Source organism: Manihot esculenta, chromosome 18 (genome assembly GCF_001659605.2).
Source record: "Manihot esculenta cultivar AM560-2 chromosome 18, M.esculenta_v8, whole genome shotgun sequence".
NCBI classification, from domain to species: domain Eukaryota; kingdom Viridiplantae; phylum Streptophyta; class Magnoliopsida; order Malpighiales; family Euphorbiaceae; genus Manihot; species Manihot esculenta.
Window position 1 is genome coordinate 28,852,364 of NC_035178.2, and position 72,089 is coordinate 28,924,452.

The window sequence follows — 72,089 nt, forward strand, 5'->3', positions numbered from 1 at the left end:
TAGCGACGAAACCATAATGAATTAGTGACAAAATTATGTGTCGTTAAAAGCACAGTCACCAAAGTATCATCAATAAACTTTAGCGACAATAAAATATCAACTACTATTTTATCATCACACGTCTATCCATAATTACCAACGAAATTTATCATTGATATTTTTTTTAGTGAAAATCTTTAAAAAAAGTATGTCATTGTCTAAATTTTGAAAATATTATTAATATAGTTACATATAAATTTATCAATATTTTTTTCAATTAAAATTAAATAATAAAAAAAATTGTTATGTTGAAGAATATTTTTTATGTAAAATATGTTTCTACATACTAAGTTATATTCACAAATAAACAGATCCTCTAATCCCCTTAAATTTCTTATTGTATCTTTTAGCCAAATGTATATGCAGCTTTACGATATCAACCAATCTCTTTATGATAATTTAGCTCAATTGAAAAGTTGTTACTTTTAGCTAGGGAGTAAAATAGTAAATAAAATATACTGATGTGAATAAAAAAATAATATTTTAATATGGGTCCCACTTATTATAATAGTGTAAATTATATGTTTTAGTTAAATATTTATACCAATTTTCATTTTTTTTTATTTTTTTATTCAACTTTAATCAAAAAAATTAAAAATGTATAACAAAAAATAATATGAATGATCAATTAGCATATAAATTAATTTGTAATACAAGACCTACTTGGATCAATTGTCCTGTCATGTAAAAATTATTTTTCTTAATATTAAATTCACCTGAATATGGTTTAATATAAAAAAATCTAATAATTTACATTAATCTTAAGCCTAGAGATAAGACATAATATTTTATTACCATATTAGACTAAGCTCCCATTTCACTTAAAAAAAACAAAAAAAACAAAAAAAACAAAAAAACTCCCTTTTCACCCTAAAGTAAATTCGCATAAATCTTACTAATTATTTCTATAAACGAGCCCCTTTTTTAAACAGGCTACTTACACATATTATAAACAAGTCTCCCATTATAAATTAATTTAGTTGAAGGAAATTTTTTTTATTCTATTTTTACCCTTTATTCAAGCGGCTCTTACTTTTTAAACAAGTATTTATAAATTAATTATTATCTAATTTCTATAATATAAAAAAATTTACTAGTTAATCCTCACTTTTGAAAAATGCATTAAAATGTTCTTACATTTAAAAAATCTACTAATTATTCCCTCCATTAATTTTTTATTCAGTATTTTACAATTTAGTCTCTATAATTTAAAAAACTTATTAGTTGGTCTCTCAGATTTTTAAAAAGTTTACTATTAGTCCCTTCATATTAGGCATTTTAGATTTTTTTTTGTAATACTTAACAGCTAAAAGTAATGAAGAGACTAATTAGTAGACTTTTTAAAATCAGTGACATTATAATATATTTTTCAAAACTGAGAGATCAACTAGTGAATTTTTTCATATCATAGGAATTAAATAGTAATTTTTTCTAAATTTTAATTTGGATTGGTGCCATTTTTTAGTGTAGTCTCACTAGAAATGGTTTAATTGAGCTATTTTTTTATACATTACTACATGGATATGGTTTAATCCAAATGACTGCATGAATATGGTTTGATCAAAAAAGTCAAAAAATTTTAGTTAAAATAAAAAAAAAATAGCTAAAATTATGACATCATATATAGGATTGGCTAAAATATTTAATTTACCTTGTAATATAAATCTCATATTAAAAAAAAACATTTTTTTCTGACTGAATAGCCATGACAATATATTTTATTTCTCTTTTCATCATTTTCTAGTTAAAATTGTAACTAAACTTTTTAATTTAATTAAAATTATATATAAAAAAATAGCTGAAATTTTAAAACTGCGTGTATATTTGACTATAAAATATAATTTACCGAACATTCACAGGCTTAGTCTGGTGATAAGTGCATTTGAGTAAATATGAGAGATCTCAGGTTCTACTCCCCCAATTCTCGATCTCCATTTCAAAAAAAATATATATAATTTACCGAATATGTAAATTCACATCACTTGACCTAGGTATCTAAATCAATTTAGTAAAGAAAAAAAAAATAAAAAAACAAAAAACAACGTAAAAGGAAAAATTGAACTTAAATAAATACATTTTTTTATCAGCAATATAAAATTGTATTGCAAGGCTACAAATAGTAGAAAATTCAAAAAATTGATTATAAGGCGACTACTGATGGTGAAATCTTATATTAACAATGAAATCTAAAATTACAACACATAATAATATAATTGTGTCATTTCCGAACTCACATCACTAACTCTTTCAAGTCATAAGTACATTTTTTTAGGCATAATTTAACTACAACACCAATATAAGAATTAGCTAAATGACACACTTGGGAGAAAGAGACACATGGAAAGTGAGAATTGAATGCCTTTAATAGCGGTTAATATCCCATCAATATTGCAAGACTGATGAGACTTAGAACCTTCAAGGACCTGATGGCAAACAACAGAGTCCAACTCCAGACTATAGATTGGAATCCAATCTAGCTGCAAAAGTGACTCCTGACAAAAGAGTGCGAGTCTCGCCTAAAGTAGGAGGTGAACACTGATCCTTTTAGTTATAACATGCACGATAGATCTTGCTTTATTTGCGACTATCATAGTTATGGCGCTGGTGAAAACTAGTCCTTCCATGTAATATCATAATTAATTTTAAAAGTACTCGAAGGAGGAGGACACCATACAATAGGAAAGTGAGAGTGATGACCGCTATAGGGAGGTTAGACAAAAAAAAAAAAAAAAAAAAAAAAACACTTTGCTCAAGCAAATATAAGCCAATAGAAAAACTTTGTGTAATAGCAAGAGGATCAGGGTTGTGTCAAATCAAAGACATCACTATTCTACACCTTCTATATGTGCCACAGGGTAAGAATTGTAAGAGTCAAAAGTCTATGTCTCGAGATCTAAACTTCATCCTATAATGCAGCTCACTAGTGCAGAAAGCTAGAAAGACTCATTTGATCAGGACTATATCCACATGGACTAATAAGCCACATAGCCCTACTATGATTACAATAAAAGAACATATGTTCTAAGGTTTTAGGTTGAAGTTGACAGAGTGAGCAAATAGGATTATCCAGCACACTACATCTAGCCAAATAAGATGAAATAGGTAAAGCATTATGAAGAATCCTCTAAAGGAAAATTTTATGCTTGGAGGAGACCTAGACTGACCATATTTATTTTCAAACCTTTGGGAGAACACTAAAGGAAAAGGAGGATGATCAAACATTAATATCACGAGAAGAAGCCATTCTCATAATTGACTTATAGCCTACTTTACACTATATTATCTACATTTCTCGTAATGCCACACAAGAGTATTTAACGTACTTAAAAGAGCTACTAGGATGGAAAAAAAAATGGCCTGAGCTTAATGATAGTGAAACAACTGAAACATTACTTGATGGTCCCAGTCCGCAGCAATATAGTCAATTAAGTCAACAACCAAGTTAATATAAATGGGCCAATTCTACGTCTTCACAATTTAAAGTTATCTACTTGAGACACTTGATGATCATCCCAAATAAGAGTATTTTGATCATCCCATATATTCACTTGTACCCCCTGACTGAGAACATCCATTTTGTCTAATAAACTCTATCACATCCACGTGGTTCGCTGCTTAGATTTTGTCTGCCAAAAGAGGTCCCAGAAAATACAAACCTTTTAATACCCAAACCCACAAACTAGAAGGATTGTGCAAGAGCCTCCAACATTGCTTCACTAAATAAGCGAGATTAAACTTTTATAAAATCTCTAAAACCTAAACCTTCCTAATACTTGGACTGATAAGGACATTACCAACTTAGCCAACTCAATTTCCTATACTCGCTATCACCACCCCACCAAAAGTTAGAAAGCAAAAGAAGTCTTGGGATAATGAAAAATTTCCATTGAATAAGAAGGAATAGTGGACAAAATAAATTGGATTAGGGTTGCCTATCCCGCCCATGAAAGTAACTTTTGCTTCCAAAACTGTGTCAAGACTGAACCCTTTCCTACACAACTGCCAATACTTGTTGCCTGAAGCATCCCAACTTGTAATCATAGATATCAATTAGAAGGCTGTAACTCTCTCATGTGAAATTTATTGAGAAGCTCGTGTTTAAGAACTAGAGACATGTTGTAACGACCCGGAAATCGGACCGCTACCGGCGCTAGGATCCAGGTCGGCTTAAGGCCGCCAGAACCCGTAGCAAGCCTGACATAAAACCTGTAAACCTGTTTAATCCCATACATGATCAAGAATATACATAAAAATTAAAACTTTTCTTTCATACATTCTCTCATACACCAAGCTCAACCTGTGCATGCATTGAACATAAACATAATTATAAACATTGACCCCTCTTTGGGATCTCATCAATGCCCCAATGGGTGACATAACATGCGTTGAGTTGGTTTACATCTACATCATAAAACATCTGAGATCATGTATTAAAAGGGATAACAACATTCTATGGTCAAGCACACCTCTAACATCCATAAACATCATTACATTACATTTCTATACTGTACTTAACATAACATCTCAACATTATTCATGTCCACACTATCTATTACATAACCAAGACTTCATTACTCTTGCTGACCTCCTGGTCTACCCTGTACCTGCAAACCTGGGGTTAAGGGAGAGGGGTGAGCTATAAAGCCCAGTGAGCAGAATAATAAAACATTTATATCAAAGGTTCATGCTTTCATGGAATGCATCACATCACAACTAATCATATCAAGGATGAACTTGTCACCACTTAGCCCTCTACATATTCCAATCATGCCAGGGGCGTAGTGCAGGCCACACCTGGTCTTCCTCTTATACATAACATATCATACATGACCAACTGTGCCGGGAGCGTAGTGCAGGCCACACCCGGTCTTTCTCTTACATAGTGCTAGGGGCGTAGTGCAGGCCACACCTGGACTTCCATATCATATCATCATGTCATAGCATATGAGGGCTAATGGATCATTCAACATTCATCCACATCAACAACATATTATGCAATGCAACATATTCGTGAATTCTAATGCATACACCCTAATATATATCTCATGGCATTCATGATGCGTGAGTCATGCTGAACTCTCATTTAATTTCTTAATTTAAAACATTAAGTTTAGTTCCACTCACCTCTGGCTGAAGCTCTACTGACTCTGAAGCAGCTAACTCACTGCTGAGGTCATCGATTCCTCGGGTCCGAACCTACACAGGTGGACTCAAATGAGGGACCAAACATACATGAACATGACTCTAAAATACTCCCCAAAAACCCCCTAAGAACACCTCAAAACATCCATGGAAAACATGCAAAGGAAGGCTGAACAAGGCACTTTCGGCGGCAGGTTCGGCGGCCGAAAGTCCCTCCAGAGCCGAAAGTCAGGCAGGTTCAGCGGCACCTTCGGCGGCCGAAACTCCCAGACAGAGACGAAACTCATGCATGTTCGGCGGCACTTTCGGCGGCCGAAACTGCCCTCCAGAGATGAAAGTCCTCTTTCGGGGGCAGGGTTCGGCAGCCGAAAGGCTTGCCTCCCAGGCAGGTTCGGCGGCCGAAAGTCCTTCGGCTGCCGAACCTGGTTTTTACCAAAAGGGCAGAAACTCGGTTCTTCATGCACAAAAGCCTCCCATACCTTTCAAACATGCATAAACCTATTCTACAACATGCATACTCAAGCATACAAGCTCCTATGGGCTTCAAACCATCAAAACCCCAACTACAACACATCAAACAACTCACATTGTTCATAAACATACATAAACCCATAAACATAACAATAACCTAAACATGCATTTCTACCCCATAGATCTACTTAAAACTTACTTAAAACATGCAATGAGCTCAAGATCGGCTCTTACCTCTTGAAGATCGAGAGAAAGACGACCTAAACTTGGAAACCAAAGGAAAGGAGCTCCTGTGCCTTCCAAGCTTCAAAACTTGCTCAAATGCTCAAAAACTTCAAAACAAAGTGAAAACTCATGAAAATCTTGAAAGATCTGAAGGAAGGAACTCAAAATCGGTGGGGGACGGCGGAGAGCTCACCTTGGCCAAAAATGGGGAGAAAACTCGTCCATTTCGGCTAAGGAACCCATTTATAGGTGGCTGGCCAGGCCACATTCGGGAGCCGAACGTGCCTCCGCATGCATGCCATGTTCGGCGGCCGAACATAAGGTTCGGCGGCCGAACATAAGGTTCGGCGGCCAAACCTGGGCTTCCCTCACTTATGCTTTCGGGGGCCTAAAGCACTCCCGAAGTGCATGCATGTTCGGCGGCCGAACCTGGGTCTTCCTCCAAGGCTATTTTCATTCAAAACTCAACTTCCTTTTCACTTAAAATCATAAAATACAATAAAACATTTTATAAAAACATGGTTTTACCCTTCTAGAGGTTTCCGACATCCGAGATTCCACCGGACGATAGGAATTCCGATACCGGAGTCTAACCGGGTATTACACATGTGCTTGTTGAAAAGAATATGTGACTTATGGAAATTAATAGATTGACTAGAAGCCATAGTGTAAGATTGAAGAATAAGGCACAGGTTTTCAGCTTCCTCTCTCATAGCACGAGCAAACAACAACGTATCATCTGCAAACAAAATTTTTATAAATGGTGGAATAAATCGTGAAATTTTTAAACCTCTTGTATTGCCACTTCTTTGAGCGTGAAGCAATATATAAGAGAGAGCCTAGGAAATAAATAGAAATAGATAAGGAAAGAGAGGGTTTCCTTGCATAAGCCTTCAAGAGGGACAAAAATGAGAAGTAGGTTCCCTATTAAGAAGAATAAAAAGACTAACAATCATGATGCATTGCATTAGCAAATGCACCCAGTCCACAGCGAAGCCCATACGCAATAAGACTTGCCTTAAAAACTACCATTCAGCCTAATTATAGGCCTTATGCATACCTAATTTCAATGTTATAGCATATGAACAATGGTTAGAATTCTTGACAAAAACATAGAGTGTCCATGTGTGATCATAATGTTGTCACGAATAGCTCAATTTAGAATAAAAGAGTTTTGGTCCTCTAGAATAAGTGATTGCATCCATGACTTTAACCTATTGACAAGAGTTTAAGAGATAACTTCATAAATAAAATTACACAAACTAATAGGGCGACACTAAGTATTCCGATTGGACTCCTAGACTTGGAAATGAGAATGATGCTATTCCAATTGAACTCCCTTAATAAATGTTCGATCCCATAAAACCTATGAACAACATGGTACAGGGTCGTACCTCCAATGTTGCTATAAAACAAGCCTGAGAAGCCATCAGTGCCTAGAGCTTTATTGCTACATAGCTGGAATATTGCAGTCTTAACCTCATCATTTCGTAACTGGTGCTAATAGCACCTCATTAATCTCTATAATAGTGAGTGTGGAATCATAGCCAACACCTAATCACATCCTTGAATTAACGTTGCTATGCAAATACGATAGAAATAGGTGCAAATCAAAAGCTTAATATCAATGTCCTTTTCAACAGACTGAAGGCAATCAATATGATTTCATTGTCTCCCTTAAAAAGGTAGATAGATGAAAAAATTTGAGTATTATGGTTCCCTTCCTATAGCAATTGTACACAAGAATGTTGTTTATAATGCAATCGTCCCTTTGCCATAAATCATGAAGTTGAGCTAGCAATTGTGCCTCAAAACCTATTTTACACGACTCAAAAGGACAAGCATACAACTCTGCGTTGATGTTGAAGTTCTTGTACTTTATTGAAATACACTTAAACACCTTCCTCTACCAAATGTTTAACTGAGTTTTGCAAGCTTGTAATTTTTGCATAAAAAGAAAACATATCAAAACTCCAAACGGACACATTCTATGCCCATTGAATTATTGTTGCACAATGAGGATAAAGCATCTACTTTGCCTTAAAATGAAATAAGAACTTACACCTTACCGATTAAGTATCAAGCAATAACATCAAAGGATGATGTCATATATTCAAACAATTATTCATGAATGAGTTGAACTCGTGGAAAATAACTCTTGCCACTCTATAGAAACAAGAGTTCGATCCAATCACGGTTGAATTGCTTGGTCTCCAAAACGCTTATTAAACCATGTAAAAACTTTTCCTTTCCATGCTAATTCTATTAAAGCAAAAAATTTAATGAAGTTATTGAAACCAGCTACCGGGGAAGAACGGACTGCACATCCACCTAGCCTATCATCCTAGTTCCGACTAGCATTGAAACATCAACAATAATATAAAATATTAATTGTTGGAAGTTGGGACAAACTAAGGAAGATGAAAATGAGAGAAACCTTGTACTAAGAATGAGTTAAAAAATTATTCATTTAACGCAGATATAAAAATTAACTATTGAACCAATTTTCGAGTTTAGTTGACCGATAATAGTTTGATTCATCTAGTTTCAACATTTACCAAAAAAAGGGCTTGTTGAATCCTTTTTTTTTTTTTAATTCAAATGGTTTGTTGACCGAAAAACCTTGAAATTAAACCTTGAAATTACTTGTCTGACGAGCATAAAATAGGCCTCTTGCGTTTTATGTTTTACCCCGGAAAGTGAAAATAAGAGGTACCATTAGTGAACCTTTAAAGTAAAATGATTCAATCATCATTCATTGAGGTCTCAAAATCATCAGCTCAAAACCCTTCAGAATTTAAATTGGTAATAATGCAAAATTACATCATCAAAATTAACATTTCAGGAAGTGTTGAACAAATAACAACCTCACTAACACACAAAGTGAAATTTGATAAAGCTACAAACTTCTCTCTCTTCTTTATTCTTTCAATGTAACAATATTTCCTAAAAGTGAGCAATAACAAATATTAAGAAAAAAGAAATTAAGAGCAGAATATCAGAATTTACAGCCACCCATACATTCAAGTGCTCTCTCTAGAATATGCACTTGTCTCTTCTGCAACCTTCGTCCATACATTTGCAATCTTCTCAGCATATCCCACCTGTACGTTCAAACATATAAAGGTGCTTGATCATTACCATAATGTACTAACAGAAAGTACACGTGAGAAGCGCTTCCATTTATTCTTTAACAGCAATTATTATTAAGTGCCGTCATCACCTGGGCTTCAATGAACATCACAATGATTGATTGTTGCAGAAAATAATAGCGGAACTGTACCTCAGGTTTCTATAATTTGATGCATCAGGTTTTTCTCTCACCTGATGTCATACATACAATTGAGAATCCAGTAAAACTCGATGTACGCAAGGACTAGGACAAGATGCAACCACAATCTATTTGAGCTTTACATGCAACGTTGACTTTGGAGCAATCTTTACAAAAGAAAAGAGCAACATCAGGAATCTGATGTATTTATTAATTTTTCATTCCATTTATGCATATACCCTCCATTTACAATGATTTATTTTATAAGAAAAAAAATTCAAATGAACTTTTGCAAGATGAGGCATGATTTCAATTTCTTTTAAAATTAAGTTTATTTTTAAAAAAAAAAATCAATTTCTTTTGATCCAAACAAGAAAATTGATAGAAAATAAATTAATTGAAATGAAAGCTTACAAAAAATTTTATTCCAAACGAAAGGATCAAGTTTGATTTGTTTATCGCAACTAGAAAATTTGACAAATTACCTTTGTAAATAAATAAAATATGGTATTTCTGGCAATTCATGTATATAAATATGATGCTGGGCTCTGGGAAGGTGCTTATGATAAGGTATAGCAAATATATAACAAAATCACTGTAAAGCCTCCTTTTTATTTCTTTTATTTTGACTTCTCTCATCTCATTCCATATCTCCATTATTTGCAAAGCCTAATTCAGCATTGCATCTTTTTCTATTCCCTATTTTATGTCTCCTAAATTGTCCATCATTCTAAAACTCTGTAAAACCCTTGATTAATCCTATTAAATTTTTTTGGCAATAGATAAATATAATTTAATAATAATTAAAAATAATAATCAAAAGTAGGTGCCATTTGCACATATAGTCGAGTCATTCAAAATGAAGTATTACGATTTCAGCCAATGACAAAATGGAAAGTCAAATAATTAAAAGCCTACAGCAGAACATAATGGAATATAATACTAAGCAATAATGCAATTGAACGAAACAAACTGAGAATTTAAAAATTAATCCATTTCTATATTTGATTGCAAAACAAAAACTAATCTAATACAATGGAATGTCAGATATAAGGAAATAGGGTGTGAACAGGTTATCAAATTAAACTATGGCTGATTAGTGCGCAAGAACATAAGAAATCCATGGTAAAGGAAAGGGATAACAGCAGCAGAGCAAAAGAAAGAGAAAAAGAGGGAAACTAAACCATCCACAGGCTTTGCAAACTGAACAAAAACCTTGACTAATAACTGGTTACATAGATATTTGTAAACTTGTTAACTAATCTTATGTGTACCAGGATTACAAAGATTCTAACCCAATAACAAACAGGATGTAAACAATTCTCTGCATACTCTTAGCAAAAACTCCTAAAAATAGTGCTAGAATCTAACATTCCTTAGTACAAATTTTACAAGAAAATCAGAATTTTAAAATTAAATTCAATTACAATAATACCTAAATCTAGATTTTCTTGTCATTTATCCACACACAATCCATAATGGAACTGCATAAAATTTAAAAAATCCCCACATCCCACCTAACATCACCAACTTTCCCTTTACAACACCATTGCAAAGCGTAATCAGGTAATCAGCTGTTAGTGTTGCATTAAATAGATTTTCTTGTATTAGGCTTACCAAATTTATGTAGCTCAATTCTAGCAGACATGTTCATAGTCACAAATGGCACAAGGGAAGGGGGAAAGAAAAAAGAAAAGAAGAAGAAAACGACACCTTAACCCCCCAACTGTAGGCACTTGACCACTAGACTTGGCCTAATGTCTATCCAAGTGCATTTTACCCCTGAAGCACTTGCAACATTGATCAAATACTCTATCTATAGGTTTGAGCACAAGATACTCCACTTCTCACAGAAGTATAGCTTTGAGGACTCTATAATGTCAGGCAATAGGAAGTACTTTTGACTTCATATAAATATAGCATTGCAATATAAAGCAATAGGAATAACTTTTGAGTTCTCTAGTAGGTTGTATCATATCTTGCAATTTCAATCCATATGAATTCAAAATCAAAACTTATTCAAAACTTATCCAACAGTGCAATCACAAGTTTAAGGGAACCTAAGAATAAGTCATTCTAGAAAAGAAAACATCATGTTCTCTAGCAACATTATATTACCCTTTAAACAGAATGCCAAATCATAATTGGTACCTGATTAAGAACAAACCCCTTCAACATGTTCAAGAAGTCAGTATGCCTTTCTCTGTCAAGCCTCTCCAGTTCACTTCTGTTATTGTCCTGAAATCAGATTCTTATCAAGGCAATTGCAAGATTGAGAAGTGTTCTCTGTCTCTCTCTCTCTCTGTGTGTGTGTGTGTGTGTGTGTGTGTGTGTTTGTGTGCATGAGACAGAGAGGGAGAGAAGAAAAGAGGCCATAGTGTAACCTTACATCATTGTTTTGAATAATGACTGTTATGTAGCATAACAGCCTTTATATAAACTTTTTTCTGGGGTACCATTACTTGTTAAGCCATAATGCAGGGTAAAATTTCTTTTGCTATGGTAACAACCATGACCAATGTGACAATAAAGGTAAAGGAAAATACATGGAGGCTTTCCATTAAGCATAGGCCATTACAGCTTAGCAAAAAAAACTTGCTCTCTCTCTCTCTCTCTCTCTCTTTTTATTTGTTTATTTATTTATTTTACAACAGCAGTTCAGCCCCTCTTTCCAAGTTTCTGATACTCCCATTTTATAGAATCATCCAATTCAGTTGCTGGTTTTTAATAAATTAACCTACTTCAGAATTCAGATAATTCCACATTTTATTGAAGATTAAGAAAATAATCACGTAGAAAAGGGTATATTTATATAATAAAATTAAAATTCCAGCATATCTCATATGCAAATAATACTAGCTCAGCGGTGTACTAAGGTATGCTTGAAGAGGTAGGTTCAGTAAATATCAGCTCATGAGCCAAAATTATGTTATGACTGAAGCTCACCTGACTATGCTTGAACATATTGACAAGCCGCTGGAAAAAGGTTATCAAAAGCCAAAGGAAAATTAGAAACTTGAAAATTCTTAGGGTGATGGAAGAAATTAGGAAAGATTTAGGAGAGTGAGGCTAAGGAAGAGATTGATTTTCTTGATGTTGCCACATTTTTTCATGATAATTGACAAAAAGAAGAGGTCAACATTGTTCATGATGGAAAAGGAAGACATTGATATTGTTGGCAGAAGGGGAAGAGGAGGATATTGTAGGAGATGGAGAAAAAAAAGAGGTTGGCACTTGACATTATTAGTGGTGAAGAGGAGATTGTACCAAATCAAGCAAATTCCCTGAAGACGCAGCTGCTAGAATCAAAAAATGTCTTGAGCATGTTAATGATGTGAAGACTGAATAAAGACCAAAAGTTTCTGTAGTAGGCTTCAGCATATAACGAAGCATAATGAGGTTCTTGCTGCTAAAGTTCGACAAATAGAGAGGGACGCTATTGGATTGCCTTTCTGGTTCATGGAAAACTACTATTGTCACAGGGTAACCTAGATGGACATTGCAATTTCTTGGAGCAATGGGGGAGAATTAAGCTTATTAATTCAAGAGAACCATGATTGTGATTTCTATTGTTACAAGTTCTCAATTTACAGGAAGCATATATGGGAAAAATCAAGAAGACTAAATAATATATTAATTTTAAGGGGAGTTGCATCTGTAATTTTTAAAGAAGATGAATAGAAAGATGGAGAAAAAAGATAAAGAACAGCAAACATGAAGGAAGAAAGCCAAATTTCAGTAACAGTATATTTGTTTGGTCATTAAAATCCATTACAGGTAGCAGTACCTTGTGGTCTATAACTGCAATACATTTTGCTGATTCTTGTTCCTTTCTTCATTCTTAAGGACAAAAATGATTTCAAGGAGTTGAGAACATTATGACTAAGGGGTACAGTAGTAAGTGACTAAAGAGTAGCTTAGTTAATCTGGCAGGTAATTTTCAGAGTTAGAAATGGGGGGATGAGTAGTACTGCAATTACAACCATCTTAGAAGTAAAGTTACAGCTTTTAGATATAGTTAATAGATAGAAGAAGCATAAAAACAGAATCAGACCTATAATCATTCATTCAAAGAATCAATACAAATATTCACCCTTCCTGTTCCATTTCTCAACCCAGTCTCAATATATTTCTCTCTTTTCCCTATTTCTCTATTTCAAAGGAATTGCAGGTCTGAAACAATTCATCGAATATGTGGACTGATTCCTTTCTGCTTATTGGTACCAATGAAAGACTAATGCTATGATCAAAACTCACATTGTTGCAACCGCATAAGCAAGTAATCGAAAAAGAAACAAAACAAACAAACTTTCCCTGGTTCAATCTCCCACTAGGGAGACACCCAGTCATGCCATCTTCTACTATTAATATGTGAACAGGTCATTAAGCTCAAAACTAACTCTCAAAGCTATATTTACTCCTAATTCCTTCATATCACTTTGAATAAGGTTTTTGAGGAAAATGTCACAAGTACTTTGCAATTATGGCGGTTTTCGACACTGAATAAACTGATCCTCTTGAGACAACGCCACCTCCTTTTTAACAAGATCTCTCCTTTAATCCCTCACATTCTATGTTACTTGGATTGGAATAGAGTGTCAAAAATAGGTGCATATTCTTATGTCCAACTTGTCAACTTTCTGAGTAGAAAATATAGGTAGAAAATATAGGGATATGGATCTAAATGTAGACATGAGGCTTGGATACGTTATATTATATAAAGTAAACTATAATAAAAAATTATGAAGTTATATAGTAATCATTATAATTTAAATAGATGATCAAATACAACCAAATATATCATCTAAAGTACAACTAAATAACTAATTTTTATCTAAATACATGCTCTTGTTCTTTTGAGAAATGAATGCTCTATTAACTATGCATGAAAATGTCACTCAAGTGTCTGAGTACACGAATATGTATTATACACATATTCCGTGTTGTATCTCATGAATGGTCATGTCAACATGAGCAAGGCATGGAAAAATGGGAGTTAGAGCACCAGAGCTCACATCAATGCAAAGAAAATTCGTCACCAAAAATTAAATTGTCAATGCAACACATACATGAATCTTGGAACAGGACAAATGATCTAAGAGCCAAAGAAGATAGTATAAGAGTTGCACATACAGCAACAAGGAACTAACCATATTTCAACAATAGCAACCAATGTCCAAAAGGCCATACAACAAGATTACTCTCAATGCCAATGAACTCAGCAATTATTGGGCAAACTTGGACCACATAAACCAATAAAGATGCCAAACCAGACAACACCACCAGCGCAAATTAATATCCACTACACTGCTCTGAAACATTAATTCTCAAACCTGATATCAAAAATCTGTTGCAAAACCAAAGCACCTAATTATTTATCCTTATCTGAAAAGGATATAGTTTTGTTGACAGATTTCCCAAACCTCATTTTTCTCTAAGCACATATTATGCCCAAAACTGTTCACTTTATCATTTACATGAGCTTCATCTATAGTAATTGCCATTAAGGAACAATTCAGGCAAACAAGTAATAGAAAGTTCTCATCAGAGTAGCTCTAAGTCCTTTGCAATTACAAAGATGCTAAAGTTGTTGAAATAGTTGGAAGACCATAAGCATAATCCAATTTTTATATGAACAAGAAATGTAGACAATACCTTTATCCGTTCATACTCTCTAATTGCAACATGTTTCGCATCCTCAGTGACTCTTATGGTGTCCTTCAACTCCTCTATCTTGCGAATCCTTGACTTGTCACCACCAAATATCTTTGATGATGCAGCTTCAAGTTTTTCAGCCCTTGATTGCAATGAGGACAATTCTGATATAAGAGTTTGCACAGTCAACAAAGCACTAGAACGGTCTGAGAATGCCCCATGGACAGATAACATTAGCCCGAGATATTCATGGAGAGTATCCTGCCAAATTCAACAATAGCAGAGTTTTTTTTAAGAACATTAGGATATTCAAGTCTTATGCCCAAAGGTTTCTATCTGGTATTTGTAAATTTGAATAAAGGGTCAGATCCATTTCACGCAGAATGCATTAACTGGTAAAAATTAAAAAGATTCATGCACACAAGTCAACTCATTAGAAAGTACTATAATTCAATAGATATCAAAGATTTCTGCAATTTACCAAATGCTTGACAGTCTGTGCATTTAGCTCCCGGTAGAATCGGCTTGCTTTAACTGCAGCTGTCGCCACATTTTTCATGTCAGCAGCCGTCACTCTCTGTGAAGTAAAGATAGCCTCCTCGTTCTCAAATTTAGTCAATTTTATAAATGCTAACCCTAATTCTCCCATCGTCTCCCCCATATCTTGCTGTGCTTTCACCAGAGATTCAGCCTATTAACGAATTCCACAACACAAATCATTCTAAATGCACAATCACACTTTTGAAGATACACTGGACCTACATTTTTTAAATCATCGAACGAAATTTAAACTTACAAATTTACCTGCTGAGAAGCGTTGCTGAGTTGCTGCTCAAGATCATGCATCCTGTCTTTCTTCTCCAAGAACTCTTTGTCCTCCTCAACAACTGGTGGCTTTGATCCTACCCAATCATTACTAACTGACTGCCTCAACTCCTTAAATAGCCTCAACAAATCCCTACCTCCTTTTGCTGGCTGCACCACTTCGTGTGGCGCCGCTACCGCACTTTCTCCAAATAACTGCTTGGGCAACTTCACTGCACCATCGAGCATCCTTGAAGCTACATCAGTACTGGTTGGCAACGGCAACTTCCCTTGAACCTGTAAAAAAGCCTTTAGTTCATCGCTTTTCCTTATCACTGGATGCGCTGCGAGTCTTCTCAAGTATTTCTCTAACGCCACTCTCCTCTGCTCCACAAACTCCTGCTTCTGCATCACTTGGCTCTCCACCAAATTCTTGTCCGGCCTCGGCGGGATAAAAAACCCTCGATATGACTCTGCTAAACGATCTGATAAAGTTACCACGTCTCTAAATCGCCTTCGAACGCTAAATTCAGATCCGCTAAATCCCGGTATATTCGTCCTCGTCGCGATTAGATACGTAACATAAGTGTTACTTCCTGGGACGAGAGAATTAGAAGTTTCTTGCTCCTTCTGTGGATTCGAGACTGTTATTTTGATATAATCGGAGGTGGAGGACGGTGATCTCGAGAGAGAAACCGATGAATCGGAAGCCCGATCGGGGCTATCGACGCCGTTGATTTCGTTGCCAGCGTTCTCATCGAACGGACTGAAAATGACATCGGCATAGGACGGCGGTTCGATGTAGGACGAGTTATCGGTTGAGACGTGAGGGTTTCGTAAATCATTAATGGACGAAGGAGTGAGAAGAGGATCAGAGTCACCTGGAGCCACCACCATCGGGGGCGAAAGAGGGTGTTGAGTGTCGGCGAGCGATGACATGGCGCTGCGATAATCGGAAAAGGATTTGGTGCCGTTGCTGTTATTAGAAGGCTCGTCGAGGACAAGGTTCTCCATTTCTTCTCGGGAAGCTAACATATGGGCCTCTTCAAAGCCCTGGTTATCTGATCCCATCATAGTTATTCCGATTGGTAAAAGAATTAGGAAATAGAAATAAGTTACAGTACAGCTGCTAAACTACGATGAAGAGTCAAGTTGAGCATTGAGTATTCTACATGAAGTGAAGTAGGGACTGATAGGAGCATGAGCCAACGTGCGCCGGTGGAGATAGGTGGAAGAAGACGATCGAGCATGAGATGCACGTGGCCGTTTCGAAAGGATTGGGGTTTTTCTTTTGGGTTCTGAAACTTATGGTACGCTAGGTGGGGACGTCTGGGGTTTGGATTGTTTTATCTTTCAGATGGGATTAGATAGAAAACGGAGAATCGTTCAGAAAAATATATACATATAGAAGACAGGGATGGCTTTTCTTTTTCTTTTTCTTTTTTTTTTTCCTTTTACTTTTTAATATAATTTGGGAAATGTCTATACTTTTTTTTAGCAAGACCCATAGAATTAATTTACAACGAAAGGGGTTGGGAAAAACTAAGATAACAACCCATAAAAAACAAAAAGCTCAGCCCATAAACTAACCAACTCAGAATCCATAAAACCCAAAAACAGACCATCCAACGCAAGTATCGAACCAACAAACCTAGCAAACCATCGACTACTGCCATTAAATCCACCTGATTCTTCGAGAAGCCAAACAAGAAACAGAGGAGATCAATACCACAAAATGCCAATAACAACGCCAAATCGATCAACCATTGCAACCACCACAAAGATAAGAAGAACGAGCATGCATACAATATATGAAAATGAGAAGGCTCTTGACTAGACTAAAAGACTTCTCGGGACATCAAGGAGACGCGACAAAACTTCATGGCATGTCTACAGCTTACGGGAACGTGATTCATCGGATGTGGATATGTAGTCCCAAAATATCAATGTCAATAGCAATGAAAGCCCTCCTTGGAGACCAGAGAAATCAACCCTCAACGCACCATCAACTCAAGTCCAAAGAGATCTCTTTCACATATGAACACCATGAGCCTGAGAGAAAAAAAAAAAAAAAAAAAAAGGAGAAGATAACAAAAGAAAAATAAAAATAGACCCCAATAGCCTCTATCTAACCATGGCGAGAGAGGATAACCGCAGTGATTGATGGAGGAAAGACTAAAACTAATCAAACAAATGGCAAGGGAAGGGAAATCCAATCACGCAAGAAAACAAAGAACAATAAGGAATTTGATAATCAAAGAGAACAAAAGAAATAGAGATGAAAACTCTCACAAAAGACAATAAAAAAGGAACCATACCTGTTGACCTTCTTTTCCCGTCGCTTCCTTTCTTTTTCTCTCTTTTTTATTCCCAAAACTTCCTAAAGAGGCGTTCAAAGCTACTGGCTCAAACACAATAAATTTATTTTATATAAAAGATAAGTAATGTAACACAACAATCGCCTAAAATAAGCCGTGAACTGTTAGCATAAGATAGAGCCACGTAGTAATGGTTTGATAAGCCAATATACGGCCCCACCCTTAGAAAGAAAGACACGAACACCGTAGCATTTAGCTCTTCATCAAGACTCGCCCTTTTCTGGATAAGGTGAGTCTTCACATAAAGTTACCGTTAACGGACACAATCCAGCAGATCTCTGTTACACCTGTAATTATGGGATCTCCGATCAATTAGCCGAAGGGATCCCTTATTAGTTAGCCAGCACTCGCTGAATTTTTAGAAAATACTATACAACTACTCTTGAGTTCCAAGTAATTCTTTATAACTCACCCCATTCTTCAGCTTATTGACTTGAGTATCGGAGTTGCTGTCGTAGGCGCCAACCACCTCATTTTCTCTTTCTTGCATGATTGACCAATCATAGTACAGCTCCATTTCGGTCACCCTTGTCTTTCATTGCCTTTCCCTTAAAAAGAAATCTTTCTTTTATCTCTCTTGAAATGGCCGGCACTTCACGAGCTGCTACTAAGGTTGCTACCAACAAGGGTGCTATCATTTCTTCCACTCCTTACAGTGGACAAAACACACCTGTATGGTCAATGAACCAAATCTCAACAATTTAAACAGTGAGCCAATGCTCCAACACATCAAAAGGTTGCAGGCTACTCTTGAGCAATACAAGACTCGGGGGGAGGCATCATTCATGGCTCCCAGGGGAAGGAAGGAAGCCTCCATTAATACCCTAAGGATTTGGACAGAGGTAATCCAGACGCAATCCAAAGGAAAGCTGAGTTTAAGAAACAAGAATCATCAGACGACGCTTTGAAGGACGTCAACTGAAAGCTGATACGGGCTGTTCTAAGGTACCAGAAGGAGCAAGAGGAAGGTTATGGCCTGGACAATGCCTCCCCCCTGTCAAAAGAGATCTTAGTGGAGACTTTCCCAACCAAGTTCAAGTTGTCTAGCCTGGACAAATATAATGAAACAGTAGATCCCAAAAGTCACCTGGCGATCTTTAGGACGACCATGCAGTTTCAAGATGTCAATGACCTCGTATTATACAGAGTGTTCCCATCAACACTCACAGGTTTGGCTTAGAAATAGTACCAACATTTGAGCCCAGGTTTAATTCAAAACATTACATAATTTGCTAGGTTATTTAAATCCAGATTTATTACTTGTATAACTCCTAAAAAACTCTCCTCTGACCTGCGAAAGGTCCGTCAAGGAGAGGGAAAAACGTTAAGGAGTTTTATCTTACGATTTAATGTAGAAACTATACAGGTGGAGGAGTTAAATCATGAGATAGCATGTGAAGCATTGAAGAAAGGAACACACAATGTCAAGTTCATGGATTCTTTAATCAAGAACCCAATCGCTACGTACCAACAGCTGATGGAAAAAGCCGAGAAGTATATCTGGCTGGATAATAAAGTCCATGCATTGAGAGAGGATAAGAGGGCAAGCCAAAAGTCAAACCAAAAGCCAGAGAGATGATGATATGAAGGAAACCAAACAAGTTACCCAATCTCCCGAAGGAAGGATGACCAAAGTAGGTATGAGAATTATACTCCATTAAATGACTCACAGACACGTATTCTGATGTGGATGAGGAAAAACAACAAGGAGGTCAGGTGGCCTCCCAAGCTCAATCCCGAAAAAGCCGAAAGGCGAGACATGACCAAGTATTGCCACTTTCACGAAGACCACAGACATACCATGAAAGAGTGCTGACAGCTGAAAGACAAGATCGAAAGGTTAATAAGGGACGACACACTCTGAAAGTTCGCCAGAAAGAATGGAGAGGAGAGGAGAGGAGGCCCGAACCAAAGGTAACAACTCCTGCAACAATAGTGAACCTATAGGGGTTATACATGTAATTATAAGAGGACTTAGCGATGGCAAAGGGAAAAACAAACACATCGCAAAAAATGTCCTGTCAGTTGAATAGAAACCATGGGCCAAACAGAACGTAAGGTTCGGACCTGCAGACAAGACGATAGGATTTTTTCAAAACAACATAATAATTGTCAACATCCATCTAAACAGGTATGAAATGAGGCGAGTCTTGGTGGATACAGGTAGTTCCATTAATCTCCTCACCTCAAATGTTTTCAATAAGTTAGGTCTGGATAAAAATAACCTTGTTAAGGTCTATGATACGGATCCAATAGGACAAATTAATGATACGGATCCAATAGGACAAATTTCTAACAATGGTGTGGAGCAAACTTATATCATTCCAATGGATCCAAGAGTAGTTCAAAATCATATTCATATAATCCATATATATTTAGGGCGTGCTTTAACTCATATGGGACAGATTTGGTGCAACATTTGCAATCATAGGCTGAGGGAGCCTAATCAAACCTATGGGCTAAAACTACATAAAGGAAAGCCTAAAGTGAAGATCAAGTAAGGCTTTTGTGAAGATTCAACTTTGTTATGATGGGCTTGCTAGTTTTATTATTTAAACACTTGTTTTATTTTAGTTTTGTTTGGGCTTGTATTCTGGCCATATTTTATCTTTTAAGTTTTAGAGTGTTGGGCATGTTGTGGGCTTATATTTTAATACTTATGTGTTATTTTAGTGTGTGATTGGGCTTGGGTCTTATGTGTTTAAGTCAGGCCCAAGAAGAGTGTCTTAGGGTTTTATTTATTTTTCTCCTTACTATATAAGGATAAGAAACAATTGTAAGAGACAGCTTTGAAATCAAATTATCAGAATTATTTTCATGCCTTTGGCGTGTATTGCTTTGAGTGAAAGTGAGGATTTGCTTTCATCAATTGCACCAGGAATCTCGATTAACTTATCAACTATTTGTTGTGGCGTTTGTCAGATTCTCATCTAAATCCTTCAATCATTGGTGTAGCTTCTCTAAGTGTGGGGTGCCATAGGAGGTGGGTTTATCAGATCTTTGGATTCCATATCTACTTGTGCGTGTGGGTTTGGGGCTTGTGCCATAGGGTTCCGCGTCAGTTGGTATCAGAGCCAAAGTGAGGTAAATTCTTATTTATCTCAGGATCTAGAGTTTTTTTTTCTGGGTTTTCCTTTTCTTCGTTATTGATTTCTGTGAGTTTCCTTTTCTTCGTTACTGAGTTTTCCTTTTTTTTCTGAGTTTTCCTTTTCTTCGTGCATCACAAAAAAAAAAATCGCAATACAAAAAAAAAAAACGAAAAAAAAAAAAAATTCCCTTTGCCTTATCTTGTTCTGGCAGAAATTGTGATTGTATCTATATTTCCGTACCTATCTCAATTGATTGCTGTAGTTTGTGGGAATCAATTTGGAAATTTGAAATTTGAATTGGGTTGAATCCAGATTAGAGACAAAAGAAATCTGCCTATTGAATTTTATTTGATTTTTTTTTTCTGTCTCTATTTGTGGGTCTTGATACTTGCCTTTTTGGGTAGATTTTAATAGATCCATATTTAATTTACTTTGAAGTGAATTAAATTCAAAATTTTCCAGATTCGTTTTTATTTGAATTCTAAGTTTCCTTTTTGGTTTAAGCTTGTTTTTCTTTCCTTGACATTGCTGGAGTATTATTTGCTTGTGTCTATACTCTAGGTGATATTTTCAAGTAGCACACCACCTAGTTCTGGTGTTACTTTCCAAATTGTCAGTGTCTTCTTTCTAGTTTTTGTGCGCTTCCTTCTTTCCTTAGGTTTTTTTTCTTTGTTTCATTAAACGCACCTTGTGGTTAGTTGGTTGACCTTAGTTTCTGAAGTGCAATTGAAGAATCAGCAAAAGAGTGGTAAGTGTGCAGACACTTGAGTGCTTTCCTTTCTAACACAATATTTGCTAGTTCTCTTTGTTCTTTGTTGATTCAAGGTAGGATGAGTAAAGATCAGAATATCTCACCAGCGTCCGCTTCTACAAGAATACCTCAAAGAACTCATAATTGCGATAATGACTGTGATGATTCGGATGTGTCTGTTAATAATGTGTTGCTTGCTGCACATTGTGAGATGCTTGTTGCTAGGCGTGCTTTGAATATCCAGGTTAAGGAAGAAAGTCTAGAACAACGGGAAAACATATTTCACACTAGGTGTTTGGTTAATGGAAAAGTGTGTACTGTCATTATTGATGGAGGTAGTTGTGCAAATGTGGCTAGTGTGTATATGGTGGAGAAATTGGGCTTGGCTTCTATTAAACACCCTAAGGCATACAGATTGCAATGGTTGAACGAATGTGGTGAGGTCAGAGTTACACGCCAGGTGGTTATACCATTTTCTATTGGTAGGTATAAGGATGAGATCTTGTGCGATGTGGTACCTATGCAGGCAAGCCATATATTGTTGGGTAGGCCGTGGCAATATGATAGAAAGGTGCAACATGATAGGCTCAATAACAAGTACTCCTTCACTCATGAAGGACAGAAGCTTATACTCGCTCCTTTATCACCTCAAGAGGTATATGCCGATCACATAAAAATGCTGGAGAGGGAGAGGGAGGCTTCGGCCTTGGCTACAAAGGAGAGTGAGAGCTTGAGTTCTGTGGAAAAAATGAGAGAAAAGAGTGAGTTTGAGGGTCACGAGGCTGGAAAAGAATCAAGACTAGTTCAAGGAGGGAAGATGGAGAAACAAAAGGAGAAAGAAGAGACTAAAGTTGCAATGTCAACTTCCATACAGATTCAAATTGAAGAGGAAGTTGTAATGCAATCATCTAATGTAGTTGTTCTTGAAAATTCCATTAATGAGCTTATAGAAGAGGTTGTGAATGATGGTGGACATGGGGAGCACATGATTGATGAGGTGGAGGAGGTGAATAAGACTGTTTTGGAAGTTGTAGAGGAGACTGGGTCACATTCACATGATATTTCTATGACTAATATTTTTATGTCTAGTTCATTTGTTCTTGATGTGCAGGTTGTTGATGAAAACATCCATGATGAAAGTTTTATACTATTTCCACCTATTCAAAAGGAGGTCTTTGAAGATACATGGGTGCCTAAAGCTTTCCTTCTTGACATAAATATCAGCAAGATTCGAGGACGAATCTTTTCTAAAGAAAGAGGGAATGATACGGATCCAATAGGACAAATTTCTAACTATGGTGTGGAGCAAACTTATATTATTCCAATGGATCCAAGAGTAGTTCAAAATCATATTCATATAATCCATATATATTTGGGGCGTGCTTTAATTCATATGGGACAGATTTGGTGCAACACTTGCAATAATAGGCTGAGGGAGCCTAATCAAACCTATGGGCTAAAACTACGTAAAGGAAAGCCTAAAGTGAAGATCAAGTAAGGCTTTTGTGAAGATTCAACTTTGTTAGGATGGGCTTGCTAGTTTTATTATTTAAACACTTGTTTTATTTTAGTTTTGTTTGGGCTTGTATTCTGGCCATATTTTATCTTTTAAGTTTTAGAGTGTTGGGCCATGTTTTGGGCTTATGTTTTAATACTTATGTGTTATTTTAGTGTATGATTGGGCCTGGGCCTTATGTGTTTAAGTCAGGCCCAAGAAGAGTGTCTTAGGGTTTTAATTGTTTTCCTCCTTACTATATAAGGATAAGAAACAATTGTAAGAGACAGCTTTGAAATCAAATTATCAGAATTATTTTCAAAAAAAACTCTAGATCCTGAGATAAATAAGAATTTACCTCACTTTGGCTCTGATACCAACTGACGCGGAACCCTATGGCACAAGCCCCAAACCCACACGCACAAGTAGATATGGAATCCAAAGATCTGATAAACCCACCTCCTATGGCACCCCACACTTAGAGAAGCTGAAACACCAATGATTGAAGGATTTAGATGAGAATCTGACAAACGCCACAACAAATAGTTGATAAGTTAATCGAGATTCCTGGTGCAATTGATGAAAGCAAATCCTCACTTTCACTCAAAGCAATACACGCCAAAGGCATGAAAATAATTCTGATAATTTGATTTCAAAGCTGTCTCTTACAATTGTTTCTTATCCTTATATAGTAAGGATAAAAATAAATAAAACCCTAAGACACTCTTCTTGGGCCTGACTTAAACACATAAGACCCAAGCCCAATCACACACTAAAATAACACATAAGTATTAAAATATAAGCCCACAACATGCCCAACACTCTAAAACTTAAAAGATAAAATATGGCCAGAATACAAGCCCAAACAAAACTAAAATAAAACAAGTGTTTAAATAATAAAACTAGCAAGCCCATCATAACAAAGTTGAATCTTCACAAAAGCCTTACTTGATCTTCACTTTAGGCTTTCCTTTATGTAGTTTTAGCCCATAGGTTTGATTAGGCTCCCTCAGCCTATTATTGCAAGTGTTGCACCAAATCTGTCCCATATGAATTAAAGCACGCCCCAAATATATATGGATTATATGAATATGATTTTGAACTACTCTTGGATCCATTGGAATAATATAAGTTTGCTCCACACCATAGTTAGAAATTTGTCCTATTGGATCCGTATCAGGTCTTTTATCCGTTAGTGGGATTAGGGGATAAAACAGTGGCAGTATTGAGTACCATTAACCTCCCCCTTGTGTTTGGAGATGGGAAGCATAAGCGAGAGTTGTATACGGAGTTCATAGTGGTACATATCTTGCTTGCATACAATGTGATACTCATTCGCCCAATTCTAAACTGTCACGATATATTTATTAGTATGGGTGCAATATGCCTTAAGTTACCCGCTCCAGAACCATCCAAACTATAGAAGTCCTGCTAAGGATGTGTGTGCTAGACTTTGATGGTTCTTAGAGGCAACATTTACCATTGGTAGAGTTTGCCTACAATAACAGTCACCATGCTATATGGAAGGAAGTGCAGGTCACCTGTCTGCTGGGAAGAAGTGGGAGAAAGGGCTTTAGCAGGGCCAGAATTAGTAAAGACCGCCAGCAGGGTAGTGCCTATTATCAGAGAGAGAATCAAAATAGCGGTGATTAGGCAAAAGAGCTATGCAGACATTAGCAGAAAGCAAGTGGTTTTCTAGGAGGGAGATATGGTATTGCTTAAGGTGTCTCCTATGAAGGGGGTGATTCATTTTGAGAAGAAAGGTAAACTAGCTCCAAGGTACATCGGGCCTTTCAAAATCCTGCAAAAGGTTGGGAATGTATCTTACAAGTTAGATCTACCTGCTTCTATGGAAAGGATCCATCCAGTTTTACATGTTTCTATGTTATGGAAATTCGTGTCAGATCCGAGCAAGGTTCTTAGTGAACTTGATGTGGAGATCCTAGGAGATCTCACCTATATCGAGCAGCCAGTTCGGATCATAGACACGCATATCAGAAAGCTGAGGAACAAGGAAATCGCGATGGTGAAAGTTCTTTGGAATCACCACAACATGAAAGAGTGCACCTGGGAGACCCGAGAGTCGATGCTTAAGCAGTACCCCTATCTCTTTTAGAGTAAGTGTTTTATGTTTTCATGAGTGTTCTTAATGTGTATGTCTTGCTTGTTTGCTATGTTGAACATTCAAGGACGAATGTTCTTAACGGGGAAGAATGTAATACCAGGCTAAACTCCGGCGTCAGAATTCCAACTTTCCGATGGAATTCCCATTAGAATCCGGAATCTCGATGCTAGAATCTCTTAGAAGGGTAAATTAAGGTTTTCATAAAATGAATTTGAAAATTTTTTTAGAATTGTGTTAAGGAAATAAAAGAGAAAAGAGTTTAGAGGAATCCCCAGGTTCAGCCGCCGAAGGTGGTTCCTCCAGCCACCTATAAGAGGCCTCTAGCCTGAAAATGAGAGAGCTTCCTCTCCATTTTCGGGCGGAGGTAAGTCCATGCCCTTCCTTTGATGTTCTTACCGAAATTCCTTTAAATCTCTTAGAGAATTCATGAGTTTTTGACAGAGCATAATTTAGGTCATATTATCATGATGTTATTGATGTTAATTTGCACCTTTTCTGCCTAATTTTGTGGTTTTAATAATGTTTTGCATAAACTAGGTGTGAAGAGACAATCTGGCGAAAATGCCTTTAAAACTGCCAAAAAGTGCGAAATATGGAAAGTTCCAAATAAGGAAAGTTTTCATATATGGAAAGTTCTAAATAAGGAAAGAGTTGGATAAGGAAAGCCCAGTTGGCAGACTATTTGAAATTCAAACTGCAGATCTTCATTGCCTTTTTCAGAATGTGAAGCCAAATAAGGAAAGTGCCAAACAAGGAAAGTGTCAGAAAAGGAAAGCGCCATCAACAGAAGACTTGAAATTCAAATTACAGATCCTTCTTTCCTTATATGAGAAGTCAAATATGGAAGGTAACAGATAAGGAAAGTGCAGTCAGCAGACCATTCGAAATTCAAATCGCGAATCTTTCTTTCCTTATTTAAAGATATGCAGACATCTCAGCAAATCCTCCTATTCAGGAAGCAAGATCTCAAGATGCACTTGGCCTTTATTTAGTCCATATTCAAGATTCAAAAGAGGCTCCACCTAAAAAGGAAGTTTGGACAGCACATACTTCCTATTTAGAATGTAATACCCGGCTAGACTCCAGTATCGGTATTCCTACCGTCCGGTGGAATCTCGGATGTCGAAAACCTCTAGAAGGGTAAAACCATGTTTTCATAAAATGTTTTAATGTATTTTATGGTTTTAAGCAAGAAAGGAAATTGAGTTTTGAATGAAAAAGACCAAGGAGGCATTTCCAGGTTCGGCCGCCGAACTTGCATGAGTTTTGGAGGCACTTTAGGCTGCCAAAAGGTGGTCTGGCAGCCCCTACAAAAGGGCTCCATGGCCGAAACGGGCGAGTTTTCTCCCTATTTTCGGCCATGGTGAGTCCCTGCTCTCCCATGGTTCATTTTTGATGTTTTTCCTCCGATCTTTAGAGTTTTAACGAGTTTCATCTTGATTTGAAGATTTTTGAGCAAAAGAGCAAGTTTTGGAGCTTGGAGACCAAAGAGTTGAGATCTCCCCCATCTCCAAGTTAGGATCGTTTCTCCTGTAGATCTTCAAGAGATAAGCTTCGATCCTGCCATTCTAGTATGTTTTAAACAAGTTTTATGAGTTTTGTGGGGTAGAAATGCATGTTTAGGTTATTGTTGAAGTTTATGGGTTTATGTTATGTTTATGAGCAATGTGGGCTGTTTGATGTGTTTTGGTTGGGGTTTAAGTTAGTTTGAGACCCCTATGTGCTTGTTGGCTTGAGTTTGCTTGTTGTAGAATAGGTAAATGCATGTGTGAATGAGTTGGGAGGCTTTTGTGCATGTTGGAGCTGAGTTTCTGCCCTTTAGGAGAACTCAGGTTCGGCAGCCGAAGGGACTTTCGGCCGCCGAACCTGCCTGTGGAGGCCAACTTTCGGCTGCCAAACCCTGCCCCCGAAAGTGGACTTTGAGCTCTGGAAGGGAGTTTCGGCCGCCGAAGGTGCTGCCGAACATGCATGAGTTTCATCTCTGGAGGGAACCTTCGGCCGCCGAAAGTGCCGCCGAAGGTGCATGACTTTCGGCTCTGGAGGGACTTTCGGCCACCTAACCTGCCGCTGAAAGTGCCCTGTTCAGCCTTCCTTTGCATGATTTATGTGATTGTTTTAAGGCGTTTTAGGGGGTTTTTTGGAGAGTATTTTAGAGTCATGTTCATGGATGTTTGGTCCCTCATTTGAGTCCACCTGTGTAGGTTCAGACCCGAGGAACCGAGGACCCCAGCAGTGAGACAGCTGCATCAGTGTTTTGTTAAAGCTTCAGCCAGAGGTGAGTAGGATAAACACTTATCTTTTAAAGCAAATAAATATAGATTTGAGCATGTTCATGTATCACGAATGTCATGTGATATTCTAGGTTGTTTGCATTAGAATTCACGAATATGTTGCATTGCATAATTTGATGATGATGTGGATGGATGTTGGATGATCCTTAGTCCTCAATATGATACGATGTAATATGATACGGTATGGTATGGTATGGAAGACCGGTTGACCCATTCTACGTCCCGGCACATTGGAATGTTATGATATGTTATGTTTAAGAGAAAGTCCGGTTGACCCATTCTATGTCCCGGCACCTTGGAATGTAGAGGACTATTGGTGACAATACCATCCTTGATGTGATTTGTTTGTGATGTGTTGCATTTCATGAAAGCATGAAATTAAAATTGAATGTTTATTTATTCTGCTCACTGGGCTTTATAGCTCACCCCTCTCCCTTAACCCCCAGGTTTGCAGGTACAGGGTAGACCAGGAGGTCAGCAGGAGTAGAGTCATGTTTTATGTAATAGTTAGCTGTGGACATGAATATGATGTAATATAAAAGTATAGTATAGAAATGTAATGTAATGATGCTTATGGAAGTGTAGAGTTGTGCTTGACCATAGTATGTTGTTAATCCCTTTTTTGTACATGATCTTAAACGTTTAATGATGATTATTGTAAACCAAGCTTAATGTATGTTATGTTACCCCATTGGAGTAATTGATGAGGACTCCAGTGAGAGGTTTTATGTTATGATTTGTGCATGCACAGGTTAAGCTTGATGAAAGTATGAATGAATGAATGAATAAATGAGGAAGTTTTAAATTTTTATGTAATTGTTGATCATGTATGGGATTAAACAGGTATACAGGATGAATGTTTGGCTTGCTACGGGTCCCGGCGGCCTTAAGCCGATCTGGATCCTAGCGCCGGTAGCGGTCCGATTTTCGGGTCGTTATAGATTGGTATCAGAGCCTTAGGTTCATATGGTCAGACCTAGAGTGTCGGGCTCATAGATGTTCTAGAAGGTCAAGCACAATAGGAAAATCATGTCCACTAGGATAGGATGTAGAGTCCTGTCTTGAATGATGATGTGAAATGTCATGATTATACGCATGTGCATTAATGATATGCTATGTATGTGATGTATGTGATACGGGTTCATGTGTTTGTACATGAACCATTTGATGCTAATGTTTATGTAATGTGTGCTATTTTCCAGTAAGCAAGATGAAAGGAACTCGTCGATCTGCACGATTGACTGGAGTACCATCGGAGGATGAGGGCATGAGTGCCCGACCCCCTGCATTGTCAAGGGCAATGTCTAGCAGTGTAATACCCGGCTAGACTCCGGTATCGGAATTCCTACCATCCGGTGGAATTTGGATGTCGGAAACCTCTAGAAGGGGAAAAGCATATTTTTATGAAATGTTTTCATGTTTTTAATGATTTTAAGTATGATTTTATATGAGTTTTTGCATGAAGAATCTTTGGAGGAAAACCCAGGTTCGGCCGCCGAAAGCCAAGTTCGGCCGCCGAACATGCATGCGCTTTGGAGGCACGTTAGGCCCCCGAAAGCATGAGTTAGGGAAGTTCAGGTTCGGCCGCCGAACCTCATGTTCGGCCGCCGAACATTGCATGGATGCGGAGGCACATTCGGCCCCCGAACGTGGCCTGGCCAGCCACCTATAAATGGGGCACTTAGCCGAAATGGGCGAGCTTTCTCCCATTTTCGGCCACAGCAAGCTTCCGACCTTCCCTTTGCAACTCTTGTGTTCTTCCTCCAAATCTCTTCCATTTTTCTTGAGTTTTAAACTCACATTGCAAGTTTTGAGCATTTAAACCAAGTTTTGGAGCTTTGGGAACTCAGGAGCTCATTTTCGTGGATCTCCAAGTTTAGGTCGTCTCCCTCTCGATCTTCAAGAGGTAAGGGCCGATCTTAAGCTCCTTATGTGTTTTAAGTAAGTTTTATGCAAGATCTATGGGTAGAAATGCATGTTAGGGTATATGTTGATGTTATGGGTATATATTGATGTTTTGAACAATGTGGCTTGTTTGAATATGTTTGAAGTGTTGTAGTTGGGGTATTTGATGTTTTGAGGCCCCTAGGAACTTGTATGCATGTTTTGGTTGAGATATATGCATGATTGGAGGTTTTGTGAGGCAAGGGGTTCATGTGAACCAAGTTTCTGCCCTTCTAGCAGAAACCAGGTTCGGCCGCCGAAGGGAGTTTCGGCCGCCGAACCCCCTTTGTGGAGGCAGCATTCGGCTGCCGAAGTTGCCCCCGAAAAGAGACTTTCGTCTCTGTCTGGGACTTTCGGCCGCCGAAGGTGCCGCCGAAAGTGCCTGACTTTCGGATCTGTCCAGGACTTTCGGCCGCCGAAGGTGCCGCCGAAAGTGCCCTGTTCAGCCATTTCATGCATATCTTTGTGTGATATTTTCAGGATGTTTTAGGGGGTTTTTGGGGAATACTTTAGAGTTATGTTCAAGTATGTTTGGTCCCTCATTTGAGTCCACCTGTGTAGGTTCGGACCCGAGGACCCCAGCAGTGAGTTCAGCTGCTTCGGTATTGTCAGAGTCAGCCAGAGGTGAGTGGAACTAAACTCAATCTTTTAAATTAAATGTTTTACCATGTTTCATGCATCATGATTATGCAGTAGGATGATTGCATTAGTATTCACGAATATGTCGCATTGCATAAATTGTTGTTGTTGTGGGTGAATGTCGGATGACCCAGTTAGTCCATGACAGGAAGACCAGGCCCCATGCTACAGGCCTGGCACAGAGTAAGAAAGACCAGGCCCCAGTCTACAGGCCTGGCACAGAGTAAGGAAAGACCAGGATCCCATCCTATGGTCTAGCACGATTATGGGACTTGAAGACCAGGAGCCAGAGGAGGCCCTGGGAAAATGGTAAGTAATGTATGTTCTGACAGGAAAGACCAGGACCCCATTCTACAGGCCTGGCACAGAGTTAACTTGGACTAATCGGTGACGAGTTCACCCAACCCTTATGTGGATTGTTTGTGTTATGATGCATTTCATAGAGCATAGTGTTAACGTGTTTTACTAGCTCTACTCACTGGGCTTTTAGCTCACCCCTCTCCCCTTTACCCCCAGGCTTGCAGGTACAGTATAGAGCGGGAGTCCGGATAGAGTAAAGAAGTCACGTTATGTAATAGCTAGTAATGGACATGATCAAATTGTAATGTAAAAGTACAGTATAGTTATGTAATGAGTTTTATGGATGTTAGTGTGTGCTTGACCATAGAATATTGTATCCCTTTTTATACATGATCTTAGAGATTTTGATGATGTTTATGTAAACCAGCTCAACACAGGTTATGTTACCCTTTGAGGGCACAGATGAGATCCCACAGAGGGATCAAAGTTATGTTCATATTTATGCAGGTTGAGTGTGGTTGATGTTTATGAAAAGTAAAGTTTTGATTTTATGCATGTTGTTGATCATGTATGGGATTATACAGGTTCATAGGTTTTATGTCAGGCTTGCTACGGGTCCCGGCGGCCTTAAGTCGACCCGGATCCTAGCGCCGGTAGCGGTCCGATTTTCGGGTCGTTACAGAATGGTATCAGAGCCCTAGGTTCACATGGTCGGACCTAGAGTGTCGGGCTCATAGATGTTATAGGAGGTCAAGCACAATAGGAAAAGATCATGTCCACTAGGATAGGATGTGGAGTCCTGTCTTGCATGATGATGTGAAATGCCATGATTTTATGCATGTGCATTAATGATATGCTATGATATGTGGTGTATGTGATGCGGGTTCATGTGTGCCCACATGAACCATATGATACTAATGTTGCTTGAGATGTGCACTGTCTTCTTTTCAGAAAACAGGATGAGAGGAACTCGTCGATCAGCAAGATTGACAGGAGTACCACCTGAGGATGAGGGCATGAGCGCCCGTCCTCCAGCATTGCCTAGGGCAATGTCTAGCAGGTCCAACAGGGACAGAGTAGCAAGAGACCCTAGAAGGTCTCTGGATCTGGGTAGGAGCAGATCAGTCAGAGGGACAGTTCAGGGAGGAGCGTCAGAGGATATGGGGGATGATATGGACGTGGAACAGAGGAGGGATGGCAGTTTGGGGGTCAGTATGTCAGAAGAAGGAGTGGGAGAGTCCCAAGGAGGCACTCAGGCCTCGGGATTTGTACAGCCACCTCACTACCCACATTTCTCACAACATCCCGGGTATTCGATGGGAGGTACATCGGATTACCCTAGTTTTACCCCTTATCCCACACAGATGCCATACCCACCATACTACCCACCGTACTCTCAGTACCCAATGTATCCACCTCCACCCTACTATCCAAGTCCAGCAAACCCTACCTCAGAAAATGTTGCACCACCTCCACCACATACAGAACCAGCAGCCCCAGTTGCTCAGCCATCGAGACCTAGCTCAGCCAGTGGGAGCAAGGTCAAGATGACAGACTATATGAAGCTGGGTGCTCCCCAGTTTGAGACCGGTGATGATCCGTTCGTGTACTTGGAGCGGGTCAAGGCAATTACAGATGAGATAGGGGCGGATGACAGTAGAGCCATTCAGATGGCCGGGTTCACGCTTAAGTGCAAGAAGGCACGGGAGTGGTACAAGAATTATGTGAACCCGAGAGTGGATAGCATGACTTGGGAAGAGTTTGCAAACGAGTTTGCAGGATGGGCTTTCCCTGATAGTTCAAGGGAATTGAAGATGATAGAATTCGAGCAGTTGAGGCAGACTGATGACATGAGTGTAGACGAATATACTGACAGGTTTATGGAGTTGCTGCCATTTGCTGGGCAGGACCTTAGCACAGACCAGAAGAAGTCGAGGAGGTATATCATGAAGCTCCATCCCAGGTATTCCTCCTTGGTACAGTCAGCAGATAGAGAGAGTTTTCACGCCATAGTAGACATGGCTAGGAGAATGGAGGCTAGTGCCATCATTCAGGGGACAGTTAAGCAGACAGTGGCACAAGCTTCTGGTTCTAAAACTCCGGGTGGGGGAAAGGTAGATCCCTCTACCTTGAGTGCAGCAACTTCAGGCAGTAAGAGATGGAGTAAACCCAAGGGTAAGAAGAATAAGTTCTGGAATAAAGTCAAGTCTAGTCTGGGATTTGGGAGTGGCTCAAGCTCTGGTGCGGATAATGCAGTTTGTGCGAGGTGTGGTAGACCACACAAGGGAGTATGTCGGTTTGGGGCGAACGTCTGTTTCAGATGTGGTCAGGAGGGGCATATAGCTAGAGATTGTCCAAGAGCGGCCCCGATGGCTCAGTCCCAGCAGACAGCTTCAGGCAGTGTAGCGCAGCCAGCAGCTCCAGCCATGACTCAGGCCAGTGGCAGAGGCAGAGGGAGAGGAGCAGCCTCTTCTTCAGCAGGTTTCAGAGGTGAAGGTCCATCAGCTCCAGCACGGATCTTCACAATGACGCAGCAGGAGGCAGATGCATCTAACACCGTGGTGGCAGGTAACTTAATTATTGGTTGTTCAGATGTATATGCCTTGATGGACCCTGGTGCATCTCATTCTTTTATCGCTCCGAGAGCCGTGGGGAGGTTAGGTCTGATGACTTCTGGGTTAGAGTGTCAAGTGTGATCCATCTGTGGCAGAGTCAGTCTGCCAGTGTAGTCCTGTGTTTGTTGAGGGCAGATGCATGTCCGCCGACCTAGTGGTTCTAGATTTGACAGATTTCGACGTCATTCTAGGGATGGACTGGCTATCTACCCATGGTGCTACCTTGGACTGCCGGGACAAGGTAGTCAGGTTCAGAGGACAGGATGGGTCTGAGGTTGTCTTTAGAGGAGACAGGAGGGGTACACCTAGAGGTCTGATATCAGCTCTTCAGGCTCGTAGGTTGCTCAGGAGGGGATGTCAGGGGTATTTGGCTCATGTGAGAGAGCTAAATAGTCAGGTTAGAGAGCCCGCCTCGGTGCCAGTGGTTAGAGAGTTCTTAGATGTGTTCCCAGACGAACTGCCAGGTTTACCACCTGCTAGGGAGATAGAGTTCGAGATAGAACTAATGCCTGGAACTCGACCGATCTCTATCCCTCCCTACAGGATGGCGCCAGCAGAATTGAAAGAGTTGAAGGAGCAGTTGCAGGAGCTGGTAGACAAGGGCTTCATCCGACCGAGTACCTCACCCTGGGGTGCTCCAGTTTTGTTTGTGAGAAAGAAGGATGGATCCCTTAGACTTTGTATCGACTACAGACAGTTGAACAAAGTCACTACTAAGAACAAGTACCCATTGCCAAGGATCGACGATCTATTCGACCAGCTAGCAGGAGCAGGTTGTTTCTCCAAAATAGATCTGAGATCGGGGTACCATCAGTTGAGGATCAGAGAAGAGGATGTACCTAAGACAGCTTTCAGGACCAGATATGGGCATTTTGAGTTCCTTGTAATGCCGTTCGGGTTAACTAACGCCCCTGCAGCATTCATGGACCTCATGAACAGAGTGTTTAGCCAGTACCTGGATCACTTCGTTATTGTCTTTATAGATGATATCTTGGTGTATTCCAGGAATGCAGAGGAGCATGCCCATCATCTGAGGTTGGTTCTACAGACCTTGAGGGAACATGGCTTGTATGCCAAGTTCTCCAAATGTGAGTTCTGGCTAAGGAGCATTTCGTTCTTGGGGCATGTAGTGTCAGAGAATGGTATAGAGGTAGACCCCAAGAAGACAGAAACTGTGGCTAACTGGCCTCGACCCACTTCAGTGACAGAGATCAGGAGTTTCTTGGGTTTGGCGGGTTACTACAGGAGGTTCGTTCAGGACTTCTCAAAGATAGCAGCTCCTCTGACCAGACTAACCAGGAAGAATCAGAAGTTTCTGTGGACCGACCAGTGCGAGGAGAGTTTTGAAGAGCTTAAGAAGAGGTTGACTTCAGCACCAGTTTTAGCTCTGCCATCTAGTGGAGAGGACTTTACAGTCTTTTGTGATGCGTCCCGTGTGGGACTGGGTTGTGTGCTTATGCAGAATGAGAAGGTGATTGCTTATGCTTCTAGGCAGCTAAAGAAGCATGAGTTGAATTACCCCACACATGACCTTGAGATGGCAGCAGTAATCTTTGCACTCAAGATGTGGAGGCATTACCTCTATGGGGTAAAATGTGAGATCTTCACAGATCATAAAAGCTTGCAGTACATCTTGAGTCAGAGGGATTTGAATTTGAGGCAGAGGAGATGGGTAGAGCTGCTGAGTGACTATGATTGCAAGATTCAGTTCATCCGGGTAAGGCGAATATCGTGGCAGACGCCCTAAGCCGGAAGTCACTAGGCAGTTTATCCCACATCACGGCAGAAAGAAGACCAGTAGTGAAGGAGTTTTTCAAGCTCATTGAGGAAGGTCTACAGTTGGAGTTGTCTGGTACAGGTGCCTTGGTCGCTCAGATGAAAGTGACACCCGTGTTTCTGGAGCAGGTGGCTCAGAAACAGCATGAGGACCCAGAGTTAGTGAAGATTGCCAGGACTGTTCAGTCAGGCAAGGACAGTGAGTTCAGATTCGACAATAAGGGGATCCTCCGCTATGGGAGTCGACTTTGTGTACCAGATGACATTGGGCTAAAAGGAGACATTATGAGAGAGGCTCATAACGCAAGATACAGCATTCACCCCGGAGCTACCAAGATGTATCAAGATCTGAAGAAAGTTTATTGGTGGCCAGCTATGAAGAGAGAAGTGGCACAGTTTGTGTCAGCCTGCGAAGTATGTCAGAGGGTGAAGCTGGAACATCAGAAGCCGGCTGGAATGCTTAACCCGCTACCTATTCCAGAGTGGAAATGGGAGAATATAGCTATGGACTTCGTAGTGGGGTTACCGGCGACGTCCAACAGATTGGACTCCATATGGGTGATTGTGGACAGACTCACCAAATCTGCTCACTTTATCCCTGTCAGGAGTGGCTATTCTGTGGACAAGTTGGCGCAGGTGTACGTTGATGAGATAATCAGACTGCATGGGGTTCCTGTTTCTATTGTGTCAGATAGAGGACCCCAGTTCACCTCCAGGTTTTGGCGGAGTCTGCAGAATGCCATGGGTACTAGGTTGGATTTCAGCACTGCCTTCCACCCCCAGACGGACGGACAGTCGGAGAGGACCATCCAGACTATCGAGGATATGCTTAGAATGTGTGTGCTGGACTTTGGCGGTTCTTGGAGGCAGCATCTACCTTTGGTGGAGTTTGCCTACAACAACAGCCATCATGCTAGCATTGGGATGGCTCCATATGAAGCTTTATATGGAAGGAAGTGCAGGTCACCTGTTTGCTGGGAGGAAGTTGGAGAAAAGGCCTTGGCAGGGCCTGAACTAGTAGAGATCACCAGCAGGGTGGTACCCTTAATCAGAGAAAGAATCAAGACAGCTGCAAGCAGACAGAAGAGTTATGCAGACATCCGCAGAAGTCTAGTAGAGTTTCAGGAGGGGGATCTGGTATTGCTTAAGGTGTCTCCAATGAAAGGAGTGGTTCGGTTCGGGAAGAAGGGTAAGCTGGCTCCGCGGTACATCGGACCCTTTGAAGTCTTGCAAAAGATTGGGAATGTATCGTACAAGCTGGACTTACCTGCTTCTATGGCAAGAATCCATCCGGTCTTCCATGTTTCTATGTTGAGAAAATTCGTGTCAGATCCGGGCAAGGTTCTTAGTGAGCCTGATGTAGAGATCCAAGAGGATCTAACCTATGTAGAGCAGCCAGTACGGATTCTTGACACACAGATCAGAAAGTTAAGGAACAAGGAAATCCCGATGGTGAAAGTCCTTTGGAACCACCACAATATTGAGGAGTGTACCTGGGAGACACGGGAGTCCATGCTCCAACAGTATCCCCATCTCTTTTAGAGGTTAGTATCTATGTGTTCTATGTGTTTAGTATGTATGATATGCTTTATGCTCTGTATGTACTAGTTGAGGAACATTCGGGGACGAATGTTCTTAAGGGGGGGAGAATGTAATACCCGGCTAGACTCCGGTATCGGAATTCCTACCATCCGGTGGAATTTGGATGTCGGAAACCTCTAGAAGGGGAAAAGCATGTTTTTATGAAATGTTTTCATGTTTTTAATGATTTTAAGTATGATTTTATATGAGTTTTTGCATGAAGAATCTTTGGAGGAAAACCCAGGTTCGGCCGCCGAAAGCCAAGTTCGGCCGCCGAACATGCATGCGCTTTGGAGGCACGTTAGGCCTCCGAAAGCATGAGTTAGGGAAGTTCAGGTTCGGCCGCCGAACCTCATGTTCGGCCGCCGAACATTGCATGGATGCGGAGGCACATTCGGCCCCCGAACGTGGCCTGGCCAGCCACCTATAAATGGGGCACTTAGCCGAAATGGGCGAGCTTTCTCCCATTTTCGGCCACAGCAAGCTTCCGACCTTCCCTTTGCAACTCTTGTGTTCTTCCTCCAAATCTCTTCCATTTTTCTTGAGTTTTAAACTCACATTGCAAGTTTTGAGCATTTAAACCAAGTTTTGGAGCTTTGGGAACTCAGGAGCTCATTTTCGTGGATCTCCAAGTTTAGGTCGTCTCCCTCTCGATCTTCAAGAGGTAAGGGCCGATCTTAAGCTCCTTATGTGTTTTAAGTAAGTTTTATGCAAGATCTATGGGTAGAAATGCATGTTAGGGTATATGTTGATGTTATGGGTATATATTGATGTTTTGAACAATGTGGCTTGTTTGAATATGTTTGAAGTGTTGTAGTTGGGGTATTTGATGTTTTGAGGCCCCTAGGAACTTGTATGCATGTTTTGGTTGAGATATATGCATGATTGGAGGTTTTGGGAGGCAAGGGGTTCATGTGAACCAAGTTTCTGCCCTTCTGGCAGAAACCAGGTTCGGCCGCCGAAGGGAGTTTCGGCCGCCGAACCCCCTTTGTGGAGGCAGCATTCGGCTGCCGAAGTTGCCCCCGAAAAGAGACTTTCGTCTCTGTCTGGGACTTTCGGCCGCCGAAGGTGCCGCCGAAAGTGCCTGACTTTCGGATCTGTCCAGGACTTTCGGCCGCCGAAGGTGCCGCCGAAAGTGCCCTGTTCAGCCATTTCATGCATATCTTTGTGTGATATTTTCAGGATGTTTTAGGGGGTTTTTGGGGAATACTTTAGAGTTATGTTCAAGTATGTTTGGTCCCTCATTTGAGTCCAACTGTGTAGGTTCGGACCCGAGGAACCGAGGACCCCAGCAGTGAGTTCAGCTGCTTCGGTATTGTCAGAGTCAGCCAGAGGTGAGTGGAACTAAACTCAATCTTTTAAATTAAATGTTTTACCATGTTTCATGCATCATGATTATGCAGTAGGATGATTGCATTAGTATTCACGAATATGTCGCATTGCATAAATTGTTGTTGTTGTGGGTGAATGTCGGATGACCCAGTTAGTCCATGACAGGAAGACCAGGCCCCATGCTACAGGCCTGGCACAGAGTAAGAAAGACCAGGCCCCAGTCTACAGGCCTGGCACAGAGTAAGGAAAGACCAGGATCCCATCCTATGGTCTAGCACGATTATGGGACTTGAAGACCAGGAGCCAGAGGAGGCCCTGGGAAAATGGTAAGTAATGTATGTTCTGACAGGAAAGACCAGGACCCCATTCTACAGGCCTGGCACAGAGTTAACTTGGACTAATCGGTGACGAGTTCACCCAACCCTTATGTGGATTGTTTGTGTTATGATGCATTTCATAGAGCATAGTGTTAACGTGTTTTACTAGCTCTACTCACTGGGCTTTTAGCTCACCCCTCTCCCCTTTACCCCCAGGCTTGCAGGTACAGTATAGAGCGGGAGTCCGGATAGAGTAAAGAAGTCACGTTATGTAATAGCTAGTAATGGACATGATCAAATTGTAATGTAAAAGTACAGTATAGTTATGTAATGAGTTTTATGGATGTTAGTGTGTGCTTGACCATAGAATGTTGTATCCCTTTTTATACATGATCTTAGAGATTTTGATGATGTTTATGTAAACTAGCTCAACACAGGTTATGTTACCCTTTGAGGGCACAGATGAGATCCCACAGAGGGATCAAAGTTATGTTCATATTTATGCAGGTTGAGTGTGGTTGATGTTTATGAAAAGTAAAGTTTTGATTTTATGCATGTTGTTGATCATGTATGGGATTATACAGGTTCACAGGTTTTATGTCAGGCTTGCTACGGGTCCCGGCGGCCTTAAGTCGACCCGGATCCTAGCGCCGGTAGCGGTCCGATTTTCGGGTCGTTACAAGCAGGTCTAGCAGGGAAAGAGCAGTGAGAGACCCTCGAAGGTCTTTAGATATGAACAGAAGCAGATCAGTAAGGGGAACAGTGCAAGGAGGAATGTCAGAGGATGTGGGGGATGGTATGGATGTGGATCAAAGGAGGGATGGCAGTCTTGGAGTGAGTATGTCGGAGGAGGGTATGGGAGAGTCCTAAGGAGGCACTCAGGCCTCGGGATTTGTTCAGCCACCCCAGTACCCTCCCTTTTCTCAGAATCCTGGGTATTCGATGGTAGGTACATCAGATTACCCTAGCTTTAACCCTTACCACTCCCACATGCCATACCCACCTTTCTACCCACCATACCCACAGTACCCTATGTACCTACCCCCATCATTCTATCCCGATACAGCAAACCCTACCCCAGGGGATGTTGCACCTCCTCCACCACCAGCAGCACCTACTGTCCCAAAAACCCAAATGCCTAAACCTAGCTCATCTGGAGGGTGCAAGGTCAAGATGACCGATTACATGAAGCTGGGTGCTCCCCAGTATGAAACTGGTGATGACCCGTTTGTGTATCTTGAGAGGGTCAAGATGATTATAGATGAGATAGGAGCTGATGACAGTAGAGCCATTTAGATGGCTGGGTTCACACTAAAATGCAAGAAGGCCCGAGAGTGGTTTAAGAACTACGTGAACCCGAGGTTGGACAGCCTATCATGGGAGGAGTTTGCAAATGAGTTTGCAGGATGGGCTTTCCCTGACAGTTCGAGGGAGTTGAAGATGATTGAATTTGAGCAGCTGAGGCAGTCAGATGAGATGAGTGTGGATGAGTATACAGACAGATTCTTGGAGCTGTTGCTGTACGCTGGGCAGAATCTGGACACAGATCAGAAGAAGTCAAGGAGGTATATCATGAGGCTCCATTCCAGGTATTCCTCCTTGATTCAGTCAGCAGAGAGGGAGAGTTTCCATGCCATAGTGGATATGGCTCGGAGGATGGAGGCTAGTGCAATCATCGAAGGGAAAGTCAAACAGTCAGTGGCACAGCCTTCTGGTTCCAAGACCCCAGGTGGGGGAAAGTTAGACCCTTCCTCTTTGAGTTCAGGCAGTAAGAGGTGGGGCAACACCACCAGGAAGCCAAAGAAGAACAAGTTCTGGAGCAAGATCAAGTCAGGTCTGGGATTGGGAAGTGGCTCGAGCTCAGGTACAGATAATGCAGTATGTAGGAAGTGTGGGAAGCCACACAAGGGTGTATGTCTGGTTGGGACGACAGCCTGCTTCAGATGTGGGCAGGAGGGACACATGGCTCGGGAGTGTCCCAGAGCAGCTTATGTAGCACAGTCTCAGCAGACAGCCTCTGGTAGTGTGGCTCAACCAGTGGCTCCAGCCGCGACTCAGGCCAGTGGTAGAGGCAGAGGGAGAGGGGCAGCCTCTTCTTCAGCGGGTTTCAGAGGTGAAGGTCCATCAGCCCCAGCACGGATCTTCACAATGACACAGCAGGAGGCAAATGCATCGAACACCGTGGTGGCAGGTAATCTCATCATTGGTTGCTCAGATGTTTATGCCTTAATGGACCCTGGTGCATCTCATTCTTTCATTGCTCCGAGGGCCGTCGAGAGGTTGAGATTGATGGTCTCTGGGTTAGAGTGTCCCCTATGGGTCAGTGGACCCAAGTGTGACCCGTCAGTGGCAGAGTCAGTCTGCCAGTATAGTCCAGTTTTTGTTGAGGGGAGATGCCTTTCTACCGACCTTGTGGTTCTAGATTTAACAGATTTTGACGTCATTCTAGGGATGGATTGGCTATCTACCCATGGTGCTACCTTGGACTGCAGAGACAAGGTAGTCAAGTTCAAATGTCAGGATGGGTCAGAGGTTGTCTTCAGAGGAGACAGGAGGAGTACACCTAGAGGTTTGATATCAGCCCTTCAGGCTCGTAGGTTGCTCAGGAGGGCTTGTCAGGGTTTTCTAGCTCATGTGAGAGAGCTGGATAGTCATGTTAGAGAGCCTGCCTCAGTGCCCGTGGTCAATGAGTTCTTAGACGTTTTTCCAGATGAACTGCCAGGTTTACCACCTGCTAGGGAGATAGAGTTCGAAATTGAGTTGATGCCTGGAACCAGACCGATCTCTATCCCTCCCTACAGGATGGCACCAGCAGAATTGAAGGAGCTTAAGGAGCAGCTGCAAGAGTTGGTAGATAGAGGCTTCATCCGACTGAGTACCTCACCTTGGGGTGCTCCAGTGCTATTTGTGAAAAAGAAGGATGGATCCCTCAGACTTTGTATTGACTACAGGCAGGTGAACAAGGTCACTACCAAGAATAAGTACCTGTTGCCAAGGATCGACGATCTATTCGACCAGCTAGCAGAAGCAGGTTGTTTCTCCAAAATAGATATGAGATCGGGGTATCATCAGCTGAGGATAAGAGAAGAGGATGTGCCGAAGACAGTATTCAGGACCAGATATGGGCACTATGAGTTCCTTGTGATGCCGTTCGGGTTAACCAATGCCCCTGCAGCATTTATGGATCTCATGAACAGAGTGTTTAGCCAGTACCTGGATCACTTTGTTATTGTCTTCATAGATGATATCTTAGTGTATTCCAGGAATGCAGAGGAGCATGCCCATCATCTGAGGTTAGTTCTGCAGACCTTGAGGGAACATGGCTTGTATGCCAAGTTCTCCAAGTGTGAGTTCTGGCTGAGGAGCATTTCATTCTTGGGGCACGTTGTGTCAGAAAATGGAATCGAGGTAGACCCCAAGAAAGTGGAAGCTGTAGCTAACTGGCCTAGACCCACTACAGTGACAGAGATCAAAAGCTTCTTGGATTTGGCAGGTTACTACAGGAGGTTCGTCCAGGACTTCTCTAAGATTGCAGCTCCTATGACCAGACTGACTAAGAAGAACCAGAGGTTTGTGTGGACCGACCAGTGTGAAGAAAGCTTTGAGGAGCTCAAGAAGAGGTTGACTTCAGCACCAGTGTTAGCTCTGCCAACTAGTGATGAAGACTTCTCAGTGTATTGTGATGCGTCCCGTGTGGGACTGGGTTGTGTGCTCATGCAGAATGAAAGGGTGATTGCTTATGCTTCTAGGCAGCTGAAGAAGCACGAGTTGAATTACCCTACACATGACCTAGAGATGGCAGCGGTAATCTTTGCACTCAAGATGTAGAGGCATTACCTTTATAGGGTAAGATGTGAGATCTTCACAGATCATAAAAGCCTGCAGTACATCCTGAGTCAGAGAGAGCTGAATTTGAGGCAGAGAAGATGGGTAGAACTGCTCAGTGACTATGATTGCAAGATCCAGTACCATCCGGGTAAGGCGAATATTGTGGCAGACGCCTTAAGCCGGAAATCACTTGGTAGTTTGTCCCATATTTCAGTAGAGAGGAGGCCAGTAGTGAGGGAGTTCTTCGAGCTCATCAATGAAGGTCTACAGTTGGAGTTGTCTAGTACAGGTGCTTTGATAGCCCAGATGAGAGTGGCACCCGTGTTTCTGGAGCAGGTGGCTCAGAAACAGCACGAGGACCCAGAGTTAGTAAAGATTGCCAGGACTGTTCAGTCAGGCAAGAACGAAGAGTTTAGATTTGACAGTAAGGGGATCCTCTGCTATGGGAATAGATTGTGTGTACCAGATGACGTGGGACTGAAGGGAGACATTATGAGGGAAGCTCATAATGCCAGATACAGTGTTCACTCGGGAGCCACCAAAATGTATCAAGATCTGAGAAGAGTTTATTGGTGGCCAGCCATGAAGAGAGAAGTGGCACAGTTCGTGTCAGCCTGCGAAGTATGTCAGAGGGTGAAACTAGAACATCAGAAGCCGGCTGGAATGCTTAACCCACTACTTATTCCAGAGTGGAAATGGAAGAATATAGCTATGGACTTCGTGGTGGGGCTACCGGCGGCGTCCAACAGATTGGACTCCATATGGGTGATTGTGGACAGACTCACCAAATCTGCTCACTTCATCCCTGTCAGGAGTGGCTATTCTGTGGACAAGTTGGCGCAGGTGTATGTAGATGAGGTTGTCAGGCTGTATGGGGTTCCTGTTTCAATAGTGTCTGATAGAGGGCCCCAATTCACCTTCAGGTTTTGGCGGAGTCTGCAGAATGCTATAGGTACCAGGTTGGATTTTAGCACTGCTTTCCATCCTCAGACGGACGGACAGTCAGAGAGGACCATCCAGACTATAGAAGATATGCTCAGAATGTGTGTGCTAGATTTTGGCGGTTCTTGGATGTAATACCCGGCTAGAGTTCGGCATCGGAATCCTACTTTTCAATGGAGTTTTGAATGTCGGACGTCTCTAGAGGGTTAGAGTGATGTTTTTCTAACATGTTTTTGGTATGTTTTATAGTGTTAAAGTATAAGGAAATGAGTTTTTGAATGAAATGAACCAAGGCAGAAAAGCCAGGTTCGGCCGCCGAAGTTGAGGTTCGGCCGCCGAACATGCATGGCTTTCGGTTTCACGTGTGGCCACCGAAGGTGGTCTGGCCAGCCACCTATAAATGGCCCTCAGTCGGTTGAAGCGGTAAGAGCACCGTTTCTTTCACTTGCTGAGGTGAAACTCTGTCCTTTGTGAGTATTTCTTCATGTTTTCATGAAATCATGCAAAGATCTGATTAGTTTTTATGGTATTTGAAGGTTTTAAGCTAAAAACTCAAAGTTGTGAAGTTTGGAGAGTTTGAAGGAGAGTTGCTCCAAAACTCCACGTTAGGATCATTCATCTACTTGTTTTCAAGAGGTAAGTGAAGATCCTGAGCTTGTTTTTATGTTTTCTGAAGGTTTTATGGGGTTTATGGAGAGAGTTGCATGAATAGGTTAAAAAGAGAGGTTTTGATGATTTTGTGCATAGAGCTTGTTTCTGTGTTGTTTGTTTGTGTTGTTGGGGTTTGTAGGTAGTTTCTGACCCCTTTGAGCATATACATGAGTGTATGCAAGTGATGGAAGTGAGGTGGTTGAGTTGAAGAGTGTTTTGGGCATTGGGCGAGAGGCAGGGCAAGTTTCTGCCCTGCTGATGAACTCAGGTTCGGCCGCCGAAGGTACATTCGGCCGCCGAACCCCTGAGGAGGTGTGAGGAGGTGGCTTCGGCTGCCCAAGCTTCCCCCCGAGCTTTTGGACTTTCGGCTCTGGAGGGAAGTTCGGCCGCCGAAGGTGCCGCCGAAGGTTAGAGACTTTCGTCTCTGGAGTGCCTTTTGGCCTCCGAAACTTGCCCCCGAAAGGGTTCGACAGCCGAAAGTGGAAGTTCGGCCGCCGAAGGTGCTTGAGTTTCGTCTCTGGAGAAGACTTTCGGCCGCCGAACCTGCCGCCGAAAGTGTTCTGTCCAGCTTTCCTTTGCATGCTTTACATGAATGTTAGAGTGAGTTTAAGGGAATTCTTGGGAAGTTTAATAGAGTTGGTCATAAGCTAGTTTGGTCCCTCATTTGCGTCTATCTGTACCTATACAGACCAGAGGAACCAGAGAGAGCAGCAGTGAGTACTGCTCCAGAGTTTTCAGAGCCTGCAGAGTCAGTCAGTCCAGATAGCCAGAGGTGAGTGGAACTAAACTTAACTCTTTTAATTGCACAATGGAATGTTTTAGCATATCTCATGCATCATGATTATGCAATAGGTTGATTGCATTAGTATCCACGAATATGTTGCATTGCATAGTAACTTGTTGATGTGGGTGAATGCTGAATGATCCAATAGTCTCAGACAGGAAGTCCAGGAGCCTTTGACTACGCCCTGGCAGGTATAGTAAAGACCAGGAGCCTTTGACTACGCCCTGCAGGTATAGTAAAGACCAGGAGCATGTGACTACGCCCTGGCAATGGTAAGTACAGAGGTGTTATATACACATATACATATATGACAGGAAGACCAGGTGCTCGATTCTACGCCCTGGCACAGAGTTACTGGGACTATGTGGTGACAAGTTTACTCTTGATGTGGTTTGACTGTGTTATGACGCATTCCATGAGATCATATGTTAATGAATTGTTTTACTGTTCTACTCACTGGGCTATAGAGCTCATCCCACTCCCTTAACCCCAGTTTTGCAGGTTTAGTGTACAGTGTACAGGGACAGTCCAGCAGAGTTGTAACAGCCCGGACGTGATCCCCGGCACTGTTACCGTGCACACCCAGGGCTATCCCTCGCCTGGCCTCTTGCCACCTCGGGCTTTCCACTGGCGTATGAACAGCTCTTAACATCCCTTCACCCTCACGGGTTCCAGGCAGGATTTGTCCCTCGGGGGAGCCATTACGGCCCGCCCTAGCCCGAGTGGATTTGGCCCAATTCCTTCCTCTGGGAATTAGGTCGCCTCCCCCACTGCTCGAACCCTTGACCTCCCACTTTAAGGGAATAGTCTGGTGCGGGATCGATAGAGAAGACAAGAAGAGAACAAGTCATATGTATGTCATAGTTAGATTGTGGACATGACAATTGTATTATGATGAAATGTAAAAATATTCAGTATGTTATGTAATGAGGTTATTGAGGATAGAGTTGTGCTTGACCACAGTATATTGTTAATCCCTTTTGTATGTACATGATCTTATGTTATGATGTTTATGTAAACTAACTCAACACAGGTTGTTTCGCCTTTGAGGCTTGATGAGATCCCACAGAGGGACTATGTTATGTACATGTTCAGAGTATGCACAGGTTGAGTTAGTTGATGACAGTATGTATGAAGAAAAGTTTTAATTTTTTATGTATATGGTTGATCATGTATGGGATTAAACATGTTTACAGGTTATGTTAGGCTTGCTACGGGTCCCGGCGGCCTTATGCCGATCTGGATCCTAGCGCCGGTAGCGGGCCGGATTTTCCGGGCTGTTACAAGAGTACAGCGAAAGAGTAAAGAGATTTGTAATGTAATAGCTTAGAGTGGACATGTAATATTAAAGAGATGTAAGAGTTGTGTATACAGTTAGAAATGTGCTTGACATAGTCATGATGTACATGATCTGAATATGTATATATGTTTTTACTGTATGTGAAACACCAGGCTTAACAGGTATGAGTTAACCCATCTAGAGCAAGCTCTAGTCAGGGGTACAGAGTACAGAGTACCGAGTACAGAGTACAGAGATAGTGCATGCACAGGTTAAGCCTTGGTTCAGAAAAGAGTTTTTATTTTCACAGCAAATGTATGATCATGTATGAGTTTACAGGTACACAGAGAGTATAGCAGGCTTGCTACGGGTTCTGGCGGCCTTAAGCCGACCTGAATCCTAGCGCCGGTGACGGTCCATTTTGGGGTCATTACAGATTGGTATCAGAGCCCTAGGTTCACATGATCGGACCTATAGAGACAGTGTTGGGCTCATAGAGGTTAGAAGTGGTCAAGCACAATAGGAAATCATGTTCACTAGGATAGGGTGATGAGTCCTATCTATTCCTGCTATGATATGCCATGAGTTTTGCATGTGCATTATTGATATGTGATGTTTATGTGCTAAAGTGCTCTGTTATGTGTTGTTTTCCAGAGAGTAAAGATGAGAGGAACTCGTCGATCAGTTCGATTGACTGGAGTCCCACTAGAGAGTGAGAGACCAACTGCTCGTCCTCCTGCATTGCCGAGAGCAAGGTCTCAGAGATCTAGCAGGGAAGGTACGTCAATAGACCCGAGAAGGTCTGTAGACGAGAGCAGAAGAGGTATAGCGAGAGGAGAAAGATCAGAGGAAAGGAGGGAGGCTATGGAGATTGATCAGTCTAGGGATGATAGTATGGGTGTAGGCATATTTGAGGAAGGTATGGGAGAGTCGCAGGGAGGCGCTCAGGCCTCAGGTTATGGATATCCAGCCTTTCCGCAGGATCCAGAGTATCCGATGGGAGGTATGTCGAAGTACTCTAGTTTTGTCCCATATCCTCCTTATATGCCATATATGCCTTATCCTCCTTACTATCCACAATATCCTATGTATCCACCCTCCCCTACCCATCCAAGTGCAGCACACCCAGAGCTAAATGACCCAGTACCACCACCTGAACCAGTAGCCCCTGTTGTTCACAGACATCAACCAAGCTCATCTGGAGGTAAAGTGCAAATGACAGAGTACTTGAAATTGGATGCTCCAAAATATAACACGGGAGATGATCCATTTGAATACCTCAGATCAGTTAGAATGATAACCAGTGAGTTGGGAGCTGATGATAGTAGAGCCATTGAGATGGCAGGGTTTACACTTAAATGCAAGAAGGCCAGAGAATGGTTCAAGAATTATGTGGAACCCAGGATGAACATTATGTCTTGGGGAGAGTTCGCCAATGAGTTTGCAGGGTGGGCTTTTCCTGACAGTTCTAGGGAGATGAAAGTAATTGAATTCGAACAGTTGAGACAGACAGATGAAATGAGTGTTGATGAATTCACAGATAAGTTCCTGGATTTGCTTCAGTATGTGGGTCAAGCCTATGATACTGATCAGAAGAAGGCAAGGAGATATACTATGAGACTGCATCCCAGGTATTCTTCCTTGATTCTTCCAGCAGAAAAGGAGAGTTTCCACACGATAGTGGACGCAACCAGGAAAATGGAAGCTAGTGCCAATATTCAGAAACAGTCAAAGGCACAGGCTTCGGGTTCTAAAGCCCCCAGTTCAGGCACGTCAGGCAGCAAGAGATGGGATAGAGCAAAAGGAACAAAGAGTAAGTTCTGGAGTAAAGTCAAGTCAGGTCTGGGAATAGGTAGTGGCTCAAGCTCTGGCACAGTTCCAGTATGTAGAAGATGCGGAAAACCACATGGAGGAGTTTGTCGGTTGGGATCTACAGCTTGTTTTCGCTGTGGACAGGAAGGGCATATTGCTCGGGATTGTCCTCAGGTGACTTTTGCACCATCCCAGCAGATGAGTTCAGGCAGTGTGGTACAGCCAGCAGCTCCAGTCATGCCTCAGAGTAGTGGCAGAGGTAGAGGGAGAGGGGCAGCCTCTACTTCAGCAGCAAGTTCCCGAGGTGGAAATCCGGTAGCCCTAGCACGGATTTTCACTGTGACACAGGAGGAGGCGAACACGTCGAACACAGTGGTGTCAGGTAATCTCATCATTGGGTGTTCAGATGTGTATGCTTTGATGGACCCCGGTGCTTCTCATTCCTTTATTGCTTCGAGAGCCATAGAGAGATTGGGTTTGATCAGTTCTGAGTTAGAGTATCCTCTCTGGGTCAATGGACCTAAATGTGACCCATCAGTGGCAGCGTCAGTCTGTCATTTCAGTCCAGTGTTCATAGAGGGTAGATGCCTTCCAGCTGACCTTGTGGTTCTAGACTTGACAGATTTTGATGTCATTCTAGGGATGGATTGGCTATCTGCATATAGTGCTACCTTGGACTGTAGAGAGAAGATAGTTAGTCTCAGAGACCAGGATGGGTCAGAGTGTGTCTTCAGAGGAGACAGGAGAGGTACACCCAGAGGTATGATTTTAGCCCTTCAGGCTCGTCATTTGCTTAGGAGGGGTTGTCAGGGGTTTCTAGCTCATGTGAGAGAGCTAGACAGTCAGGTGAGGGAACCAGCTACAGTACCAGTAGTCCGAGAGTTTCTCGATGTTTTCCCAGACGAACTTCCAGGACTACCACCTGGTAGGGAGATAGAGTTTGAAATAGAATTGCTGCCTGAGACCAGACCTATCTCTATTCCTCCCTACAGGATGGCGCCTGACAGAGCGCATTTTAGGCCATATTATCATGATCTTAATGATGTTTATTTGCACAGTTTCTGCCTAATTTGGTTGTTTTGTTCATGTTCTACAGAAACTAGGTGTGAAAAGACATTCTGGAGAAAATGTGGTTAAAACTGCCAAAAAGTGCCAAATATGGAAAGTTCCAGAAAAGGAAAGTTTTCATATATGGAAAGTTCCAAATAAGGAAAGTTTCATATATGGAAAGTGCCAAACAAGGAAAGAGTCAAAGAGCGCAGCCAGCAAACTGTCCGAAATTCGAACTGCAGAATCCTTCCTGCCTTGTTTAGAACGTGTGCCAAGAAAGGAAAGTTTTCAAATAAGGCAGGTTTTCAGAAAAGGAAAGTCTTCAAATGAGGAAAGTGCAGAGACAAAAGCAAATAAGGAAAGCTCAGTCAGGAAATTATTTGAATTTCGAATCGCAGATCTTTCTTTCCTTATTCAAAGATGTGCACGTACTGCAGCAGTCAAATCTTCCAATTTAGGCAGCAAGGTCTCATCAAGGCACACTTGCCTCTTCTGCGTTCAGCGTTTAAAATTCAAATGAAGGCTCCACCTAAAAAGGAAAGAATGGACATATATCTTTCCACTTCTGCACATTAATGACTGCATTCTCCTGCCTCTTTTGCAATCCATGCGCGCGCCACCTCTTCTGGAAGCATGATCCGCGCATCCTTCCTCTTCTGAAAGCCTTAGTACGTGCATATTTCCTTATGAACATCAAGCCACGACTTTTCTTCCTCTATTGGCAGCCTTGGATCGCTCTTCCTTCCTTTTCAAGTACAAGGTACGCTCCTTTCCTATTCTGAAGGCAATCTGCGCGCCAACTTCTTTCTGAAGCCTTGCAGTCCGATTCTTTCCTCGTTTGCAACAACTTGGGCAGCAAGTTGCACATGGGCAGCACCTTGGGCAGCCTCTACACTAATTAGGAAGCAAGGTCAGCATCTAAACTTATTTAGGAAGCACAATCTGCGCCTCCTTCCCTTTCTGAGACCAAACCGCGCGCATCAACTTCCTTTCGCAGTGCATTTTCGCGCAGCCTTCCTTCTGAAGCCGAAAAGCGCGATTCTTTCCTTTTCAGACACATCTTGGGCAGAAAATACCTCTTGGGCAGTAAGTATGACCTAGGGCAACACTTTTCAACTATAAAAAGCCACATAAGAAGCCTCTACATGGTCTTTACACTCCCCCTGGGAGACACCTACGGGATTGCAAGTGACATCTTCTCTTTTTCTTCCTTTCTTTATTTTTAGTTTTTGTTTCAGCCATGAGTGGCTGAAACCTTTTTTCTAGTTGAGGATTTGGTGAAACTTTGGTTGTATTTTTGGATTGAGAGACTTGAACTACATGGTTAATCTTTAGTTGCTTTTCAATATTCATGTAATTTGGTGCTTTAAGATATTATTGCTTTGTCTTGCGGATCTCTATTGATCTTTGATTTCAAGGTAATATATTGTTGTTTGAATAATCTTAGTCCGTATTTGCTTGGATTGCTCAAATATAAGAACACTTGGTGTAAAAACCAAGGAAATTGCATGATCTAGTGTTGTCTCCATGCATGTGGGTGACTAGAATTGGTTCTCTCTATTTCTTTATGCGATTGACTATTGTATAAGGCCTGTGGCTCAAAGACGTTCTTTGGCAATTGTTAATTAGTAATTAATTGGAGGACTATCCCTAATTGATTTAACCTAAAAGAGAGATAATGGATGTGAGAAGCTTCTTCAATCTCCATGGCCAATTTATTGAATCAACAAAGGAACATATGAGTCAATGATCAATCCCATCAACTTAAAGTGAATCCGAATCTTCAACTAGAGCTTTTCTCTTATTTGTTTTCTCTTTATTTTTATTATTTGCTTTACTTTATTGTTTCCACCATTAGTTTAATCAAATCAATCTCAACCCCCCCCTTATTTACTTTACTCGCAATTTATTTTCATTGTTTATTTATTTTCTGTTTGTTCATTTGGTCTACTCAAGGAAGGTAAATAAGTATCAATTCCCTGTGGATACGATCCTTTTACCACTGTCTACAGTTTTAATATTGTTGGTAGTTAAAAAAGGTTATTTATTTTGACCGGCTTCGACAACCGTTCTGTGAAAATTGGCGCCGTTGCCGGGGAATTGATCTAACTTGTTTATTTTTCTTTTAGGACCAGATCTGAACATAAAAAAAAAAGAGAGCACTCTGCGCAGAACCATCTTCTGAAACATCTCAATTGCACATCTGAATCATGGATGAGGAAAGTAGATCTGATCTTTCTTTTCTAACATCTTTATTGAAAGATTTAACCATAGAACAAGATGCGGTAAGTACACCTTTTCGCCTTGCGGAACTTTATGAACAAATTGCTGCTATGAGAAGTTTTGTTATAGACCAAGCTGAACTAGCTTTTGAAGAACAACTCCAACAAGTACATGCATGTAAAAGATTCTATGGACAGCCGAGATATGCAATACCTGAAGATATCAGAACTAATCTTTATAAGATGTTGGAGACTTTGCAAAATGTCCAACAAGACGTGGATCGAATAGCCGCCAAATGGAGAGCAGACATGGTAAGAAAAGAGGAAGAGCTCCAAGATGGTGAGACAGATGATGAAAGTTGGCAAGTACAAGTACAAGCTGCTGAAGAGGCACCACCAGAAAACTGTTTGTTCAACCCAACTGATCAAACAAAACCTGTTATTGATTTAGATGTCATTGATTATTTGAGCAAAGATGTTTTTTACATGAATCAAGATGATATTCTAAACAATGATCCTTGCAGGGAAGAGAGCCAGAAAGATCCAGAACAAAAAGAAACCGACTGTTGCATCCAACAGGTGGACTGCAGCCATGCGCAGAACAAGGGGGAGTCAATCGCACCTCTTCAGACCAATCTTGCGCAAGAAGGAGTACATGAAAGCCTTTCAGATGCGTCCTTTCAGTTTCCATCGCAGATGAGCTCCTCCAGTCCTCCCTTTCAGTCAGATCTTGCGCAGAAGGAGGAAACTGAAACCAATTCAGCCATTCATCCAATGCAACCAGCCCATGCACACAATGAAAATGAAGAACTCCAAGATCCAAAACCAAAGGAGCATGCAGATCTATGCTTCCCCAAACCGCCAGATAAGGTAGAGTTTGTTTTGCCTGAATTCAGTGCCATGTTGCAGACATCTATGAGGAAACATGAATTGGAATTCAAAATGTTGCCCAATCATCTCAAAAATGCAAACATAAGGGCAAGAGGCACACCTCATCTGAAAGAGGAGATGCTAATCATGTTACTTCATGAGTACATGAAAGAAATAAGATGGGTCATGACCAAAACAAAAAGCGTGTTACACTTTTCACTCAATGCAGATGGGACCCTTTTCCCTTCCCCAATTACTTGAGCCTTGATCAAGTGGATCGCACTATGCCAACCACACCAAAGGGAAGTACTCAGTTTCTTTGTTCTTTTATGTTTCTATTACATTGAGGACAATGTATGATTTAGGTGTGGGGGTACGGCATTTTAATTTTTGCATTTTAATTTTTGCTTTATATTTTTGCGTCTTTGCTTTCAGTTATTCCTTTCAGTTTGCGTTTTGCTTTCAGTTTTTTTAAAATTTTTCGTTTTTCTTGCTTTCAATAATACACACATCCACAATCTTCTTCTTGATTACTTTACTCGAACTGACGAACTATGTTGAATGAACTTTCTCTCCATGGCCCCATTGATGTGATGACTCTTTAAACCTAGGTTGAATCAATTGCAATAAGATGTATTCATGTTTGGGAATTGCTTTTGAATTGAATCCTTGAGCTTGCCATGGTGAAAAACATACTGATGACCCTCAACTGATGAGAATAAATTGAAATTGTGTGAATGAACTTAATGTGACTTGTTAGCAATTGGTGTTGATTTGCCCAAATCATTGAGAAAAGAAATTCAGAAAAGGCCTAGACTTCATAAGCACAATGTGAAAACTGTTCCAATGGTCAACAGACTATGAACAGAGCTAGTAGCCACTTGGACAGGTGACCAACTGAGTAACTGGGGGTGGGTATCACCAATATGTACCTTCACGTCAAAAGGTTGGTGACTTTTCCAAGCAAGTTTAAAGTGCAAAAAGGCTGAATTAAGTACTTCAAGGTAAGGGCAAGTCACTCTGAAAGCTAGATTAAGTCTTTGAATGAACAAGAACTAATGCATGTATGATCTCTCTCTTGAGGAAAACCAATCCTAACCATGGTAAGTAAAGGGAAACAAGGAAAGAGGTAAGTAACCTTGATGCATACATTCTTTATTGCAATGATTCAAAATAGGGGTCTAGAGTAAGAGCTTAAGTAGACATAAAGGATCTAAGTGAAGAGAGTTTGTTCAACTGTGTTTGTTTGCTTGAGGACAAGCAAAGGGTTAGGTGTGGGGGTATTTGACAGAGCGCATTTTAGGCCATATTATCATGATCTTAATGATGTTTATTTGCACAGTTTCTGCCTAATTTGGTTGTTTTGTTCATGTTCTACAGAAACTAGGTGTGAAAAGACATTCTGGAGAAAATGTGGTTAAAACTGCCAAAAAGTGCCAAATATAGAAAGTTCCAGAAAAGGAAAGTTTTCATATATGGAAAGTTCCAAATAAGGAAAGTTTCATATATGGAAAGTGCCAAACAAGGAAAGAGTCAAAGAGCGCAGCCAGCAAACTGTCCGAAATTCGAACTGCAGAATCCTTCCTGCCTTGTTTAGAACGTGTGCCAAGAAAGGAAAGTTTTCAAATAAGGCAGGTTTTCAGAAAAGGAAAGTCTTCAAATGAGGAAAGTGCAGAGACAAAAGCAAATAAGGAAAGCTCAGTCAGGAAATTATTTGAATTTCGAATCGCAGATCTTTCTTTCCTTATTCAAAGATGTGCACGTACTGCAGCAGTCAAATCTTCCAATTTAGGCAGCAAGGTCTCATCAAGGCACACTTGCCTCTTCTGCGTTCAGCGTTTAAAATTCAAATGAAGGCTCCACCTAAAAAGGAAAGAATGGACATATATCTTTCCACTTCTGCACATTAATGACTGCATTCTCCTGCCTCTTTTGCAATCCATGCGCGCGCCACCTCTTCTGGAAGCATGATCCGCGCATCCTTCCTCTTCTGAAAGCCTTAGTACGTGCATATTTCCTTATGAACATCAAGCCACGACTTTTCTTCCTCTATTGGCAGCCTTGGATCGCTCTTCCTTCCTTTTCAAGCACAAGGTACGCTCCTTTCCTATTCTGAAGGCAATCTGCGCGCCAACTTCTTTCTGAAGCCTTGCAGTCCGATTCTTTCCTCGTTTGCAACAACTTGGGCAGCAAGTTGCACATGGGCAGCACCTTGGGCAGCCTCTACACTAATTAGGAAGCAAGGTCAGCATCTAAACTTATTTAGGAAGCACAATCTGCGCCTCCTTCCCTTTCTGAGACCAAACCGCGCGCATCAACTTCCTTTCGCAGTGCATTTTCGCGCAGCCTTCCTTCTGAAGCCGAAAAGCGCGATTCTTTCCTTTTCAGACACATCTTGGGCAGAAAATACCTCTTGGGCAGTAAGTATGACCTAGGGCAACACTTTTCAACTATAAAAAGCCACATAAGAAGCCTCTACATGGTCTTTACACTCCCCCTGGGAGACACCTACGGGATTGCAAGTGACATCTTCTCTTTTTCTTCCTTTCTTTATTTTTAGTTTTTGTTTCAGCCATGAGTGGCTGAAACCTTTTTTCTAGTTGAGGATTTGGTGAAACTTTGGTTGTATTTTTGGATTGAGAGACTTGAACTACATGGTTAATCTTTAGTTGCTTTTCAATATTCATGTAATTTGGTGCTTTAAGATATTATTGCTTTGTCTTGCGGATCTCTATTGATCTTTGATTTCAAGGTAATATATTGTTGTTTGAATAATCTTAGTCCGTATTTGCTTGGATTGCTCAAATATAAGAACACTTGGTGTAAAAACCAAGGAAATTGCATGATCTAGTGTTGTCTCCATGCATGTGGGTGACTAGAATTGGTTCTCTCTATTTCTTTATGCGATTGACTATTGTATAAGGCCTGTGGCTCAAAGACGTTCTTTGGCAATTGTTAATTAGTAATTAATTGGAGGACTATCCCTAATTGATTTAACCTAAAAGAGAGATAATGGATGTGAGAAGCTTCTTCAATCTCCATGGCCAATTTATTGAATCAACAAAGGAACATATGAGTCAATGATCAATCCCATCAACTTAAAGTGAATCCGAATCTTCAACTAGAGCTTTTCTCTTATTTGTTTTCTCTTTATTTTTATTATTTGCTTTACTTTATTGTTTCCACCATTAGTTTAATCAAATCAATCTCAACCCCCCCCTTATTTACTTTACTCGCAATTTATTTTCATTGTTTATTTATTTTCTGTTTGTTCATTTGGTCTACTCAAGGAAGGTAAACAAGTATCAATTCCCTATGGATACGATCCTTTTACCACTGTCTACAGTTTTAATATTGTTGGTAGTTAAAAAAGGTTATTTATTTTGACCGGCTTCGACAACCGTTCTGTCAGCGCCAGCAGAGTTAAAAGAGTTGAAAGAGCAGTTGCAGGATTTGGTAGATAAGGGTTTCATCCGCCTTAGTACCTCACCTTGGGGTGCTCCAGTGCTCTTTGTCAGAAAGAAGGATGGATCCCTCAGACTTTGTATCGACTACAGACAGTTGAACAAGGTCACTACCAAGAATAGGTATCCTTTACCTCGGATTGATGATCTATTTGACCAGCTAGTTGGAGCAGGTTGTTTCTCTAAAATAGATCTGAGATCCGGGTATCATCAGTTGAGAGTCAGAGAGGCAGATGTGCCTAAGACAGCTTTCAGGACCAGATATGGGCATTATGAGTTCTTAGTGATGCCGTTCGGGTTGACTAACGCCCCTGCAGCATTTATGGATCTCATGAACAGAGTTTTCAGTGAGTTTCTGGATCACTTTGTCATTGTTTTCATCGATGATATATTAGTGTATTCCAGAGATGCAGAGGAGCATGCCCAGCATCTGAGGATTGTTCTGCAGACACTGAGAGAGCATGGTTTGTATGCCAAGTTCTCGAAGTGTGAGTTTTGGTTGAGGAGCATTTCCTTCTTGGGACATGTGGTATCAGCAGAGGGTATTGAGGTAGACCCCAAGAAGATAGAGGCTGTAGCTAACTGGCCCAGACCCACTACAGTGACTGAGATTAAAAGCTTTCTGGGACTGGCAGGTTACTACAGAAGGTTCGTTCAGAACTTCTCAAAGATAGCGGCTCCTATGACCAAATTGACTCAGAAGAACCAGAAGTTTGTCTGGTCAGACCAGTGTTAAGAGAGCTTTGAGGAGCTCAAGAGAAGATTGACAACAGCACCAGTGTTAGCTCTGCCTGTCAGTAATGAGGAGTTCACAGTGTTCTGTGATGCATCTCGAGTGGGATTGGGTTGTGTTTTGATGCAGAGTGATAGGGTGATAGCTTATGCTTTTAGACAGTTGAAGAAGCACGAGTTGAATTACCCCACCCATGACCTAGAGATGGCAGCAGTTATCTTTGCACTTAAGATGTGGCGGCATTACCTCTACGGGGTTAAATGCGAGATCTTCACCGATCACAAGAGTTTATAGTACATCTTGAGTCAGAGAGAGCTGAATTTGAGGCAGAGAAGATGGGTCGAATTGCTCAGTGATTATGATTGTACGATCCAGTATCATCCGGGTAAGGCGAATGTTGTGGCGGACGCCCTAAGCCGGAAGTCACTAGGCAGTTTATCCCATATAGCAGCAGAGCGGAGACCAGTCGTGATGGAGCTTTACAAGCTCTTAGACGAGGGGTTACAGCTAGAGTTATCTGGTACAGGTGCGTTGATAGCACAGATGAGAGTGACACCTGTATTTCTGGAGCAGATAGCTCAGAGACAGCACGAGGACCCAGAGTTGATGAAAATTGCCAGGACTGTTCAGTCAGGCAACAATGCAGAGTTCAAATTTGACAGCAAAGGGATCCTCCATTATGGAAGTCGACTTTGTGTACCAGATAGGAGCAATGTGAAGGAAGACATTATGAGGGAAGCTCATAATGCGAGGTATAGTGTTCACCCAGGAGCCACCAAGATGTATCAGGATCTGAAAAGGATTTATTGGTGGCCAGCCATGAAGAAAGAAGTGGCGCAGTTTGTGACAGCCTGTGAGGTTTGCCAGAGGATGAAACTAGAGCATCAGAAACCAGCCGGAATGCTTGACCCTTTACCGATTCCAGAGTGGAAATGGGAGAACATAGCTATGGATTTTGTAGTGGGTTTACCAGCAACGTCCAACAGGATAGACTCTATTTGGGTGATTGTGGACAGACTCACGAAATCTGCTCATTTTCTTCCAGTTCGAAGTAACTATTCTGTGGATAAGTTGGCACAGGTCTATCTGGATGAGATCGTGAGATTACATGGTGTTCCAGTGTCTATAGTTTCAGACAGAGGACCTCAGTTTACCTCTAGATTTTGGCGAAGTCTACAGAGTGCGATGGGCATAAGGTTGGCTTTTAGCACTGCTTTCCACCCACAGACTGATGGACAGTCAGAGAGGACCATCCAGACCATAGAGGATATGCTTCGACTATGTGTGTTAGACTTTGGCGGTTCTTGGAGGCAGCATCTACCTTTGGTAGAGTTTGCCTACAATAACAACCATCATGCTAGCATAGGGATGGCTCCTTATGAAGCTTTGTATGGGAGGAAATACAGATCCCCTGTTTGCTGGGAAGAGGTAGGAGAGAAGGCTCTTGTAGGGCCAGAGTTAGTAGAGATTACCAATAGAATGGTGCCTATGATCAGAGAGAGAATCAGAACAGCGCAGAGCAGACATAAAAGTTATGCAGACGTTCGCAGAAAGCAGTTAGAGTTTCAGGAGGGTAATTGGGTATTGCTAAAAGTGTCTCCAATGAAAGGAGTGGTTCGGTTTGGAAAGAAGGGTAAATTAGCTCCACGATACATTGGACCCTTTGAGATTCTGCAGAGGATCGGACATGTGTCGTATAAGCTGGATTTACCTGCTTCTATGGAGAGAATTCACCCGATATTTCATGTTTCTATGCTACGACAGTTTGTGTCAGATCCTAATCAGGTTCTGAGTGAGCCTGAGGTGGAGATTCATACAGATCTCACCTATATAGAGCAGCCAGTGTAGATTCTGGACACACAGATCAGACAGCTAAGGAACAAAGAGATTCCAATGGTGAAAGTGCTGTGGAACCACCATAAGCTAGAAGAATGTACCTGGGAGATGCGGGAGTCTATGCTCCAGCAGTATCCATATTTGTTTTGAGGTTAGTTTCCTCCTTTTTTATGTGTTACTTGTTTGTTTTAGGACATTCGAGGACGAATGTTCTTAAGGGGGGGAGAATGTAATACCCGGCTAGAGTCCGGCATCGGAATCCTACTTTTCGATGGAGTTTTGAATGTCGGACGTCTCTAGAGGGTTAGAGTGATGTTTTTCTAACATGTTTTTGGTATGTTTTATAGTGTTAAAGTATAAGGAAATGAGTTTTTGAATGAAATGAACCAAGGCAGAAAAGCCAGGTTCGGCCGCCGAAGTTGAGGTTCGGCCGCCGAACATGCATGGCTTTCGGTTTCACGTGTGGTCGCCGAAGGTGGTCTGGCCAGCCACCTATAAATGGCCCTCAGTCGGTTGAAGCGGTAAGAGCACCGTTTCTTTCACTTGCTGAGGTGAAACTTTGTCCTTTGTGAGTATTTCTTCATGTTTTCATGAAATCATGCAAAGATCTGATTAGTTTTTATGGTATTTGAAGGTTTTAAGCTAAAAACTCAAAGTTGTGAAGTTTGGAGAGTTTGAAGGAGAGTTGCTCCAAAACTCCACGTTAGGATCATTCATCTACTTGTTTTCAAGAGGTAAGTGAAGATCCTGAGCTTGTTTTTATGTTTTCTGAAGGTTTTATGGTGTTTATGGAGAGAGTTGCATGAATAGGTTAAAAAGAGAGATTTTGATGATTTTGTGCATAGAGCTTGTTTCTGTGTTGTTTGTTTGTGTTGTTGGGGTTTGTAGGTAGTTTCTGACCCCTTTGAGCATATACATGAGTGTATGCAAGTGATGGAAGTGAGGTGGTTGAGTTGAAGAGTGTTTTGGGCATTGGGCGAGAGGCATGGCAAGTTTCTGCCCTGCTGATGAACTCAGGTTCGGCCGCCGAAGGTACATTCGGCCGCCGAACCCCTGAGGAGGAGTGAGGAGGTGGCTTCGGCTGCCCAAGCTTGCCCCCGAGCTTTTGGACTTTCGGCTCTGGAGGGAAGTTCGGCCGCCGAAGGTGCCGCCGAAGGTTAGAGACTTTCATCTCTGGAGTGCCTTTTGGCCTCCGAAACTTGCCCCCGAAAGGGTTCGGCAGCCGAAAGTGGAAGTTCGGCCGCCGAAGGTGCTTGAGTTTCGTCTCTGGAGAAGTATTTCGGCCGCCGAACCTGCCGCCGAAAGTGTTCTGTCCAGCTTTCCTTTGCATGCTTTACATGAATGTTAGAGTGAGTTTAAGGGAATTCTTGGGAAGTTTAATAGAGTTGGTCATAAGCTAGTTTGGTCCCTCATTTGCGTCTATCTGTACCTATACAGACCAGAGGAACCAGAGAGAGCAGCAGTGAGTACTGCTCCAGAGTTTTCAGAGCCTGCAGAGTCAGTCAGTCCAGATAGCCAGAGGTGAGTGGAACTAAACTTAACTCTTTTAATTGCACAATGGAATGTTTTAGCATATCTCATGCATCATGATTATGCAATAGGTTGATTGCATTAGTATCCACGAATATGTTGCATTGCATAGTAACTTGTTGATGTGGGTGAATGCTGAATGATCCAATAGTCTCAGACAGGAAGTCCAGGAGCCTTTGACTACGCCCTGGCAGGTATAGTAAAGACCAGGAGCCTTTGACTATGCCCTGGCAGGTATAGTAAAGACCAGGAGCCTGTGACTATGCCCTGGCAATGGTAAGTACAGAGGTGTTATATACACATATACATATATGACAGGAAGACCAGGTGCTCAATTCTACGCCCTGGCACAGAGTTACTGGGACTATGTGGTGACAGGTTTACTCTTGATGTGGTTTGACTGTGTTATGACGCATTCCATGAGATCATATTTTAATGAATTGTTTTACTGTTCTACTCACTGGGCTATAGAGCTCATCCCACTCCCTTAACCCCAGTTTTGCAGGTTCAGTGTACAGTGTACAGGGACAGTCCAACAGAGTACAGCGAAAGAGTAAAGAGATTTGTAATGTAATAGCTTAGAGTGGACATATAATATTAAAGAGATGTAAGAGTTGTGTATATAGTTAGAAATGTGCTTGACATAGTCATGATGTACATGATCTGAATATGTATATATGTTTTTACTGTATGTGAAACACCAGGCTTAACAAGTATGAGTTAACCCATCTAGAGCAAGCTCTAGTCAGGGGTACAGAGTACAGAGTACCGAGTACAGAGTACAGAGATAGTGCATGCACAGGTTAAGCCTTGGTTCAGAAAAGAGTTTTTATTTTCACAGCAAATATATGATCATGTATGAGTTTACAGGTACACAGAGAGTATAGTAGGCTTGCTATGGGTTCTGGCGGCCTTAAGCCGACCTGAATCCTAGCGCCGGTGACAGTCCATTTTGGGGTCGTTACATTGGAGGCAGCATCTACCTTTGGTGGAGTTTGCCTACAATAACAGCTATCATGCTAGTATAGGGATGGCCCCCTATGAAGCTTTATATGGAAGGAAGTGCAGGTCGCCTGTCTGTTGGGAAGAAGTTGGAGAAAGGGCCTTGGCAGGTCCTGAGCTAGTAGAGATCACCAGCAGAGTGGTGCCCATAATCATAGAAAGGATCAAGACTGCTGTGAGCAGGCAAAAGACTTATGCAGATGTCCATAGAAGGCTAGTAGAGTTTCAGGAGGGGTATTTGGTATTGCTCAAGGTGTCTCCAATGAAAGGGGTGATTCGGTTTGGGAAGAAAGGTAAACTAGCTCCACGGTACATTGGGCCCTTTGAGATCTTGTAGAAGATCGGGAATGTATCGTATAAGCTGGATTTACCTGCGTCAATGGGGAGAATCCATCCGGTTTTCCATGTTTCTATGATAAGAAAGTTTGTGTCAGATCCAAGCAAGGTTCTTAGTGAGCCTGATGTGGAGATCCAAGAAGATCTCACCTATGTTGAGCAGCCAGTGCGTTGAGAAACAAGGAAATCCCGATGGTGAAAGTCCTTTGGAATACCACAACATTGAGGAGTGTACCTGGGAGACACGGGAGTCCATGCTCCAGCAATATCCTCATCTCTTTTAAAGTAAGTGTTATGTGTTTTATGCGAATGTTTATGTTTTATGCCATGCTATGTTTGTTTGGTGAACATTCGGGGACGAATATTCTTAAGGGGGGGAGAATGTAATACCCGGCTAGACTCCGGTATCGGAATTCCTACCGTCCGGTGGAATCTTGGATGTCGAAAACCTCTAGAAGGGTAAAACCATGTTTTCATAAAATGTTTTAATGTATTTTATTGTTTTAAGCAAGAAAGGAAATTGAGTTTTGAATGAAAAAGACCAAGGAGGCATTTCCAGGTTCGGCCGCCGAACCTCAAGTTCGGCCGCCGAACATTGGATAGTTTAGGGGGGCAAGTTAGGCTTCCGAAAGTTTCAAAGGTTCGGCCGCCGAACCTCAAGTTGGCAGCCCCTATAAAAAGGCTCCATGGCCGAAACGGGCGAGTTTTCTCCCCATTTTCGGCCACGGTGAGTCCCTGCTCTCCCATGGTTCATTTTTTATGTTTTTCCTCCGATCTTTAGAGTTTTAACGAGTTTCATCTTAATTTGAAGATTTTTGAGCAAAAGAGCAAGTTTTGGAGCTTGGAGACCAAAGAGTTGAGATCTCCCCCATCTCCAAGTTAGGATCGTTTCTCCTCTAGATCTTCAAGAGGTAAGCTTCGATCCTGCCATTCTAGTATGTTTTAAACAAGTGTTATGAGTTTTGTGGGGTAGAAATGCATGTTTAGGTTATTGTTGAAGTTTATGGGTTTATGTTATGTTTATGAGCAATGTGTGTTGTTTGATGTGTTTTGGTTGGGATTTAAGTTAGTTTGAGACCCCTATGTGCTTGTTGGCTTGAGTTTGCTTGTTGTAGAATAGGTAAATGCATGTGTGAATGAGTTGGGAGGCTTTTGTGCATGTTGGAGCTGAGTTTCTGCCCCTTGGGAGAACTCAGGTTCGGCAGCCGAAGGGACTTTCGGCCGCCGAACCTGCCTGTGGAGGCCAACTTTCGGTTGCCAAACCCTGCCCCCGAAAGTGGACTTTCGGCTCTGGAAGGGAGTTTCGGCCGCCGAAGGTGCCGCCGAACATGCATGAGTTTCGTCTCTGGAGGGAACCTTCGGCCGCCGAAAGTGCTGCCGAAGGTGCATGACTTTCTGCTCTGGAGGGACTTTCGGCCGCCGAACCTGCCGCCGAAAGTGCCCTGTTCAGCCTTCCTTTGCATGATTTATGTGATTGTTTAAGGCGTTTTAGGGGTTTTTTTGGGGAGTATTTTAGAGTCATGTTCATGGATGTTTGGTCCCTCATTTGAGTCCACCTGTGTAGGTTCGGACCCGAGGAACCGAGGACCCCAGCAGTGAGACAGCTGCATCAGTGTTTTGTTAAAACTTCAGCCAGAGGTGAGTAGGATAAACACTTATGTTTTAAAGCAAATAAATATAGATTTGAGCATGTTCATGCATCACGAATGCCATGTGATATTCTAGGTTATTTGCATTAGAATTCACGAATATGTTGCATTGCATAATTTGATGATGATGTGGATGGATGTTGGATGATCCTTAGTCCTCAATATGATACGATGTAATATGATACGGTATGGTATGGTATGGAAGTCCGGTTGACCCATTCTACGTCCCAGCACTATGTAAGAGAAAGACCGGTTGACCCATTCTATGTCCCGGCACGTTGGAATGTTATGATATGTTATGTTTAAGAGAAAGTCCGGTTGACCCATTCTACGTCCCGGCACCTTGTAATGTAGAGGACTATTAGTGACAATACCATCCTTGATGTGATTTGTTTGTGATGTGTTGCATTTCATGAAAGCATGAAATTAAAATTGAATGTTTATTTATTCTGCTCACTGGGCTTTATAGCTCACCCCTTGATAGAGCATAATTTAGTCCATTTTATATTAATATTATTGATAAATATTTACATGATTTCTGCTTAATTTAGTGCTTTTAATATTATTTTGCAGAAAATAGTGTAAAAGGACACTTTGGAGAAAATACCCCTAAAACTGCCTTATTTGGAGCAAAAGAGAGCAAGCTTGCTAAGTTGAAATCAAGTCAAGCTAAATATGGAAAGTTCTAAATAAGGAAAGTGGCAAAGAAGGAAAGAACATTCAGCCAAAGCCATTTGAAATTCGAATTTCAAATCAGCAAGTTGCCCTTTCCTTATTCAAGAAGCCATATCTCAAGCTGCCATAATTGAAGAGCCAAAGAAGGAAAGTATTTTGAAATTCAAATCTCCAAGATTCACATTCAGATATTGGATTTCAAGATCCCACTCATTAAGGAAGCCAAATCTCAAGATCACATGTTCCCCATTTTATGCCATGCACATTCAAGTTTCCATAAAAGGCTCCACCTTCCTCTTTAGTGAATGGGCACACTCCAAAAACGTGGGCAGCCTCTTGGACACACCTTGGGCAGTATCTTGAAGATCTTGGACAGCAATTAAAAGACTAAAGAGCCCCCACTTGCATGCTCCACGTTTTTGCCTTCACCCATACACAAAGAAGGCACATAACTCACCAAGGGCACTTTGGGAAGTCTCCAAAAGACTCATGGATACTAAAAAGGAAATAGGCAGCCTCTCAACACCTATTTAAAGGCCTCAAGAACACAAGAAGAGGCACAATTCAACTCTCCAAATTCGGCCAAGCAAGGGCAGCCACACTCCAAGGGGCTTCTCCCCTCAATTTCGGTTCTTCTTTCTTCTTTTCTTTAATTTTCTGTTTTGGTTCAGCCATGAGTGGCTGAAACCTTTATTCTAGTTGAAGTTTGGTTGAAACTAAGGTTGTTTAAAGGGTTGTGAGATCTGAACATAAAGTGTTTGCTTTTGATTTATTCAATATTCATGCAATTGTGCTTAATTATAAAGATTGCTTTGTTGTTTTGATCAAATTGGCCACTTGATTCTTGATTGCAAAGTTAATTGATTGTTGATTAGGATATTTGTTAGTCCGTAATTGCTGGAAATATTCTGATCTAAGAACACTTGGTGTAAAAACCAAGAAATTGCATGATCTAGCAACATCTCATGCGTTTGAGTAGTGAGGGTTTGGATCTTTCTTGTTCTTCATGCAATTGGAAATTGTTTTGATGCCTATGGCCCAAGGACGTTCCTTGGCAATTTGTTGATTAGTAATTGGTTAGAGGACGTTCCCTATTCAATTTGTTCATAAGGAAAGACATGGTGGTGAGAAGCGTCTTCCACCCCCATAACCAACCTATTGAATCAATCAAGGTAACCATGTTTCAATGATCAACCCAAACAACCAAAGTGGATCCATATCTTCAACTAGACCTTTCTCTTATTGATTTCCTCTTTTATTTTTATTACTTGCTGTTTTAATTACTTTTATTAGTTGTTAATCAAATCATCTCAAAACCCCCCTTTTTACTTTCCTTGCACTTTACTTTTGTTCTATCTGCGATCACTTGCTTTCACTTGTGCTTTCAATTGGTTTGATTGGTCTTGATTAAGATAAATAAATAGGTAATCAATTTTCTGTGGATACGATCCTTCACCACTGTCTACAGTTGTATTTGTAGGTAACCAAGAAGGTTATTTTTGACCTGCTTCGACAACCGCTCCTGTCAAAAATTGGCGCCGCTGCCGGGGAATTGATCTAACTTATTTGTTTTTCTTTTAGGACCAAATAAAAATAAAAAAAAAATAAAAAAATTCACCAAAGGCACGGTCACCATCGCAGATCTGAATCATGGCTAAGGTAAGTACATCTGTTCACTGTTCTCAACTTTCTAAACTAATCTCTGCTGTGAGAATTCTTGTTATAAGCCAAGCTGAACAAGCCCAACCAAAACCTCAAGGTTTCAATACTGATCTTTATGAGAAATTAAAGGCTCTGCAACATATCCAACACGAAGTGGATCAAATGGCCCAACAAGCACTTGCATTTGAAGGACCCTATGAACAGCAAAGACATGATCCATACTATAACACATACAGTTCAGGTTGGAGAGACTATCCAGACTTCAGTTATGTAGAGGCTAACAACTACCAGGATTATCAAGGATATCAAGCCCAACCAGAAGCTCAAAGTTCCAATCTTGATGAGATTATGAAGACTTTGCAAAGTATCCAACAGCAACAGGATCAATTGAACAAATCATTGAATGCAACCATGTTAGGAAGAAAGGAAGAGCTTCAAGATGTATGGGATGATGATGAAAGTTGGCAAGTACAAGAACAAGTTGCTGAAGAAACCCAACCAGAAAACTGTTTGTCCCAACAAACTGGTCAAACAGAAACTGCTGAAAGTTTAGATATCATTGATTGTATGAGCCAAGAAAATTTTTATGTAGATCAAGATGATATGCTAAATAATGATTTTTGCAGGGAAGAGAACCAGAAAGAGCCAGAACTGAAAGACACTAACTGTTGCATCCAACAGGTGGACTGTGAACACGCACAGAACAAAGGAGAGCCTATCACACCTCTTCAAATCAATCTTGCGCAGTCAGAAGGAACTCCAACTGAACCACCTCAGCTTGGACCGCAGGACAGTCCTGCAACTCTTCTAGTTGCACCTCTTCAGCTTCCATCGCATGAAACTCCTTTCATTCTTCCATTCCAGATCAATCTTGCGCAAGAAGGAGTACCTGAAATCCTCTCAGGCGCGTCCTTTTAGCTTCCCACACAAATCAGTCTTCCACCTCAGTTAGGTCCTATGCAGAAGGAGGAAACTGAAACTCCTTTCATCCTTCCAATGCAAACAGTCCATGCCCAGGAGGGACAAATGGTAGTCCAATGGCCCAAACCAAAGGAGCATGCAGATCAATGCCTTCCAAAACCTCCGGATAAGTTAGAATTTATTTTGCTTGAACTTGATGCCAAATTGCAGCCACCCATGGAGAAATATCAATTGAAGTTGGAAGTGCTAAAAAATACAAACATGAGGGCTAGAGGCACACCTCATTTAAAAGAGGAGAAGCTCATCATGTTACTTCATGAGTACATGGAGAAAGTAGGATGGTTCATGACCAAATCAAAAGGAGCGCTACACTTTTTGCTCAATGCAATTGGGACTCTTTTCCCTTCCCCAATTACTTGAGCCTTGATCAAGAGGATCGCACCATGCACACCACACCCAGGGAAGTACTCAGTTTCCTTTGTTCTTTTATGTTTCTTATACATTGAGGACAATGCATGATTTCAGTGTGGGGGTGCATATCTCTAAATTTTTACTTTTAAGTTTATTTTCACTTTGATCTTTTTTAAGTTTATTTTCGCTTTAATCTTTAGTTTGCTTGCATTAGGCAAAAATTTTTCATTTTTGTTATTTTTATGCTTTCAATAAAACACACACAACCACAACCTTCTTCTTCCTTTTTGTTTTGCTCTACTCAAACTGATGAACATGTTGGATGAGTTTTTCTTGCCATGACCCCATTGATGTGATAACTCTTTAAACTTATGTTGAATCAATTGCAGTGAGTTGTATTCATGTTTGAGAATATCCTTTTGAATTGAATCTTTGAGTTTGCCATGGTGAAAAATATATTGATGACCCTCAATTGATTGAGAATAAATTGAAAATTGTGTGAATGAACTTAATGTGACTTGATTTAGCAATTGGTGTTGATTTGCCCAAATCATTGAGAGAAAGAAAATTCAGCAAAGGCAAAGACCTCAAAAGCACAAATTGAAAATTGTTCTAATGGTCAAAAGACTATGAACAAGGCTAGTAGCCACTTGGATAGGTGACCAACTAAAAAATATAAACCATGACATCAAAAATAGGTTGGTGACCTTTCCAAGCAAGATCTAAAGTGCAAAAGCCTGAATAAAGTACTTCAAGGTAAGGGCAAGTCAATCCAAAAGCTAGAAAAAGTCTTAACAAACTAATGTGCATGTCTCTCTTGAGGAAAACAAATCCTAGCCATGGTAAGCAAAGGGAAACAAGGAAAAGAGGTGAGTAATCTTCATGCATATATTCTTCACTGCAATGCTTCAAAATAGGTGTCTAGAGTAAGAGCTTAAGTGGAAATAAGGATCTAGAGTAAGAAAGCTTATTTGACTATGTTTGTTTGCTTGAGGACAAATAAAAGTCTAAGTGTGGGGGTATTTGATAGAGCATAATTTAGTCTATTTTATATTAATATTATTGATAAATATTTACATGATTTCTGCTTAATTTAGTGCTTTTAATATTATTTTGCAGAAAATGGTGTAAAAGGACACTTTGGAGAAAATACCCCTAAAACTGCCTTATTTGGAGCAAAAGAGAGCAAGCCTGCTAAGTTGAAATCAAGTCAAGCTAAATATGGAAAGTTCTAAATAAGGAAAGTGGCAAAGAAGGAAAGAACATTCAGCCAAAGCCATTTGAAATTCGAATTTCAAATCAGCAAGTTGCCCTTTCCTTATTCAAGAAGCCATATCTCAAGCTGCCATAATTGAAGAGCCAAAGAAGGAAAGTATTTTGAAATTCAAATCTCCAAGATTCACATTCAGATATTGGATTTCAAGATCCCACTCATTAAGGAAGCCAAATCTCAAGATCACATGTTCCCCATTTTATGCCATGCACATTCAAGTTTCTATAAAAGGCTCCACCTTCCTCTTTAGTGAATGGGCACACTCCAAAAACGTGGGCAGCCTCTTGGACACACCTTGGGCAGTATCTTGAAGATCTTGGACAGCAATTAAAAGACTAAAGAGCCCCCACTTGCATGCTCCACGTTTTTGCCTTCACCCATACACAAAGAAGGCACATAACTCACCAAGGGCACTTTGGGAAGTCTCCAAAAGACTCATGGATACTAAAAAGGAAATAGGCAGCCTCTCAACACCTATTTAAAGGCCTCAAGAACACAAGAAGAGGCACAATTCAACTCTCCAAATTCGGCCAAGCAAGGGCAGCCACACTCCAAGGGGCTTCTCCCCTCAATTTCGGTTCTTCTTTCTTCTTTTCTTTAATTTTCTGTTTTGGTTCAGCCATGAGTGGCTGAAACCTTTATTCTAGTTGAAGTTTGGTTGAAACTAAGGTTGTTTAAAGGGTTGTGAGATCTGAACATAAAGTGTTTGCTTTTGATTTATTCAATATTCATGCAATTGTGCTTAATTATAAAGATTGCTTTGTTGTTTTGATCAAATTGGCCACTTGATTCTTGATTGCAAAGTTAATTGATTGTTGATTAGGATATTTGTTAGTCCATAATTGCTGGAAATATTCTGATCTAAGAACACTTGGTGTAAAAACCAAGAAATTGCATGATCTAGCAACATCTCATGCGTTTGAGTAGTTAGGGTTTGGATCTTTCTTGTTCTTCATGCAATTGGCAATTGTTTTGATGCCTATGGCCCAAGGACGTTCCTTGGCAATTTGTTGATTAGTAATTGGTTAGAGGATGTTCCCTAATCAATTTGTTCATAAGGAAAGACATGGTGGTGAGAAGCGTCTTCCACCCCCATAACCAACCTATTGAATCAATCAAGGTAACCATGTTTCAATGATCAACCCAAACAACCAAAGTGGATCCATATCTTCAACTAGACCTTTCTCTTATAGATTTCCTCTTTTATTTTTATTACTTGCTGTTTTAATTACTTTCATTAGTTGTTAATCAAATCATCTCAAAACCCCCCTTTTTACTTTCCTTGCACTTTACTTTTGTTCTATCTGCGATCACTTGCTTTCACTTATGCTTTCAATTGGTTTGATTGGTCTTGATTAAGATAAATAAATAGGTAATCAATTCTCTGTGGATACGATCCTTCACCACTGTCTACAGTTGTATTTGTAGGTAACCAAGAAGGTTATTTTTGACCGGTTTCGACAACCGCTCCTGTCACCCCTCTCCCTTAACCCCCAGGTTTGCAGGTACAGGGTAGACTAGGAGGTCAGCAGGAGTAGAGTCATGTTTTATGTAATAGTTAGCTGTGGACATGAATATGATGTAATGTAAAAGTATAGTATAGAAATGTAATGTAATGATGCTTATGGAAGTGTAGAGTTGTGCTTGACTATAGTATGTTGTTAATCCCTTTTTTGTACATGATCTTAAACGTTTAATGATGATTATTGTAAACCAAGCTTAATGTATCTTATGTTACCCCATTGGAGTAATTGATGAGGACTCCAGTGAGAGGTTTTATGTTATGATTTGTGCATGCACAGGTTAAGCTTGATGAAAGTATGAATGAATGAATGAATAAATGAGAAAGTTTTAAATTTTTATGTAATTGTTGATCATGTATGGGATTAAACAGGTATACAGGATGAATATTTGGCTTGCTACGGGTCCCAGCGGCCTTAAGCCGATCTGGATCCTAGCGCCGGTAGCGGTCCGATTTCGGATCGTTACATAGAAAGCTAGCCGCGCGCCTACCCCTTTTGCAAAGCCTTTCGCGCGCCTCTACTGCCTATTCAAGCTAGCCGCACGTCACACCTTCCTTATGAAGACCTAGGTGCCTCTTCTTCCTCTTTTGGCAGCCTTGATTCACTCATCCTTCCTTCTGAAGCTCAAGCCACATTTCCTTCCTCTTCTGAAAGCCAAGCGCGCGCCTCCTTCCTTCTGAAGCCTTGATTCGCGCCACCTTCCTCTTCTGCAATAACTTAGGCAGCAAGTTGAGCATGGGCAGCACCTTGGGCAGCCTCTACACTAATTAGGAAGCAAGGTCAGCATCTAAACTTATTTAGGAAGCACAATCTGCACCTCCTTCCCTTTCTGAGACCAAACCGCGCGCACCAACTTCCTTCCGCAGAGCATTCGCGCGCAGCCTTCCTTCTGAAGCCTTGCAACGCGATTCTTTCCTTTTTAGACACAACTTGGGTGGCAAGCACCTCTTGGGCAGTAAGTATGACCTATGGGCAGCACTAAAACACTATAAAAGGAGACCTTAAGTGGCTGCCACAGTTTGCTTTTTCTTCCCTCCACCACTCGGCTACAAGGAGAATCGACCACCCTTCTTCTTCTCTCTTCTTCTCTCCTTCTACCTTTCTTTTATTTCTGTTTTGTTTCAGCCATGAGAGGCTGAAACCTTTTATTCTAGTTGAAATGTAGGTAAAGCTTTGGTTGTAATTTTGATTGAGAGACTTGGACTACATTGTTAATCTTTTGCTTTTCAATATTCATGTAATTTCATGCTTTAAGACATTATTGCTTTGTTGTTTAGATCTACATTGATTCTTGATTGCAAGGTAATTGATATTTGTTAGTTTGGGTAATTTTAAGTACGTAATTGCTTGGATTGTTCAAACATAAGAACGCTTGGTGTAAAAGCCAAGGTATTGCATGATCTAGTGTTGTCACCATGCTTGTGGGTAACTAGAATTGGTTTTCTCCATATCTTAATGCAATTGACAATTGTTAGTAAGCCTAAGGCTTAAGGACATTCCTTGCAATTTGTTGATTAGTAATTAATTAGAGGACTCTCCCTAATTGGTTAATAATAAAGGAGAAGTATGGTTGTGAGAAGCAACTTCAATCGCCATGACTAATTTATTGAATCAAGCAAAAGAACATATGTATCAATGACCAATCCCATTAACCAAAGTGAATCCGAATCTTCAACTAGAGCTTTTACCATCATTGTTTTATCCTTAATTTGCCATTCGCTTTCTCTTTAATTGTTCTTTTATTAGTCTAATCAAATCAATCTCAAAACCCCCCTTTTACTTTACTTGCACTTTACTTTCATTTTGTTTTCTGCTCTTCTGTTTGGTCCTCTCAAGGAAGGTAATTAAGTATCAATTCCCTGTGATACGATCCTTTCACTACTATCTACAGTATTAATATTGTTGGTAGCTGAATTGATTATTTTTGACCGGCTTCGACAACTGTTCTGTCAGTTTTTCTTTGTTTTTGAAGATTTGAGTTTGAATCTAAAGTTTTAAACCTTTGAACATTGTTAATCTTTTGCTTTTCTTCTGTTTTCTAGAAGTTTCAGCAAGTTTTAAAGGGGTTACGGGTTATTGATGCATGCAAATTGTTAAATCTGAAGTTTTAGGATTTGGGTTAGGGTTGATGATGAATGCTTCTTGATAGAGCATATTTTAGTCCATATTTTCATGATCTTATTGATGTTTATTTGCACCTATTCTACCTAATTTTGTGGTTTTAATCATGTTTTGCAAATTTTAGGTGTGAAGAAACAAATTGGAGAAAATGCACTTAAAAATGCCAAAGAAAGCCAAAATTCAGCAACCTTCGGAAGCACTTTCGGAAGCAAAAAACCAGTCACCTTCGGCGGCACTTTCGGCGGCCGAAAGAGGACTCTAGAGACGAAACTCTACCACCTTCGGCGGCACCTTCGGCCACCGAACCTTGCATCCAGAGTCGAAAGTCCAGCCTCCGAAACTCATTTTAGGCAGCCGAAAATCCCTCTCAACACTCTCTTTCCTCATTCAAGAAGCCATATCTCAAGTTGCCATATTTGAGGAGCCAAACAAGGGAAGTATTTTGAGATCCAAATCTTCAAGATTCACATTCAAATATTGGATTTCAAGATCAAGCTATTTAAGGAAGCCAAATTCAAAGATCACATGTTTCCCACTTAGTATCATGCACATTCAAAATTCAAAAGGAGGCTCCACCTTCCTTATTAGTGCATGGGCAGCCTCTTAACTCTTAAGGCAACATCTTGAAGACCTTGGGCAGCAATTAAAAAGACCAAAGAGCCCCCACTTGCCCCCCATCACATGCATCTCGTTTTTGCCTTCACCCATGCACAAAGAAGGCACATATGGGACCAAGGGCACTTTGGACAGCCTCTAAAAGACTCATAGACTGCCACCAAACCCTAAGGAGCCTCTCAAGATCTATTTAAAGGCTTCAAGAAGACAAGAAAGGCAGATTTTATCTCCACCTCTCTTCCAAGAATCGGCAAGGCCTCTCCTAGGCTCTCCACACTTTAGTTTTTCATCTTCTTTCCTCTTTACTTCTATTTTTCTGTTTTGGTTCAGCCATGAGTGGCTGAAACCCTCTCTCTAGTTGAAGTTTGGTTGAAACTAAGGTTGTTTAAAAGGTTGTGAGATCTGAACATAAAGTGTTTGATTTTGGTTTATTCAATATTCATGCAATTGTGCTTAATTCTAAAGATTGCTTTGTTGTTTTGATCAAATTGGCCACTTGATTCTTGATTGCAAAGTTAATTGATTGTTGGTTAGGATATTTGCTAGTCCGTAATTGCTGGAAATATTCTGATCTTAGAACACTTGGTGTAAAAACCCAAGAAATTGTATGATCTAGCAACATCTCATGCGTTTGAGTAGCTAGGGTTTGGATCTTTCTTG

At 41.0% G+C, this 72,089-nt stretch overlaps 1 protein-coding gene across 7 annotated transcripts; it reads right to left on the bottom strand.

Annotated features, from left to right (window-relative positions):
- Positions 1–8,652: 8,652 nt before the first annotated feature.
- On the bottom strand, positions 8,653–17,017 carry LOC110608036 (sorting nexin 2A). 7 transcript variants are annotated; one of them, XR_002486811.2, is made up of 6 exons: positions 15,608–17,015; positions 15,285–15,494; positions 14,804–15,064; positions 11,300–11,386; positions 9,202–9,315; positions 8,653–8,981 (listed from the first exon to the last, which is right to left on the bottom strand). XR_002486811.2 is itself a non-coding variant. In XM_021747247.2 (6 exons), exons 1-5 carry the CDS (start codon positions 16,679–16,681, stop codon positions 9,118–9,120), a joined length of 1,716 nt encoding a protein of 571 aa, XP_021602939.1. In that variant the 5' UTR covers positions 16,682–17,017; the 3' UTR covers positions 8,653–8,981; positions 9,101–9,117. The 7 variants fall into 7 exon arrangements, 4 of the variants coding, with proteins under 4 accessions (XP_021602939.1, XP_043808874.1, XP_021602941.1 ...); XM_021747247.2 differs by lacking the exon at positions 9,202–9,315 and adding an exon at positions 9,101–9,201 and having other exon boundaries at positions 15,608–17,017; XM_043952939.1 differs by lacking the exon at positions 9,202–9,315 and having other exon boundaries at positions 8,653–9,201; positions 15,608–17,016.
- Positions 17,018–72,089: the final 55,072 nt, after the last annotated feature.

Coding starts and splice junctions, on each gene's coding strand:
- LOC110608036 (XM_021747247.2), bottom strand. CDS start 16,681: ATGATGGGATCAGATAACCAGGGCTTTGAAGAGGCCCATATGTTAGCT. Junction 15,065..15,284: donor CACAGACTGTCAAGCATTTG/GTAAATTGCAGA, acceptor TGAATTTGGCAG/GATACTCTCCATGAATATCT. Junction 11,387..14,803: donor GAGAGTATGAACGGATAAAG/GTATTGTCTACA, acceptor ATCTGATTTCAG/GACAATAACAGAAGTGAACT.